Here is a 72,089-nt window from a genome sequence, read left to right as displayed (position 1 = left end):
ATATAACTTTTTGTATTGTACAATAATAACTAACCGTACGATTAAAATTTAAAAGCACGCGCCTCAGCTTCTTTTAAAAGGGTCAAATAATTACCCCCTAACGACGATAATTATTCCCAAAATTCAACTGTGAAGCAATATTCCTTAAAACCGTCGTAAGTCAATATTCCTTAAAACCCTCGACGATTCGTTTCTACTGTGAAGCACAAGCACAAGCATAAGGAGAAAATGAAGAACCCTAACTCATCTACTTCTGGAACGGAACCAAGGACGAAGCAAAAGCACGATAGGTCTCAGAATAAGGATGGAACAGGTGTTGATTTATGATTTTTTAAGCGTTTTATGTTTAATTATGTAGCATCCCGTTTTCTGGTTTTGGTTAATAAATGAAAGTATGAGTTATTATGAGTCGGGCTAGTGTTGGGTTAAATGGATATGGGTTATGGACTTGGGTTATGAAGGAAAGAGGAAAAGACCATGGGCTTAAGCCCATGAACCATAATTATATAAGCATTTATTTACCAAGTAATTCTCATTTACATACATTCCATACACCTCCCAAAACACACACTTATGCTCTTTCTCAAGTTTCTCTCTCTCTAGCCGAAATCACCAAGGAAAAACCAATCCCGGTCCAAGGTAATGATAGTATGATATTGTATGAGCTTAAACTCGTTAGATATAATCACGAAACGACAAGAAGACACCGTTAAACCGTTAACGTCATGAGACCGGGTGGAATCGAGTATAAACTGAACCTAAGATGAGCTTAGGGATCACCCTAGCTCATACCTGGATCGAACGGGACGAAAAATGGTGAAAAACGAGTTAAAACTCGTTTTTCCGGCGAATCCGTGGTTTTCCGGCGATAGCGCCGGAAAAGGTAATACGAGGTAAGAGATGTCAAGGAATGTTCTGACATTCCCTGACCTAACCCTAATTCGCTAACGGGAAGCTAACGAATTAGAGGTAATTCATTAACGTTGAGTTAACAAATTAGAAGCATTTCGGCAAGCGATTCATTGAGGATAAATTAATGAACTAGCTTATGATTCGCTATGACCATTCGTTAAAGGAGATAACGAATTAGAAGATCCAATTCGTTACGCGGACTGATTCGTTATATGGACTAATTCGTCAAAGGACCATTTCGTTAAAAGGTCCAATTTGTTTAATAACCAGTTCCTTAAAGGGTTCAATTCGTTACAAGAACCAGTTCGTTATGGTAACCCAATTCGTTAAGAATAAGTAACGAACTTGAAGTTAAGTAAATGACAGAACAGTCCCTAGACTTAAAGAAGAATGATATAATTACAAAATGACCCTCAGACTGTAATGATTTATGAAAGATACCTTTAAAGGTTAAAGTGTAACGATTAACTAATCGGTAATGATTCAATGAAGTAAAACCGACTTAGATACGTGAGATTAATTAAGTAGATGATAAGAGGAGCTAGAGCCGTATTTAATATATGTATGATTATAAAGTTAGTCGTGCTCACTCAGGAAAGGATTAACTATAACCGGTGAACGTAATCGCGTTCAGGTGAGTTTCTAGCCCCACTTCCTTGTTATGTTTTCGGGGCTTTGTGCATACTCGATGTGATAGTTAATACACTTACCTTAGGTGGTAAGTGTATGCCTTGTATGATTTATGTATGATGATTGCTTGACGGTGCGTGAACGATCTTCGGATATTGCATGTGCCGTCAAGTGGTAGTTAAAGGTATGATGTATGTATGAATATATATGATGTATGAATAATGTATGTATGATATGTTGATGGTAGGTGGACGCTCTTCGGAGATTGCACGTATTGTCAAGGAAAGTATGTAAGAACAGGTATGGTACAGTTGCATGAAAAAAAGGGACCAGACCCTAATAATATATGTGAGGATAGGGACCAGACCCTAATAATATCTGTGAGGATGGGGACCAGACCCTTATAATATCTGTGAGGATAAGGACCAGGCCCTTATAATATATGTGATGGTAGGGACCAGACCCTAATAATATATGTGATGCTGGGGACCAGACCCTTGTAATATCTGTGAGGTTATAGGGCGGAAGGCTCTTTAAATAGTATGGATAGATGTGTACGCAAAGTAGAGTACGAATCAAGTACACACCTTCGGGCACGTGTGCAAGTATGAGAATAGATTGTATGTTGTATTATTAACTAGAACTCACTCAGCGTAGCTGACTTTTAGTATGTACGCAGGTGAGTAGACTGGGGCAGCTTGCTTGAGGGGAAGCACATGGCATGGAGTTGAAGACACTGGCATCTCAATGAAATGTTATGTTATTTTGAAAAGACAATGTTTTATGTTTGAATGGTTTGAATGCTCGTTAAGACAAGAACTAATGGTTTGAATGTTCTTAATATTCCACATATATTTTTAATTAACTCTGATATTTAGAACCGTGTTTATGAGTAAATCCAACGTGAAAAGTGAGGCACCGGTAATGAGGCCTTACAAGTTGGTATCAGAGCAAAGTTCGAGAGATTTAAGCATCCTACATGCTTAGACTCGAACAGAGAATGGGATTAAAGTAAGAAAAGAAAGAGGATGCCAGTACGAGAATGCCATGTGTCACTCAAGCAAGCTAAATAGAGGTAAAGTATGTGATTTAATTCACATGTAAAGTAGAATAATGAATGAATGTTTGCATAATTTCTAAATAAAGAATGTATGACTGCTAGCTTAAATGCTAGGGATAGGAGTATACGATGATATGAACGGTGTGACTGTCTAACAGTTAGAAGTAGAACTAGCACAAATAGACTCATAAGAGGAAGTGTATAGGACACGGAAAGTAACGTGAGCAGCTAATCACAGCTGGCCATTGTTATTACCTGTTAGCCTTACTATCATTGTACTAAATGGTTTCTTAAGTGATGACGTTTGTGCTTCCTTATAGAATACGAATGGCTGGAGCTAAGAAAGCTACTGGAAAAGAAGGACTTACGGGACGTCGTGGTAGACCGCGCGTTGCCCGAGAACCGTTAGTAGAGCCAACCTCTAACAATGAAGGCGAAGGAAGTGCAGCCGGTCAAAAACCGAGTAACAACGAGGGAGTTCAACTGGATCCCGCAATTCAAACTGCCATTGCTCAAGCAGTGGCAGCTGCTGTGTAAAACATGAATCTCAAGAAGTCTGCTAGGGGCCATGAAGGAACCGCTGAGAGGGCGGAAGGTGATGGTAAGAAGGATGATAAAAGGGAGAGGGAAGAATTGAGCGTGGTTAAATCGGTGAATGTGGATGATAGAAAAGGGACCGAGGTGGATGCAACTATGAGTCTTTCAAAGGATGTGATCCACCAAAGCTAACTGGCTTGGGAGACGCAATCGCTACTCTTCAATGGATAACCGCCATGTATAAAATTGTCTGAATTAGTGAATGTCGTCCCGATCAAGCTGTAGGGTATGCTACCCAATCGTTCGGTGAAGAGGCAATGTACTGGTGGGAGTCGGTGGAACAGAGGAAGAGTCGGGAGGAGATCAAAGCTATGAAGTGGGATGATTTGAAGGAATTAGTGATGAAGAGGTTTTGTACTGATGCAGAGGTAGAGAAGGTTGAGATGAAGTTCTTGAGTCTGAAGGCGGGTAAGATGACACACCGAGAATACCTCACTGAATTCAACCATTTGTCAAGGTTGGTGCCAGATATGGTGAACACCGAGGCCAAGTGGATCAAATGTTACCTTAGGGGACTGCCACAGAATGTTCGCATCTTGGTCAAGGCTGGTAGACCAGGTACTTTTGATTCTGCTGTGGGGCTCGCAAAAACGGTTTATGAGGACTTGTCGACAGATGAGGTGGTTATGGAAGAGAAGAAAGTGAATATTTGGGTCTCTCCTACTAAACGACCTGGTACTCAGTTGTGGAACCCCAAGAACAAGCAGCCAAGAGTTTGGGATAAGAAGTCGTGTAAGACCTGCGGAAAAATGCATGGTGGGGAGTGTAAGTGGAGTAGAAGTTCTGAGGTTTGTAACAAGTGTGGAAAGGCTCATGGTGGGAAATGCAGGATGGGGTCTAATGCGTGTTATAAGTGTGGGAAGGTAGGGAATTATGCCAATGAGTGTAGTGCGAAGCCAGCATGTTACAAATGTGGCAAGACAGGCCATATGGCAAGGGAGTGCACCGAAGGTGAGGCTGGAGGAACTGGAAAGAAGGATGCCGAACAATCATGGCCAAGAACTAGAGCCTACATGCTGACCCAGGAACAAGCTAGACAGAATCCTGATGTGGTGACCGGTACGTTCTTAGTAAACGGTATTTCTGCTTCAGTATTATTTGATTCGGGTGCGAATAGAAGTTTTGTAGCTATGACATTTAGTAAACTAGCTGAAATGAAATGTTGCTGAGTGTCTGAAACCTTTATCGTAGAAATCTCTAGTGACACTTCAGTTAAATAACGAAAATTGTTAAGAACTGTAAGATAGAGTTAGAGGGGCACGAGTTCCCTGTTACGTTGTATGTTATGACCTTGGGAGGGATCGATGTAGTTTTGGGGATAGATTGGTTGTCTGAATACGAAGCTAAGATAGTATGTAAGAGTAGGATAATAAAGCTAAAGTCCTTGGACGGTAGTGCGGTGACGGTTTATGGTGGTAAAGAAAGTTCAGGGTTTAACGTCATTTCGATGATAAAAGTCGAAGGGTTATTAAGACGAGGGTGTGGTGCCTACCTGGAGTATGTTGTCAACTCTACGACCAAGATGAAAGAAATCAAAGATGTTCCTATTGTGCGCGACTACCCAGAAGTATCCCCTGAGGATCTTCCGGGGTTGCCACCGGAGCGAGAGATAGAATTTCCAGGTAGATTTAATACCAGGAGCCCAGCCCGTCGCGAAAGCACCTTACCATCTAGCGCCGTCCGAGATGAAGGAATTGATGTCCCAACTGCAAGAACTCCTCGACAAAGGTTTCATAAGACCGAGTGTTTCCTCTTGGGGCTCTCCAGTGTTGTTCGTGAAGACGAAGGATGGAAGTATGAGAATGTGCATAGACTATCGCGAGTTGAATAAGCTTACGGTAAAGAATAGATACCCTTTGCCAAGGATTGATGATATGTTTGACCAACTGCAAGGTTCAAGTTGGTTCTCACGAATAGATCTTACATCAGGGTATCATCAGCTGAAGGTGAAAGAGGAAGACATCCCTAAAACAGTGTTTCGGACGCGGTACGAACACTACGAGTTTCTTGTGATGTCCTTCGGTCTAACAAATGCTCCTGTGGAATTTATGGACATGATGAATAAGGTGTGTCGGCCAATGTTGGATAAGTCAGTTATCGTCTTCATCGATGATATATTAATTTATTTAAAAAGTGAATCTGATCATGCCGAGTATCTAAGGGAAGTGTTGGAAGTTCTGAAGAAAGAGAAGTTGTATGCCAAGTTTTCGAAGTGCGCATTTTGGTTGCGAGAAGTGCAATTTCTAGGTCACGTAATCAATCCTGAAGGGATTTCAGTGGACCCAACTAAGATTGAGGTGATAAAAATTGGAAGACTCCGCAGAATCCGACTGATATACGAAGCTTTTTAGGGTTAGCTGGCTACTATAGGAGATCCATCGAAGGTTTCTCCAAGATAGCCGCACCGTTGACCGGTATGACCCGATTGTCGATAGTATTTAGTTGGGGTAAGTTTCAAGAAGAAGCTTTTGAGGAATTAAAGAAAAGACTCACGCAAGCTCCAATCCTTGCTTTACCCGATGGCGACGAGGATTTATTTGCTTGTACTGATGCTTCGTATCGTGGGTTAGTATGCGTGTTGATGCAACGAGGAAAAGTGATAGCTTACACGTCTAGACAGTTGAAAGTCCATGATAGTACTTATCCGACGCATGATTTAGAGCTAGCAGCAGTAGTGCATGCTCTCAAGATATGGAGACATTATCTGTATGGTACTAAGTGTACCATTTACATAGATCATAAGATTTTAAATTAATTCTTCGAGAAGAAAGAATTGAACATGAGACAGAGAAGATGGTTGGATTTGATAAAGGATTACGACTATGATACTAAGTACTACCCTGGTAAAGCTAACGTGGTTGCTGATGCGCTAAGCCGTAAGAATGAGGAAGTCATTGCAACAGTGAAGTCATACCAGTTGATTATGAACTCAAGTCTATGTGAAGAAATCATTAAGGTGCAGTCAGAAGTGCTGGTAGATGAAGGACTAGTAAAGAAAGAAAAGATTTTCGATCAGCAAGACGAGTTGATAGAAAACACGCATGGTGTTAAGACTAGGTTTGACCGTATGTGGATTCCACGCAATGGAGATCTCAGAGGTCGAATCTTAGATGAAGCTCATAAGTCAAGGTATTCGATTCATCCAGGAACTACGAAGATGTACCAAGATTTGAAAAGAAACTATTGGTGGCCAGGAATGAAGAATGACGTGGTAGATTATGTCAGTAAGTGCTTAACTTTTTTACAAGTGAAGGCACAGCATCAGAAGCCTTATGGAAAGATGCAACCTTTGGAGATACCAGAATGGAAATGGGAACACATCACCATGGATTTCATAACTAAGCTACCTCGTACAGCTAAGCATCATGATACCATATGGGTGATTGTGGACCGTTTGACCAAGAGTGCTCACTTTCTGCCTATACGAGAGGCTATCTCGTCAGAGACGTTAGCAAACTTGTTCATTAAAGAGGTTGTATCCAAGCATGGAGTACCGTTGTCGATCGTGTCCGATATGGATACTCGTTTTACTTCGAGGTTTTGGAAGAAGTTCCATAGAGCTATGGGAACGATATTGAACATCAGTGCGGTGTATCATCTTCAAACAGATGGACAGTCTGAAAGGAATATCCAAACCCTTGAGGATATGCTACGTTCTTATGTCTTAGACTATGGAGGAAGTTGGGATGATCATCTGCATCTGGCAGAGTTCTCCTATATAGCAGCTACCATTCAAGTATTGGTATGCCACCGTTCGAGATGCTTTACGGTAGACGTTGTAGAACTCCGGTATGTTGGGGAGAGATTGGACAGAAAGAAATGGGAAGCTTAAAAGTTGTGCAAGAAACTTCTACAAAGTTTGATCAGATTAAAGCAAGAATGAAAGCTGCTCAAGATCGTTAGAAGTCCTATGATGATAAGCAGCGACGACCGATGAGTATAATGTTGGTGACAACATGATGCTCAAGGTCTCACCTTGGAAAGGAATTATCCTTTTCAGGAAGAGAGGTAAGTTGAGTCTGAGGTACATTGGACCGTTTAAGATTATTGATCGTGTGGATGAAGTGGCTTATAAGCTGGATTTTCCCGAAGAGTTAGAAGGAATTCATTCGACCTTCCATGTTTCTCATCTGAGAAAATGTCTGGCTGATGACACGTCACACGTGCCATTAATGGACATTGAGATTGATGAACAATTGAACTACATTGAGCAACCAATCAAGATAGTTGACCGCAAGGAAAAGCAACTCCGACACAAGGCTATACCCTTAGTAAAAGTATTATGGAAGCATCACAAGGGGTCAGACGCTACATGGGAAGCCGAGGAAGAGACACGCAAGTTTTATCCAGATTTGTGTATGTAATAGTTAGGTTTCAGGGACGAAACCTCTTTAAGGAGGGAAGACTTGTAACATCTCGTTTTCTGGTTTCGGTTAGTAAATGAAAGTATGAGTTATTATGAGTCGGGCTAGTGTTGGGTTAAATGGATATGGGTTATGGACTTGGGTTATAAAGGAAAGAGGAAAAGACCATGAGCTTTTGATCCATAATTATATAAGAATTTATTTACCAAGTAATTCTCAATTACACACATTCCATACACCTCCCAAAACACACAACTAAGCTCTCTCTCTCTCTCTAGCCGAAATCACCAAGGAAAAACTGATCCCGATCCAAGGTAAGGATAGTGTGATATTGTATGAGCTTAAACCCGTTAGATATAATCACGAAACGACAAGCCGACACCGTTAAACCGTTAACGTCACGACATCCGTGTGGAATCGGGTATAAACTGAACCTAAGATGAGCTTAGGGATCACCCTAGCTCAGATCTGGATCGAACGGGACGAAAAACGGTGAAAAACGAGTTAAAACTCGTTTTTCCGGCGAATCCGCGATTTTCCGGCGACGGCGCCGGAAAAGGTAATACGAGGTAAGAGATGTCAGGGAATGTTCTGACATTCCCTGAGCTAACCCTAATTCGCTAACAGGAAGCTAACGAATTAGAGGTAATTCGTTAACAGAGAGTTAACGAATTAGAAGCATTTCGTCAAGCGATTCGTTGAGGATAAATTAACGAACTAGCTTCTTATTTGTTATGACCATTCGTTAAAGGAGATAACGAATTAGAAGATCCAATTCGTTACGCGGACTGATTCGTTATATGGACTAATTCGTCAAAGGACCAGTTCGTTAAAAGGTCCAATTCGTTTAATAACCAGTTCGTTAAAGGATTCAGTACATTACAAGAACAAGTTCGTTATGGTAACCCAATTCGTTAAGAATAAGTAACGAACTAGAAGTTAAGTAAATGACAGAACAGTCCCTGGACTTAAAGAAGAATGATATAATTGCAAAATGACCCTCGGACTTTAATGATTTATGAAAGATACCTTCAAAGGTTAAAGTGTAACGATTAACTAATCGGTAATAGTAAATTGTAATCGTTTAAAGGTTAAAGTGCCCGTTTGCCTGCCACTTTATTGTAATCATTTAATAGTAAATTATATAAATGATTATATGGGTTCCAAAAATTTTATATGTTTCAATCAGGTTTAAGAAAATTAAACTTTTAAAATCGGTAATGATTCAATAAAGTAAAACTGACTTAGATACGTGAGATTAATTAAGTAGATGATAAGAGGATCTAGAGCCGTATTTAATATATGTATGATTATACAGTTAGTCGTGCTCAGCTCAGGAAAGGATTAACTATAACCGGTGAACGTAATCGCGTTCAGGTGAGTTTCTAGCCCCACTTCCTTGTTATGTTTTCGGGGCTGTGTGCATACTCGATGTGATAGTTAATACACTTACCTTAGGTGGTAAGTGTATGCCTTGTATGATTTATGTATGATGATTTCTTGACGTTGCGTGAACGATCTTCGGATATTGCATGTGCCGTCAAGTGGTAGTTAATGGTATGATTGATATGTATGATGTATGAATGATGTATGTATGAATATATATGATGTATGAATAATGTATGTATGATATGTTGATGGTACGTGAACGCTCTTCGGAGATTGCATGTATTGTAAATGAATGTATGTAAGAATAGGTATGGTACAGTTGCATGAAATAAAGGGACCACACACTAATAATATATGTGAGGATAGGGACCAGACCCTAATAATATCTTTGAGGATGGGGACCAGAACCTTATAATATCTGTGAGGATAGGGACCAGACCCTTATAATATATGTGATGGTAGGGACCAGACCCTAATAATATTTGTGATGTTGGGGACCAGAACCTTATAAAATCTGTGAGGTTATAGGGCGGAAGGCTCTTTAAATAGTATGGATAGATATGTATGTAAAGTAGAGTAAGAATAAAGTACACACCTTCGGGCACGTGTGCAAGTATGAGAACAGATTGTATATTGTATGATTAACTAGATCTCACTCATCGTAGCTGACTTTTAGTATGCACGCATGTGAGTAGACTGAGGCAGCTTGCTTGAGGGGAAGCACATGGCTTGGAGTTGAAGACACTGACATCTCAATGAAATGTTATGTTATTTTGAAAGGATAATGTTTTATGTTTGAATGGTTTGAATGCTCGTTAAGACAAGAACTAATGGTTATGTAATATAATGGTTTGAATGTTCTTAATATTCCGCGAATGTTTTAAATTGACCCTGATATTTAGAACCGTGTTTATGAGTAAATCCAACGTGAAAAGTGAGGCATCGGTAACGGGGCCTTACAAATTATTCTTAAAATGTAACCGCTGTGAATTTAAGCATCAGTAATTGAGTTTTGCAAAGCATTTGTTTAAATCTTCTTATGTAAAGCTACCATCATGTATTAAAGCGTTTTATAAGCGTGTTGTTGTTGTGATGCATATATTTCTTTTTTTTAAATCTATGTGTAATATTAAAGCATGTTATAAGCGTATGCTAAGAGTGTTATGGCTTTGGTATGAGAATTATCAATGTGATGTTTAATAAGCGTTTTCTGTTTACTTGTGATTCGTGTTGTTATCCCCCTACCCCCATGTTTTATTGTATGTATGTGATTCAGTTGTCGAAAAAAACAAGAATGATAAAGCTAAGCATCTTAATGAGAAGAGAGATGAAAATACAGATAAAAGGAAGATTAAAAAAGTTGCTCCGGTGGTGAAAACGGTGAAAACAAAACATGTTGTGGAAGCAGACAATGATTCATCCGTTGACACAAAAATTAACCGGTTGTTGTCAAAGCGGAAAGAGGTGGAACTCAGCACCTCTGACCCGGACTTTCAGCGTCCGAAAAAGAAAGCCATTAAAGAAAAGAAGCCAGCCGAGAGGACATCAAGAAAACTTTTGTTGAATTTGTAGACAAAAAAATTGAAGAATAGGTGTGCACCTTATAATATTGTTTAAGTAGTGAAGGCAATGTGAGTGAACCTACCAAGGATCTAGCCGCGTCGATACATCGATAAACACAAGAACGATTAATACTTTAAATATATACTTTATTGATAAATATGTGATAAACACATTATGGAGGGTAAATAACTTATGGATAGCATAATCACTATGTACATAGCTCTCTCTCATAATCTACCTATTTATAGGCCAAATCCAATTTACAATAAATATAGATTAAATACAAAGACTAGACAACCTATAACTTATTCGATCGCTACGAACACCAAAACTGTGCACTAACAGACACCCTATTTTCCGTAGCTATCGAATACTTTAATCTTGACTACTTTAACTGCAAATCACGACCGCCGCCCAAAAAACTTGTGTAGAAGAAATGCGTTTCGGGTCAATGTTAAGACTTCAAGTAACCCAAACTCCAACAACTTTGGGATATTGGTTGCTCATGAACTATAATAACCGTTTAAATGAATTGAACATTGGGAGCAGTGTTATTAAGATAACACCATAAAAAGTACATGAAGTGTTGGGGATACCAATGGGTAAGATTCATGTTTTAGACAAGAGTAGACCAAGATTGGGGGAAGATGTTACTATAGATTTGTTCAAAAATCAATTCCTGACTCCAAGAATAAGTATAAAGCATGTGACAGAGAAACTGGTCGCAGATCAAGGAGTTGGTGAACTGTTTAAGATTAATTTCCTTGTGTTGTTCAACACCTGTTTAGGGTTTATAACAAAATCAACAACAGTCAATCAACGATTCATCTCCGCAATCGACAAAGTCTCATATATTCCAAATATGGATTGGTGCAGCTAGGTAATTGACAACCTGAAGATGACAAAGGAAGAATGGAAGCATGTCAATCAGCAATACAACGGTCCGATCATCTTCTTTGTGATGCTTTACACGCATGAATACCAGATAAAATATTGTCCATTTGGGACTCCCGTCACAACGCCTGCAGTCAACTACATAACAACAACTACTCTTAATAAGATGGAAAAATACTTGGAGAATAATGGTCATCCCTTAGAAAAAGATGATGGAAATGATGAAGATGAGTTTGCTGCTGCTGATGTGACATTTAGTGTTGACGGGAAGAGGATTGATGCGGCTGCTGCTGATACTGCTGATGTGACAGTTAGTGCTGCCGGGAAGGGACTTGATGAAGCTGCTGCTGCGGCTGATGCTGCTACTGCTCTTGCGACAGTTAGTGATGTCGGGAAGGTGCTTGATGAGACTGCATGTGGTGGTACATATGGTGATGCATCTGCCGGTAAGTCTGGAGTTGAGGAGAAACAAGAACATGGTGAGAAACTTGTTATTTTCTTCTAAAAAACTCTCATATCTCTTAATTCTACATGTATTTCATGTAATGCAACGTTTATATAACAACATTATATATAATCGAAAACAGATGGTCAAAGTGCATCTGAAATAGATAATGCCAATCAAACAGCTGAACAAGATTTAGATGATTATGTAAGCGTTTATTCATAGTTTGCAAATGCCATTGGGAACACACACCCAGGATAAATTGAAAATGTTTTTGAATTAACAATAACTATATTTTCTTTTTACAGTCTTGGAATAAGGCAATGTATAAAAAGTTAAAGAAATATGATAAAATTTGCTTAGAGATCAACGAGTTGGTCCGTCAAGGAAAGGATAGACATCCATCAAATCACAATATCTTTGCTAGATAGTGTGAATGGGAAAACAGATTCACTAATAATGTGGGCTCTAAAACACAAGAAACTGACACCATTAAACGCTTATCACTTTTTAATTTAGGTGAGAAAAAAATTATATTTTCTTCTTTCAAGTTTCTCTTTCCCATTTCAAAACTATTTTTTTTTAAGTTGAAAGATCCCAATACTTATACAGCTTCAGCAATAGATTCAGTTGATTCAGATGTTGGTGTTGGTGGTCCAGTGGCTGCTCAAAAAGGTATTTGGGCTAAATTAATTATAAGTATAATTAAAACGCTCATAAAACGCTTATGCTATTATTTTAAACTTATTACATCTGTGTGATGCAGTTGATTCAGATGTTGGTGTTGGTGGTCCAGTGGCTGCTCAAATAGGTATTTGGGCTATATTAATTATAAGTATAATTAAAACGCTCATAGAACTCTTATACTGTTATTTTAAACTTATTACATTTGTGTGATGCATTTGATTCAGATGTTGGTGTTGGTGATCCAGTGGCTATTCAAAAACGTATATGTACCAGCTTAATTACAATCACAGTTAAAAACGCTCATAAAACGCTTATGCTGAATTTTAAACTTATTACATCTGTGTGATGCAGTTGATTCAGATGTTGGTGTTGGTGGTCCAGTGGCTGCTCAAAAAGGTATTTGGGCTAAATTAATTATAAGTATAATTAAAACGCTCATAAAACGCTTATGCTGTTATTTTAAACTTATTACATCTGTGTGATGTAGTTGATTCAGATGTTGGTGTTGGTGATCCAGTGGCTATTCAAAAAGGTATATGTACCAGCTTAATTATAATCAAAGTTAAAAATGCTCATAAAACGCATAGGCTGTTATTTTGAACATATTACATCTTTGGTTGTCGTAAAAAATGATGCATGTGATGCAGGTCAAGAAAACAATGTCTCATGGGGCAGATATTTATAAAGTTGTTATTACAGTGGTTGAGTGGGCTAATGAGGATATTTAATTATTGTTAATACAATGATTAAGGAAAATGATGTTTTGTGTAAACAACTTGTGTGTCAAGTTGTTATATTAGGATAACTTAAAATAATGGAGGTTAGCATATCTAGGAAGATAATATTGTAACTTGCAACTAGTTATGCAAGTTGTTTTAAGATTATGCAAGTTGTTACATTAATGATAGCCTACATTCAAGTTAATTAAAATTTAAAAAACTGATATCTCATGCTTGTATTATGCTTTAAATAAACTATATTTTACTAGATAGGCTACAAATCAACTTAACTACATTAAATTACTGTCTCAACTACCAAAAATTAAATTTTTGGTCTATATATTGTAACATCTAATTATTCAATCACACTAACATTTTCAAAAAGATAATAAAAATGTATTCTTCTGACAAAACCGTGAAGAACATGGTGAAAGCAAGGATGAATCTTGAGAAAGAGAAAGACGACACTTTGTTGAAGACAGTCGAAGAGATTAGGGCTGACTCACATTTGAAAAATCAAAGACCATCGAGTCATGTAAACTCATGTTGATGGAACCAAACACTGAGTTTAAGGCAAAGGCTGTTGATTATCTGAAACAACAGTCTGTATGCTACGACTCAGTGTGTGGGACTCTGGTTGACACCGTAACTATGGAGTTTTAAGGAGATGGGGTTGGAGACTGTGGATAAGGCGGAGTGATGGTGATGTTAGCTTCTCTCTTTTTGGTTTTTTGTGATGTATTGTAATTAATGGTACTTTTTGTATGGCATCTGTTGATGAATGGTAATTATGGATTATCTTAAAATGCTTTCTTAACATGTTTTATGGATCATCTAATGGTTATCTCTTTCTTTGTTAAAAATGCTTGTGATACGCTTATTAAAATATGTTATATATTTGTTCAAACGAGTCTATTACGCTTGTAACACGCTAATGTACAAAAACATATATAAATATCCTAATACGCTAGTAACACGCTTATCCCCTTTAATTTATAATAAAAATCATCTTCTGTCAAAGTTTATATTTTCAGCCACAGGTTCTCTGCAGTAAAAACTATGCCAATAATCTATTGGTTCTTAATTAAAAGGGAGGCAAAACTCAAAAAGCACCAAATTGGCTCCAAATATTCAAAAACTCCAAATTATTTAACACTCCAAAAATCAAATTACACTCCAAATTATTAAAAAATTTTTCCACTCCACAAATCAGACGACACTGAAGGCTACCCCAGAAAAAAAAATCGAAGATGAAGCTTATAGATCAAACAATCGAAGAAGAACATGTTTTATACTCCGATGAGGAACCCAACGACGACGACAACGACGCTCAATCAGACGACACTAAAGGCTACTCTAGCGACGAAGCCAACGACGATGATATAACGACGATGGCTATCGAACCCATCAACAGTTTGGCTACTACGAAAAAACCTACAAGGGGGTTGAAGAGGTTACCTAAGCTACGTACCGATTATGAAAATTCTGGTGGTGTCAGACTAGTAGTTGAGTTTGATAATCTGGGTAGATTCACTGGCCAAAACAGATCAAAGTTTGCAAGTTTTTAAGGGGATGTTGTAAGGGAAATAGTTGGCTTGAGACATTTAAGTTGGAGGGAGGTTCCAAAGGAGCTTAGAGATAAACTGTGGGAACAAATAACGGTTATTCTTAATTTTTATTTGTCCATTTTATATTTTGAGAAGTAATTTACCTTTACTGTATTATATTATGCAGAAATATTTTGAGATTGAGGCGTGTCACAGGCCTTCTATGATGAATCGGCTCGGACACCTTCTTCAGAATTTCCGAAGAAAAATGTATGCCAAATACATTATGCCGGACATCTGTAAACCTCTGAAGCTGAAGGCGATACCCAAGGGACACATGACGATGATCAGGTAAGAAGACTGAGATTGCTTCCTTTAGTACACACTATCATAGAAGTTTCAGGTATAAATCCTCTACACTATCAGAGAAGTTTATGATTTTTTTAAATATAATTAAATGTGTGGTTGAAGAAACACTCGGCTTCAACAAAGGGAGCTCGAGCAAACAATGTTTTTGATCATCACATGGGACGAGGGGTTATACCTACCTTCGAGAGAAACTAGTAATCACCTCACTCTCTAGTACAATGATTTGTTGGTTATGTGTCTAATGCATGACCGTCAGCTGCTTTCTCTTGAATATCTTACAAGGTCAAAAGAAGGAAATTGAACCGGATGAGATACCCGGCCGTGCATTAATGTGGATGAAAGCAAGGGAGGACAAAGATGGTGTATACAAGAATGCATTTGTCGAAGGCGTGGCATCCAGTATGTTTTAGTATTAAACTTTTTAAATCATGTTAAAGTCATTTCAAACAAACTTGAGTCTGTCTAACTTGTCTCAAAACTTGATTCTTGTACATAAGCGTGTTACTAGCGTATTAGAATATTTATATATGTTTTTGTACATAAGCGTGTTACAAGCGTAATAGACTCGTTTACAAAGTGTTTATTTACTTACAGTAGATCATGAAATCTGACGTTTTATGCTTGTAAGGAATTGGCAGTTTGACATTTGTTTTCTTGCAGGTTGAGCATGAGGAGTAGATCGCCTATAGAGCCCTGACACTTGAACCGTGCACAGATTCCGTCACAATAGTGCTTGGCAAAGAGTAAGGTAGGTTTTTAAAAGGGATTGGGTACGGATTGATAGCAGGTAAATATTGGAGTGTGAGTCGGGTAAAAGGCTCATTCAAGGAACGGATTGCCCAACTTGAGTATGAGGCGGTGCAGAGAAATGAAGTGGTGAACAAGTTGACGTCTCTACTTGAATCCACGAATGCTATGCTAGTAAGCGGTGAGAAGGAATAGTTAGCATTTGAGGCCAGGTTTAGACATCTCGAAGGAATGTTGCCGCAAATGTCGGCAAGTCAAGTAAGTGACGTATGTTACATATAAACATATTAATTAATGCATTCAACATACATAATTGGCACTGTTTTTGTCACAATTCGTAGGTAAATCCTGTTTCCAATCAGGTTGGTTCTAACCAAAGTACTAGTGCTATGGGGCAAAATAAAATGCCAGCACCAGTAAGTATCTGACAGTTTCTTTGTTTATTACAACATTCCATGTGATTTTTCATTTTCCATAACCTAATAAATTGATTTGTAGGCCAGTTATGTGGGAAACATCTTTACCTCAGGTGAGGCTGTGCAACAAGAATCCGCTCCTCAGGTAAGCATTTGACAGTTTGATTGATTTTTTTTAATAATTAACTTTCCATATGAGTGTGCTGATTTTGTATAAGTTAATTGTAGGCCAAGTCTGTGGATAAAATAGTTGTCCAAACGGTACCCGCTCCCCATATCGCGACATCAGTAAGTATTTGACAATTTCGGTACTTTTTATAATTCGTTTACAGTGTGAGTGTGGTCATTTTCTATTACCGAATTGCAGGCCAAGTCCATGGAAAAAAATGTTGACCACACGGTAGTCGATCCCCATAGCGCGACATCAGTAAGTATTTGGCAATTTTAGTTTTTATATTTTATAACCTAATATGTCTAACAATTCCAATTTCTTTTATATTACCATTGAAGCATGTAGAGAACAATGTTGACCACACTCCGAATAGTAACGGCTCGAGAAAACCATCAGTAAGTATTTGGCAATTTCAGTTTTCCCTTTAATTGTTGATTGATTTCCATCCATAAGCTGATTCATTGAATGGTTTTTAGGTAAAACGGAGAAGCCGTAAAAGAAAAGTTGATGTATCTACGGATGAAGCTTCCCCACCTCCTGAAATAAAGGTATGTACAGCGCGAAACATTGTTAATTTCCCACCAACATGGCATATCCATGGGTATGTACTTATATATTGACTTCAACTAAGCCATCTTAATTTCCCATGCTTGTTTATAGGTGTATGAGTGTCGCTATGTGTGAATGACAAGCGTAACAAGGTGGCACGTGGTAGAGTTCATTAGTCACCAGTTCCACAACAGTTGCATGGAAAAGCAATCCCGGAGGGTTGCTATAATGTTAGTATTGAAGAAGACATAAAGGAACAAGCAATTATTCCTTGTGAGGCAGGTGAAATTATGACTGTTGGTAACGCAACTGGTACTTTTGTTGCTTGGACAGAACACCCGATCTTATGTGACCAGGAGGTTTGTTCCCTTTTAACTTTAAACCTATAAGAAAAATTAACCGAACAAATATCTATGTTTAGTTTCATTTATTTTAAAAAATAAACACTTGTGTTCGTTTATGTTCGTTTGTTTGTAATCTAAACTAACATAATTGAACAAAGATAAACGAACGTACGCTCATGAACATAAATGAATGAACGGAACACGTGTTCATGTTCGTTCATTTAATTAAACGAACACAAATTTAGTGTTCGTGTTCGTTCGTTTATTAAATAAACGAACATAAACGAACTTCCCGTCGAACGGTTCACGAACAGTTCAACGAACGTTCGGTTCGTTTGCAGGCGTACTATTTTGTTCTATTCAATTACAAAATATGACATTAATTATACATATTTGTTTTTCATATTCTGTTGTTCTAGCTACCACCGCTCCCATCCTCAAAAGAACCAGACATGGCTGGCAAGAAGCCAAAGGCAAAGTACACAACGATAGACAGGGTGACCAAACAGAAGACAATGAGCAGTGCCAAGAAAATCGACGCCTTAGCTAGTATATAGGTAGTCGTTATTTTGTATTTTGTAAAATATTTTGCAAATATCTTACGAAAGATGTATACATTTGCTTAAATGAATATTATTGTTAATATAATTTGTTTCTAATTTTGTTTTGTCATGCTTGCTTGCAACTGTTTTATATTACTGCACACAAAAAATAAAAATAATTATATATTGCCTAGTTACACACTATTTGGCCACATAGAACACGTTAAATAGGTGTGGCCAAAAATAAGACAATAGCCGCACCTCAAATTACAAAAATTAGAGTCTATAAATGACCATTAGCTACAACAAAAACATTGTTGTGTGACGAAAGGGTAGCAAAGTTGATGGAGATAACAAATTATGTGTGGCTAAAAGTGTGACATAGCCACACCGAAAACTCGTGATTTTATATATCACCATTACCCACACCATGCTTGCTTCGTTTTTTGTGTGTGTGACGAAAACATATAAAACGTCATATAAAAAATTCACCAAGTGTGACCAAATGGCATAAAATAACCACACTAGCCATTGGCCACACTTTCATCACTTGGTTTTTGTTTGCGTGGTGAAACGAGATCAAACATCATTGGAAAAATCACTATGTGTGACCAAAAGTATGATAATAGCCACACTTTCTATTACAAAAGCATTATGTGTGACAAACGGTAAGACAATAGTCACACTAAAAACTACAAAAGAGTGTTTGAGAGGCAAGTTCACGTTTTTAGCCACAGTGACAATAACCTCCAGTGTCTATATGATATGATTGGCCACACAAGACATCACTATGTGTGACGAAAAGTTTGACAATAGCCACACTTTAAATTAGGAAAAGCATTATGTGTGACAAACAGTAAGACAACGGCCACACCACAAACTACAAAAGAGTGTTTGACTGGCAAGTTCACATTTTTAGCCACATTGACAATAACCTCCAGTGTCTATATTATATGATTAGCCACACAATACCTCACTATGTGTGACAAAAAGTTTGACAATAGCCATACTTTAAATTACGAAAAGCATTATGTGTGACAAACAGTAAGACAATAGCCACACTATAATCTACAAATGAGTGTTTGAGTGGCAAGTAAATATTGTTAGCCACTTTTAATGTAATATCCATTGTCTATATGATATAATTAGCCACACTATTATTAAATTTAAGTGACCATTGCTTTGCTATATCCACACGGTATAGGTCACAAGGCACGCTTAACACAACCCTACTGGACACATTATTATAAAATTCATGTGGCTGAAACATGAGTTCATGTGGCTCTATACATGTAATGGTCACTCATAGTAAATAGTCATGTGGTCATTTCTATCGTTTAGCCACACATATTGGAGAGGCTTCTTGATGGCCAGCAACTAATGCTTGTACCCTTTAGCCACTTTTATAACAACATAAGGCCACTTAAAACTGTGTGTGGCCATATCATACCCACGTTGTCGCGACCTTTGGTCACATATGACCTGAACCAAAGTGTGTGGTGTTGGTTCCCGAATTCGTATCAATCTAATAACTATAACAGGTCTCAAATCTGTGAATATACGATTAATACTATAACTAATAGATCTAGCTCATAATTACTATAGATTAAGTTTTGTATATGTATACATATTATCAATATAAGTATATAGGAAGATCGAGAGAGGATTTGGACAGCAATTCGATAATTAACTCTCAAAACTTAACTTAAAAGTGAACAGGGTTCACTATATATAGAAGACAGGTCTGGTTCGCTAACATCCCCTAGCGAACCAGAACCTGCTTCGTTACAAACATTAAATAGGATAAACACCCTCTGATTCGTTAACTCGTTAACATCCCCTAACGAATCAGGAGGGAATAAGGTTAAGTCTTAGTTCGCTAACATCGCCTAGCGAACTAGACTATATACATAACGAACTAGATAATAATTAAACTAATTATTACATTAATTATTAAACAAAAACGTTAACAATAATTACAAAGACTCAAGACGCAAAACCGTGCACTAACTGACACCCCCTTGACTGATGATTTTCGGGCTTGTGCAGACAGACAATCTTTAAATCTTTTCAGTAAACCAACAACTTGTAGCTTCTCATATCAGATCACCCCCTCAATGTGAGCAACTCTTGGAGATCATCCCGATCATCCATTGGCGTATGATATGGTTCAATCTTTCAAAAATCAGCAACAAGTCATCAGCTATCCGTCAACACCGGTAAAGAAAACATATCTTTAAGTTTAACCTCGTCACACATCTTCATGAACAACTCGATCATTCAACATCTTTCATTTCGGTTTCCCCTCTCTTGATAACGTTTATCCCAAATAACTCTTTGAAGCTCTTCAACATCTCGTTCGCGAAGATGCACTAATGTTTGGGCATATGATTCAGAGTTCCAACCTCCATTAAAAACCCCAAATGATCAAATTCTTCAATATAATGACAAGACTCGTATATTTTTCAATAAGATCAACCCATTCGAGAATCGTCCCCCTCAACAGAAGTAATCCGCCGTATACTCGTAGCCAACATAGTCAGGATCAAGTCCCTCAGAAAGAAGTAAACAGACAGACACTCGTATCCCACATAGTCAGGTTTCAATCTTGAACAAATCAATCACTAATCGAAAAACAATTGCAGTCTTGAACTCAGTTAAACAAGTTTTTCAAACACGAATTACCAACCGAATTGCAGTAATTTTTCAAGAAACCTTGCAAACGTAGGAAGATACAAGCCAAATAATCTCAAATGAAAGTTTTATCTCCCCATTTTCTTGACAAATTCGGCAAGGTCTTAAATAATCTTCAAGGTTCACAAATAAACACACTCCTCCTTAAATTACACGAGATCTCCCTCTCTGCCAGTCGAAAACGCATAAACAGTCAGCCGGAAAATATATTTCCAAAATTTACACGAAGAGTCTCCAATACCTTAGGAACATCCCAGAAAAATTTCGATTAAGAAAATTTTTCCCAATTTTCTCGCCAAAATTTCACCGAAAATTTTCGAAAAATAAATTTTAACGCCAAAATTTTCAAGAATGAAAACTCTCTTACGAGGAGCATTCAGGAAAAAATCCGCGCAAGAAAAAAATTTTTTATTTTAACGAATTGCCTCTCTAATTCGTTATAGATATACACCCCATTCGTTAACTTAGTTCGTACTCCCCAATCGTCAATCAATCAGTTCGTTATAATTACCAACTCTAATTCATTAAAAGAAACCTCATTCGTTATAACAGTTACACGAATGGTCTTCAATTCGTTAAGAACTCCACTTCGTCATCCATATTAACGAATTAGCTTAACTCGTTACCAATACCTTAGTGAATTAACTTAACGAAGTAACTCTAATTCGTTATCATTAACTTAACGAATTACCATGACGAATTAACTTAACGAATCTCCTTAATTCGTTATTTTGAACTTAACGAATCAGCTTCACGAATTACCTTAATTCGTTATCATAACCTTAACGAATTACCTTAATTCGTTACCATTACCTTAACGAATTAACTCTTAATTCGTTAAATTTTCCATAACGAATTGTTACAGTAATTCATTAAACTCCCTTAACGAATTAGCTATAGTAGCAACGAATCAGGTGGTTGGATCTGAACTGCTTCGCCGGAAAAAAGAAATTCGCCGGAAAAATCAGTTAACTCGCCGGAAAAACTCAGATCTGGCCGGATTCTGCAAAAAACAAAAACCAAGCATCATCCAGGGCAGAATCATCAAACCACCATAATTATCCACGAAAATCACCACGAAAACTCGGTTTTTCACCACGATTCCAAATCTACCATCCAAATAACTTAACAACCACTGAATCATCATAAACAGAATCAAACCATAACATACTCTTCCATGGTGAATCACTCCATTCACCATAAATTAACACCAAATTACACTAGTAGGTTCGTATTCCCTTAACTAACACGAATCTACCATCAATTTAACTTAACAATCATTGAATTGATCCAAATCTGATCAACCCGTGACCATGCTCTTCCATAGCATATCCTTCAATTCACCATAACTTAACCTCAAATTACACAGGAAGTTCCCTCTTCCATCAATAAACACAAATTCACACTCAAATCCACCAATAACACACTAATTTACTCCAGATCTGACCAAAACCCGAAGAACACGAAAAACTCATATTCATACCTTAATCGAAGTATCGAGAGCAGCTCCTGCTTTGATACCAATTGTGAAAACCCGTTACGGATCTAGCCTCTAATACGATACATCGATTATATACAAGATCTAAACGTTAAATTATTACTTTATTGATAAATATGAGATGAATACATTATGGTGGATGGAAATAACTTATGGAGAGCATAATTTAGATCTAGATCTCTCTCTAAATATGTACACCTACAAATGAGCATGGATATGCCTATTTATAGGCCAAAGCACCAATTCGTTAATTTATGTCTAATTTGTTATATCTTCATAAACGAATTAGACTCCATTCGTTATGATTCCATAACGAATGATGATAACTTAACGAACCAGCCTCCATTCGTTATGTGTCGTTATATTACATAACGAATGGGCTTATAAACTTAACTAACTAGCCTAGATCACTAACGAATGGACGCATTCGCTATACAATCCATAGCGAATGGCCATTTTACAATAAATAAACAATCTAGACTATGTATACATTATTCGAATGCTACGGACAACAATTTCGTGCACTAACAGACACCCCCTTTTCCATAGCTATCGAATAATTTAATCTTGAATACTTTAACTGCAAATCACCAGTCACAAAACCGTGCACTAACATGTGGCTAAAGGCCTGCGGCCACACTTTTTTCGTGTGACCAAAGGTCAATTTTCACGTAGTAGTAATCGTTACGATATATTGTTCTCAATTGAAAATTTAACACAAGAAAACAAATACGAACAGAGTCTACTGTTGATTTATGTGTATCACAGTCGGAATATGTGAAATTAGGTTTACCTGATGGCGTTTTAGATCGATTCACTTGATTCTCATATTATTCGCTTGAATTATCGGACGATTTGCTTGAGATCAATTTGATTTCTTTCTATCAAATGAAACCCCTAACTATGAATAATGAGAAGAACGAACGGGAGAGAGGATTGGATTGTTGTACAGTTTTGGAGAGTATCTCAATTTCACCCCTCTTCATTAAAAAACCTCATTAATTTATCTATTTTTTTAGCCCTTGATCATCCAAAATCAATGGATATAATTCAGTTCTCTAGTTCTCTCTTTTAGTTCTCTCTTATAGAGGAGTTCTCTCTTGATCTCACCCATATATATATATATATATATATATATATAAACATATGTGTTTAAAAAAGGCTTTATCTGCACGTTACTTTCTAGCGTGCGCGTAGAAAAAAAAGTATAGTGAGACGTCCATGTGTATTTTGGTGAAAGAATGCACAAAATCTTTCACGTGTGTCTGTTCATATTCCTCTCGAAAAGTTACCAATAACCCAAGCCTTAACTCGGTGTTAATGGAGAGACTTTTAGGCTAACACATTGAGTTCTGGAGATTAGGAATTTACACAAACTTAAACCAAACTAATACAACTATCAACAAATGACATTACGACCCATGAACTTTTAATTAACTGTCTGTTAAACCATTGGACCATTGACCTCTATTGGAATTAGACAATTTAACCTTATTTGACTTTACGTTCCAACAAAATGACTGTACTTGGCTTAAGGGTAAGTCGCAAACCAAACCATCACATGACTATAACTAATTATATTAACGTCGTGACAACTGATGTGCGAAAATATATATATAAATAAAACATGAATCGCAACTAAGCTTTAAACAAAACAAATAATCTATCCTAGTTCACACAAACGGTAAGTGTACCGGTCGCGTATAGCAAAGATCAGAAAAGTCCGGGTATCGAACTCGAAGACACGTGAGAACGGCTCAAATTATAAACCCTAATCCAAGTCCTACCTAATAATATTTAATTGATTTTATTATTTTTTATTTTATTTTAACTAATTTAACTAACTTACTTAACTTAACGAAACTAAACGATAAAACTTAACGGTACTAACGGAGCTCTTAAATATGATAAAGGGGAACCACCTAGGTAAGGTATCTTAACGACTATCAACGACGCTCGGGTGACAACGAACACATAAAACCGGGTCCTAAAGATTATCTAACTAGACAATTATAAGGGAAAATAGGTCCCCACGGTCAGTTTTACTAAAGACCCCTAAAAACGTCTAGAAAGAATGATAAAGCACAGTGGATTTTCTAAGTACCTAATAATTTATTACTTGGTCCGTATCAAAATCACACATTCCTCTAAGGCTCATAATCCTAACAAACCTAGGGAATAAGGGGTAATTCAATATTAAAGATTAAATAACTTGGCTTACAAATTAACCTAATCAACGGCTAGAAAACCGCACGTGGTCTCGCAACGGCTAACTAAATCGACTAGACCAAAAAGATAAACCAACTCCTAATGTCTTGGTCCGACTAAAAGGAGATGAACTATTGAGATAAACAGCTTTAACCAATCAACCCTATGGTGACGTCAACCACAAAAAATCAAAAACACCAAGTAATTAGTCTAACCTACAATCCTAAACCAAACACAAAACTAATTCATGTAAAGATAAAATCACACGGGGTTTAATTAATATAATATTGAACAAACTCAATAGAAATCATAGAATAAAATCATAATAATATAAACTTAACAATAAAAAATCAGTTATATGTTCGTTACTCAACCCAAAATCAATTGTCAACACATTGTCAATCAACCAAACCTAGGTAGTTCTAATAAGTTTGGCTACTCAAACTCATGTCAATAATGATAAGAAACACATAAAAAAAACAATAGAAAACCTGTCTCAAATCAGAATTTTAGAACAATAATAATTAACTAAAAACTAGAAACCAAACCTAAAGAGTAAATCCCAACGGTGATTCTTGCAGCTTAAATCTTCAAAAAGTGCTACTGACCGTTTGCTTTATGTTTGTTTCCTTGCGTGAATAGTAGCTCCAAAATAAATTTGTTGGCATCCTCTCGTCACCACACAAAAAAAATCTCCAATCACAAATACTATATAATAATTAATTTTCTTTTTGATCTCCTGCTCCAAAAACGGTGGCTTTGTTTTCCCTCTTTTTTAAGTCCCCTCCTTCATAATAATAATAATAACACTAGGTTATTGACTCGTGGGCGCCACGGTTGGAAAAATATAAATCATGTAACATCCACACGTTTCTAGCATCAACTAATATATAAATCATGTAAAAACATAACATTCAACTAAAATAACATCCATTTTACAATTATAAATAAGTAAATAGTTCCTTATAAACCACATTTGTAGTTTTATTTGTAACTTTGCATTCCTTGTCTAATATAAGCATTTTAACACCGTCTCTGTTCTTCACTATTGATAAAACCACATATAGTTGACCATGTGTACTTGTGTAGACACCGGTAATCGTAGGTATATGCCAACTCTTGCTAGTGATTGGCCTTGACTTTTATTAATGGTCATTGCAAAACAATCCGCAACAGGAAACTGTCTTCGTTTCAATATGAATGACGGTTTCTTATCTGAAGGAGTTAGACCACTACGAGTTATATAAGTACGAAACTCAATGTTAGTACCTGAAATAACATTTACTTCGATAAAATGCATCCCTAAGTTAATTACTTGTAATCTGGTTCCGTTGCATAAACCGTTCTTCTTATCAATATTCCTTAGTAACATTATTGGCACACCAACTTTTTGAACCAATCTATGATGAGGCATACCAGACATCTTTAAACCATTTAGAAAATCCGGTGAGTGTAATGCTAGATCGAAACCAGGACTAACACTATCAGACTTGTCTATACTATCAAAACTGAGATATTTAACTTCTTTTTCGGAAAACAAAAACAAAATTTTGTCATTAATATCTTGGACAACCTCATTTAAAGGTGCAAGCATGGCCCTTTCTTGAAAATATGAAATATCATTAAAATTTTCTATAATGCTGGATATACAAAATCAATCAGATCAGAAATAGGATCGGATGAATCACAAATCAAAAGATCATCTGGTATATCTATAATGGCGTTGTTGTACTTATAAATAATGAAATGCAAATGTTGTATTTATAAGTAAATGATAATTTTATATGAATTATAAGTCATCATAGCTTATTTGAATCAAATACAAAAACATACAAAGATTAACAAAGATAAATGAAAAATTAAAATATATTATAACTTATATCATGAGTACAATAATAAGCAAACAAAAAATTAGTCTCTAAATCAACAAAACAATTTTACAATTTTGATTCAACAAAACTTCTATCTCAATGTTGATTCAAAAGATGAACTGTATTTAAGACATTTGTTGCACATCAATAACCGTAATGTTTATTACTCTAAGATAGTACCCGTGTTTATTTACACATCAATTTAAATATTTGTTGCATATCAATGTTAAAAGATGAACAATATCTAAGACATTTCTTTTTATAAGTATATTTTAAATTTATTTTACAAAACAAACTTTTATGACAATCTAAACCCTAAATTTAGTATTTCATAATACTATAATTAATTAATTGATCTTCAAAATAAAGTCTTAATCAATATATTAATTTTTATTCAAGTATAGTTGGCATATAGTTAATCCCTAATATATATCATTTAAGAAATTAGGCAAAATTTCTCATCCATTTTTTTATAACTCCTTTGTGGATAAGTTATGTTAAATAGTTATTGAATAATAATAATAATAATAATAATAATAATAACAATAATAATAATAATAATAATCTAATATTGTTTTAATAGATTGTGCTGTGTAGATGTATTAATTGCATCTACTCGGGAGATTAAACTTTTCGCCATATTTCGTGCATGCTAATTTGGTGGTGATGAAAATAGAAATTTAGTTTTGTTAAAACTTAAACATATGGTCTACTATATGTTGCTTTATCACGAATGAAGAGTAGATACGGTGTTAAAATGTTTATATTAGACAAGGAAGGAAAAATTACAAATAAAACTACAAATGTCGTTTATATGGAACTATTTTGTAATTTATGAAATTCTTATTTGTAATCTATCTAATGATTGTAAAATGCATGTGATTTTCGTTTGAAAGTTATGTTTAATAAAGTTTTTATTTTGTTACCGACTTTATTAACAATTGTATATCATCTTCTCGTCTCCACATGTATGTATGAAATTATGTTTTCCACTTTCATATTACCGGTGGATGTTACAAGATTTATATGTTTCCACCCGTGGCACCCACGGGTCAATAACCTAGTATATAATATACATATTTGATTCTTTAAATGCATAATGTATGAATCTTGCAAGTTATAAAAGCAATGGTATATTCACTTTAAAAAGTGTTGTAGGTAACAATATTACAATCAAAAACCTAAATTTAGTCTTTCATAATACTATAATTAATTGATCTTTAAAATAAAATCTTAATCAATATTCAATAACATATTAATTCTCATTCAAGTGTAGTTGACATATAGTTAATTCCTAATATATATCATCCAGGAAATTAGCCAAAGCTTTCACATCTAGTTTTTTATAACTTATTTGTGGATAAATTACGTTAATAATTATTAAATACATAATATAATAATAATAATATATTATTGTTTTAATAGATTGTGCTCTTTAACTTTTACGTTTCTTTCAATGTGTATCCATTTAACCCGTTTCCTTTGTAGCTATATTTTTTTACCCATTTAGACAATTGTATCTACTCAGGAGATTAAACTTGTCGTCATATTCCGTACATGTTAATTTAGTAGTGATGAAAATAGAAATTTTAAGAATTAATTAATACCAGTCAATTTAAAAGTGTAACATAATTTAAGTAATTTTATTTAATATAACGATAAATTTAGTAATACGATTATTATTGATATAAAACGAACAAATGAAAGTTTAGTATATTTAAGGAAACGCTTATTATTGATATAATCGTTATTATTGATATCTCTATAGAGCCCGTGTTACACACGGTTGGAAATATAAAAATAATAACATAAGAACTTGTAAAAAATATACTTAATTTTTTCAAACACGGGTCATAGTTCCAAATCCATAATAATCTAGCTAGTATTTGAACTAACAATATACCAAAACATATTCATAATATAATAATACAAAAGAACAATATGGTACCAAACTACCAATTAAAAGTAAACTATAACCCACAACCTTCATCTCCTTCAAACAATATGAAATTTGAAATGAATGATCAACTTTGTATTGTGAGTCTCTTGGACTTGCTTGGCTGCTACAAATTCAAATTATAAGGTATTATGTCATGAATATTAGATAATCGGTAATTGCATCATTTGAAATTAAAAGTACAACTCTCATATAATTAATATGTTATAAACAAAATGGATTCATATGTTATAAACAATTACAAAAGTTTAAATAAACATATATGTTATAATAATAACATATAAAATGATTCATAAGATTTTACTTCCGATCCCAACATCACCTATAACATCTTTTGTCTTAGACTTAGTAACTAATTTTGAAACTGCACCATCAACACTATCATAAATATCCTCGATGTTCCTCTTTAGATTTGTTAACAAAGTTTGTTTTAACAATTTTCATATGAGTAGCACTATTCTTACCAAATGATATCATCTCCTTCATAACAAAAGAGAAGTTAAAAATACAAAAGTAACAGTCCCATATCACATATATTAAACATACAAATTAAAAGTTTCCAATATTGCATTGACGGTGTCTTAGGATTGGACATCACCATTGCTAATCTGGTTTAATTCGGGCATTTCAACCATTCAAGTAACAAAAAATAAGAAAGTATTTTAATCTATCAAAAAAAATAATATGATAACATTTATAATATTACTAATACCATTTCGTTGTTAAACCTCTATTCCAAACAGTCCAGAAACAATACGTCATTAGCAAATTATCAATATTAAAACACGTTGCTCTTTCAAAATCGTAGTCGACCAAGAGGAGTAAATATGCTTTTCAAAACATAGTATTCCCAAACTGATGTAATTTCATATAGTTTAAAAACCGTGTGAGTTCTTTTTGAAACAATATTACGTAGCATTAATAAAAGAATCTAATTTGTGAATTATGGAAATGTCAGAAGTCATTTATTTAAAAATCTCATACATAAAATTAAATTTAAGAACATGTTTAATTATGGATTATGTATTAAGTTAATATATAATATATAATTAACTTGTTTATTATATATTAAAAATTATATCGTTAGATAGTTTTATAAAAATAATACTTTAATTTTAAAATTTAAAGTGTCATTAATTTAGATGCATATTTTGATAAATATTATTGATTAACATTTAAAAATATTAAATGTGGGTGATGTGTATTATAGAAAGTTTTGAAAATATCATTATGTATTTTGAAAAACTGTAATCTATATTTATAGAATTATAGAGACTTGGTTATCATATTAAAGTTTGAGAAAATAGTCTATATTAATATTGAATAAAACTTAAACGAATAATTATGCAAAAAAGTATATATTAATATTGAATAATAATAATGTTGTGAACCATATATGTAAAGTAAATAATATGAATGCATAAAAAACATTGTAATGTTTTTCGTTACAAATATTCTATTAAAATGGATTTAGTTTGAATTTAAGCTATTTAAGTTATTCAAATTCGGCTTTTTAACAAATATGGAAAGTCAAACTATATAATTGTAATAATGGGATCCTTAGACTAAGATAAATATATATTTTTTAAATTGTACATTTTCATACTAAGATATAATAATAAATTTTTGTAAACTAAGTATAGATGAGTAATAATCGGTTTCTATAATACCATATTAAATGTGTATAAATCTAAAAATGTAAATTAATATAATATTGGAAAGTATAATGATGTTTTAAATTGGACGAAATATTTGTAACTTAATTGGACATTGACAAAAACAATAGAGTAATGATTATGCTACTATAGGTAATTTAATGCACATTATAATCTAACTTAAATGTATTATAGAATAATCAATTAAAATTCATTTCTGGAATATAATATAATCATTTAACTTACATAGATTGTGAAAAGAAATATACACCAATATTAAAAAAGAAATATACATGAATATTAAAAAATAAAAAAAAATACATCTTATCAAGTAATACTCAATCAATGAAATCTTCTTTCTCATTCAAAAAAATCCTAAGATTAAAAAATTCCTAAGATTCTCACCAAGCCACACATCATGCTTGGGGATGCATGACTTTCTTAAAAATGCTTGAATTATGTTACCATGAAACATTATTATTAACATTAGTACAAAATTGTATGAAAAATATACTAAAATTAATGAATGTGTAGCACTACCATTTCATCTTGCACAATCATTTCGATGGACCAATCTTCTCCAGGATTTGAATTATCCTTAAGACGCCAAAGTTTCAGAATACGCACCTTGAGGATATAGTCACCGCTAAGAACATCCAATTGATTCAACATGGTGATGTTTGCTGGCTCCATCTTCCTAGTGGTGAAAATTTTAAAATAAACAAAACATTAATTGCTGAACAATAACACTTTTAACCAAAAAATCTAAAAAACAAAATGAATGATATAAACAACTAAAAATATAAACCTTAGAAACAAAAAAATTCGTTTAAGCTATATTTGGTGTGATAGTGTAAGAATTGTTGTGTGAAAGTGAAGTATTTATATATAGTTCATAGTAAAGGATTAAATTATGGGAGATTTGAATAAAGAACGAATGTATATACGGAATTAATTAAAAACATAAAATTAGGAAATTTCAATTAGCTTAAATCATGGACAAAAAATATGGATTTTCAAAATTTGAATTACTAAAATTTAATATTGTTATATAAACAACAAAAAAGTAAAAACACTTTTAAGCAGAAAAATGAAAGATGAAAATGGAAGATATATAGACAACAAAAAGTAAAAACCTTGGCACAAAGCTAATTGTTTTTACTAAAGAGGCTTTGATGGTGTAAGAATTAGTCTCTCAAATGTACATATTTATACGAAATGAATTAGGGTAGACTAAATTATATAAGAAAGGTATACAGGTAATTGATTAGAAACATAAATTTAGGAATTTTCAAAAATTTTCAAAAAAGGTATAGTAAGAACGAATAGAAGGGAAATCGTAATTAATGGATTAGAAAAATTTGAATTTTCTAAAATGCAATGTTACATAATTAGATTAGAAATACAAATAATATATTTCCAAATTTTTGAATTTTCTAAAATGCCTAATTTCCTAAAATGCAATGCTACATAACGTAAAAATATAAGTTACTAATTATATTATTTACAATAATATAATTAATCATTAATTATAACACCATATATTATGTAATGTAATTCATATAAGGTGTGAAAATAAAAGTTACTATTGTTATATATATGTAACTCAATTGTTAATTAGTAAATCGTAATTATAAGTCAATGTTTACAATAATAAGTCAATGGGTCAACAATGGATTTTTAACTCAATTGTTATTGTTAAACAATAATAAGTCAATAGATTTGTATTATAATTGTTAAAACATAATTAATGATCGTAATTAAGTCAGTGGGTGAATGGGTCAATGGGTCAAATGAATTAATTATAGTAAAACTTAATGATTGTTAATTAATGCAAATTTACATTCAAATTTACACCATAATTTGTACAATAATTAATTCAAATTTACAAATTAATTACATTCAAAGAATATATAATAATTAATTCAAATTTACAAATTCCGTAATTAACCCATTTCCTTAATCAAATAGGGTTATCCTTTCCTAAATTTAACATGAATGGTACAAACCTTTACAACTTTATGAATTTGATAAATTTAAATAAATATAAGATTTTAACAAAATTTTAGTATTTTAAATCGGTACTCTCTCTATATTATATATATATATATATATATTATCTGTAATCTCTATATTAAATCCGTAATATCTTCTATTGATGAAATATCAACTAATTATCTAAATTATATATCATATATTATATAAAAAAAATAACAAAGGTGGTGAATGAAATCAACCAAAAATAATAAAATATTCAAAATAAAATTTTGAATATTTGGTTTTCGAAACTATAGCTACGATTTTAAAATATTACGTTAATTAAAATATTCAAAATGAAAAATTAGACATTAAATGAAAGAGGAAAGATAATACTTTAATAGCATTGATTAATCTTATGCTAATATATTATTGATTTATTTTATTAACTTGAAAATTAGAGAATGCATTGATATACATGGAAAGTATGAGAATCAACAAATAGGAAGTGAGGATATGGACTTACAGCCTATTGCTTTAATAGTATAGTTAGATTCTTTTTATATTGGGAATTGTAGGGGTTTTAGTTTCTTCTTTGAGGTTTCGTGCGTTACACCAGCCCATGCATCCATTTAATTTGTCTTAAGCCCCATGATCCATTTAGTTATGTTCTCGTGTACTCCAAGGCAATTCCACAACCTAACATGATGCAAATATTATGTTTCTTTTTTTTTATTAGTAACAGATTCTTTCATTTAAATTATAATTCAAGTAGCAAACTGAATTAGTTTGTAATTTAACAGCTTTAATATGATATTAAATTCCAGTTTGTCATAAAATTAAACGCCCAAGATTAAAATTCAGTTTTGACTCATTCTAGCTCGTAGTCTCTTAAAACTATTAAAATCTAAATATGAGTCAAATAGAAGTTATATTTAATAAAAACCTAACTCAAAAATATTCAAATTGTGGAAATATTTCTATGATAAAATATATAATTGGGACCACATTACACTACAAGAAAACAGGGCAATTGCGACGACCTTTACGGTCGCAAAACGGTCGCAACTGCCATGTTGCGACCGATTTGCAACCGAAAATGCGGTCGGTAAAACGCAGGTCGCAAAAGCCCAGTTGCGACCATTTTCTACAGCCGTCACAAATCTTGCAACCGGTTCAGCCATCGCAAGTCTCGCAACGGGTGATGCGGTCGCAAGTCTCGCAACCGGTGCTGCGGTAGCAAATCTCGCAACCGGTGCTGCGGTAGCAAGTCTCGCAACCGATGTTGCGGTCGCAAGTCTTGCTACCGGTGGTGCTACGGTCGCAAGTCTTGCTACTGGTGTTGCGGTCGCAAGTCTTGCTTCCTCCGGTTGCAAATTTGCAGTTTTTTGCTACCACTTTTTTGGTTTCAAGGTAGCCAAAAATAATTATTCAAAATATATATAAATATAGATGCAATCATGCAAACACACAAACACATATCAGCCTATAAATTTGTATTAAAGACTTTAAATATTAAGAAATTTTTATTCGAGTTCTAAACAAACGTACAAAATGTTACTCTGGCTAAACACAAATCAAAAACCAAAACTACCATACTTTTGAATTACAAGCCAATTGCATACTTCTATGTCCGGTTACAAGCAGTAGCTTCATTTAGACTTATCAATCTCATACATATGAGCACCTTTTGGCACCAACTGGTCATCCGGGTTTGTGTATGATAAGATGGAAAGCAATACCTGCCAAACACACGCTACATTTTAACATCATGCTTATAAACTATATAAATGAAGATATCTGATAACAAAATACAACTAGTAAATCTTATATTAAACGCACCGAATCTCAATAGGCAACAAATCACATAACACAAGTAACAAAGAATCATATAAACTAAGATATATAACCAAATTTCAACAAAAAGAAATTAGGACTAAATCGAACTAATCATATATAACCTTAATTATGGGGTATTGTATTGATTACCCCATAATTAAGGTTTTTATAATGCATATTAAGAACCCCTTAATTAAGGTTTCTATTAAGCATAGAAAAAGAATACTTACACCGGCCTTGTAGGAGGTTGTTAAAGAGTGGTTACAACATGAGCCTTGAACATTAACACAACACAGTAGCACCTTAGCATCAAGAAATCCTAGGCTTAGTATAAACTAAATAACGACTAAGGCGGCAAAATTGAATAAAAATACTAAAAAAAAACTCACTTGCGGATAACAAACTTCATACACATGTTTGCAAGAAACTGGTTAAAAAAGTTTCTAACTGTTTGAAATGCATATAAGAAACAAATACAGCAGTGCTTATCAGTTAACAAAATCGTGCAACCTTCACTATGTAACCATACATCTTAAACATGATTCACATCACAAGCCTAGTTACCAAATTTAGGCTTCAATCACTACTCGCTAGTGATATGTGAAATTTAACATATAGATATAATCACTACTTACACTTTCAAGTGAAGTTAGGTAATCGGATAATGAGTCCAATAAGCTTCCAGAGCCAAAACCAAAGTCAACCTGTCACAAGCCAACAACAACCTCAAATCTTATGTTGATCTAAGATATTTAAGGGTCCGCATGGCTGCATAGAGTCACAGACCACTACCTCATAAACCACCAACCCATTTTTAACTTTCCCCCGGGTCCTCTTTTAATGATGCAACAATGGTGTCCCCTAATCGGGCTCCTTTTTTCCCTTCAAAGCGTGTATGCACATTAGTCGTCTTACCACAGAATAATCAACCACAATGAGGAACATCTACTCACTGCTCACATCGAACAGATTGATGCTAATACACCATTTCAAATACAACAAAAGAATAATCTAAATTCTGAAACAAATTCATCTCAATCTAACAAGTAACTCAACACATATATGTGAATGAAAATCCTATAGTTACGAGTGACGAATTAACTGGTGGAGCGAGAGGTACCAAGTGATGCTTCACGGTGGCTGGTTATGGTGGTTTTTTAGCTGATCGTAGGAGACAGAGGAGCAGATCTGAAATGATAATGATAAAATTGGGGATTTTATAACTAAGAGATGTATAAACACAATTGCCATGAAAAGAACATATCAAATTAGTTGTCCAATCAGTTAATGCATCATAGTCCTAGCTGCTCACTTCACACAAAATATTTGGAATAATACTTAGATTATATCTAGAAGTACCTTATTGGCATTTGGCAATGATCTCAATACTGCACCCCTACAGTTCAGAGCAGCAATTGAACTCTCAACCTAAAAGATACACCAAATGACCACCAAAAATGTATCCAAAATATTTTTGACTCATACTTGAACTAAAATGCACACAATTAGCTCAAACTGAAATAACATCCTAATTTTTGAGCTAGTTGTGTGTGTGTGTGTGTGTGTATATGTGTGTGTGTGTGTGTGTAATATGTTTATATATAATACTATTGTGAACTAAAATGCACTAAATATATGGCAGCAATGCATGCTCCTTTATCACTTGGCATAAAACACAAATTAGCATAAAATGAAAAAATAAACTACCATTACATAATTCATAAACATAATCGGTGCACAATTTGAAAGTAAAGGTGGAATGAATTGATGACCTTTCAATTTGTGGGGAGGTACCTGTCCATTGGAAATCGGAAATCAGCCTGAGACCTAATCAGAAATCGGCCTGAAATTAGGATAGGAAACCGGAATCAACAGCATTGGACAATCTTCCTCTGTCCATCTCCGGCAACCGATACCGCAGCCAGATCCGGTGGTGTAACTGGCGGTGGCAACCGGAGATCTCCAACGGGAGCGGAGCTGACTCACCGTATATGTCAACAATAACAACAAAGATTCCGTCATAAAGCGTTTCAACATCCATATCAGCCTTATCTGTTTTGATCCACAAGATGAATTTGCCCTTCGGTCATGGTGGAGCTGAGTGACGGCATAGAGTTCGTTCTCCAGATCTGTGGCCTCGAACGATTGCTTCCAGGTATCCGCCGTGGATGTTGAACGTCATCGCTTCGAATCCGTACATCCTGTCCGATTGATTGATTCAAACAGATCAGTTGAACTGGATTCAATTGGATTGAATTAACAATGGAGATCAAATGAAGGTAGAGGTTGTTATTATTATGGACTGTCTAATATGTTTAAATATGGTTAATATTGGATACAGATACTTTATAAATATGAACATGAACGACTAGAATAAAATATTTATACGGCCATCAAAGTTTTTAATATTATTAAATTTGTTCATCTACCGTTAAGACGGTCGCAACCAATACAAACGATCCTGTAAATTTGCAACCGGAAATAAACAGTTGTTAAAACTCCGACCGCGTAAATAAACGGTTGCAAAAACTCCGACCGTTTAGTCATTGAAAATAAACGGTTGCAAAATCTCCGGCCGCCTAGCTATGGTTGCAAAAACTCCAACCTCCTAACCACCAGTTGCAAAAAAATTCGATCACTTTGACACAAAAAAATAAACGGTTGCAAAAACTCCGACCGCTTAGCCACTCGGTTGCTAAAACTCCGACCGCTTTGCCACCGAAAATAAACGGTTGCAAAAAATCCGACCGCTTAGCTATCATGTCAAGTAACTAGGTTTTTCAGTGGCAAATTTGCAAAATCGGTCACTAAAATTGCTACCGTTTTTTTTTCGATAGCAAATTTTGGTTGCAATTGCCCAATTTTCTAGTAGTGTTAACAACCTATAAACAATAAATTTCATATCTCAAACCTAAATTCCCTCATCACATGATAATAGGGCAAACTATCTCACAAAGAATTTTGATTTAACTTTTAAACATCAAAAAATGATCTTATAGTATACACATCCATTGCTTTACAATTACATTCTAGTTATAATGGGATAGAGTTGACTATGAGAACACAGAAGATATGTGGATGCAAATGTGTTTGGAATTGCCAGAAATTCGTACACCTGTAAACCTTAATTTACAATGCAAGGCTTTATATAATTACAAATTTAAATATAATGCCTGAGCTTTGAAATGGTTTTCTTCTCGGTTTCATGTTGAGAGTAAAGTGAGTCCTTGCAAAATTGGGATAAAGTCTTTGTGATAGCGTAAAAATACGATTGGAATCAAGTCTGTGTGAGTGTGACTGAAGTGAATCCATGAAAAAATTGCCGAGAAAAAAGATATGCATGGAAGGCGTTACAACTTGAGGCGAAAACCAGATATAAATAGATTGAAAGATAAAAGGAAATGAGATCAAGGCAATGGCAGACAACAATGCGAGATTACTGCGTTTTTATGTCCGTGAATAACCAAGGTAATATTTCTTTCCAATATTGTCTGAAGTTAAACGACCAAGGTAGAGTCGATCCTACAAGCATAGAGTTTGTGGGAAGCTATTGGCCACGTAACCTGTAACATCCGTCATTTTCGGTCTTTTTTTGTATTTGTATTTGTATCAAAACCCGACACGATTTGTAAACCAAGTCTTTCACTAATATAAAATATTGGATTTTTATGTTTCATAATCATCTCTTACTTTTTGGATTTGTTACTAGTTTGTATTATTTGACTTGTTTAAACCTTAATTTTTTTTTAAAGAAAAACACATGCAAGTATTGATATAAAACAATGAAAACAAGTTTGACTCCTTCCCTATATAAACAACCCCATCCCCTTCATTTCTTCTTGCTCATTCATCTTCTTTCTCTCTCAAACTAAGAACACTATCTCTAACCTTCAAGGTTCATAATTATCAACAACCTTCTTTAATTTTTGTTTTGTTACTTACTAATTCATATCTTGTGGTACAACATATATATAATATGCACCCCGTGTTTCCTCTGGCTTTCATCTTCTTCGGGAGGTTATATGCTACAAGGCAAGGCTTATGGAGGACTCTTTGTAGTTCTTGATTATACTATTTTCCTTTAATGTTTTACTAGTCTTGTTTATATTGTAAGTAGTTTAGTGTTTCTAATTCATGTTTAAAGAGTTCCATAGTGTTGGGTATGAAGTCACTAGTCTCGGTTTTATCCCAAGATTAGAACCGAATCAAGACCGAACCAAGACCGGACTCTTGTTTACTAGTTTTGTTTACTAGATTTGTTTTAAATAGTTAAATAAACATGTTTATGTAAGATTTGAATATTATAACTACTAAAGCCATTTTTATAGTTCTATGGTATTTGGGTATGTGGCAACCATCCTCGGTATCATTCCGAGTCAAGGACCGAACCAAGACCGAACTAAACCGAGTTCACTTTCTTAAGACACACAATTGTGTTTTTGGCCACCGAAACTCATCTTTTCTTCAAGAATGTATTTTAAACTAATTTTAAGTATTTTAGCAACTTACTTGGTGTGTCGGGATCCAACTTGATCTTATAACAAGTTTGGACCGGTGAAACCAAATACTCACTTAACGGACGTTAAGGTTCTCCACAATAGAACTATATACTTGGTTAAGTCTTTTGATTTTATTGAATTATCTCAAAACATTTTGGAAACTTAACTTTGAGTTTAGTTAATTATCTAGACCCATATTAACAAATCCGAACACTCGATTAAAACCTTGTTTTGGTATTCATATACCCAAGGGTTTTGCAATAGTGCATTATAACCCACATAAGTTACTTAACATAGGTTGAGTACTAATTATGAATGAAATACCAAGACCCGGTTTCGAGTAAACTTACTTTTTAGAACATGTCTTTAATTTCCCAAATATTTACATTTTTAAACCATAAACTTCATTTATTTACTTTGCTTGCCATATTGTACTTTAAACCCTTCCAAGACTACCTACTAACTTAAGACCCATTTAATCTAGGTCTTGCTCGTTAAACACGATCTCCGATTATTCACGAATCAATCTCAAGTTACTTAGTTAACGTGAGTACATTTCATCCCCCGTTTTCACTTTTATCTTTTGGGGGTAACATGCGTACTTATTCAAACAAAAGTGATTTATCATACTCAATTCTCAAACCACAAACTTTAGGGTGTATGATGCTAGAATACTTGCTCTTTTGTATGTTATATGTCTTATATGCTTTACTTGCGCGAGTGTTTATTTTTACGTTGTTGTTGAGCCTCATTAAGTATGATTATACGCTCCCCTAACTACTTAGCCTTGTGCTAGTAGAATAGGGCCTCATTATCCGAGTATGTCGGTTGTTACCGAGTAGAAAGGATCCTCATTTACATATGTTTTATATGCCACGATTGATGCTTTTATTTATAGTCTCATATACGTTTGTGGATTTCGCTCATATTATATATACTTAAAACTATGAAATTACTCACCAACATACGTGTTGACAAATGCTATTTTATGCATTGTTACAGGTTTGATTATTACTTGAGTTGGAGTTCGAAGACGTCATTCTATTTGATACCGCTAGGTTATTAGAAAAATGAACAATATCTATCTTTTATATTTTGTTGTTTATTTGTTTGAACAATATGTGTTACTTTGATGATTGAATGAAATTAATGAGTTGATTAAATATTGTCACTTTAATAGTGTCTTGTGTTCTTGGGCAATCCGTTTCACCCCGGCATGTTCTGCCGCCTTTGGTTGGGGTGTTACAGATTGGTATCAGAGCCAAGACTATAAGATAGGTGGTTAGACGTAACGGCCTGGTATAGTTTTGTTTTAGGGTCCTTATACGTGTTGCTTATATGTGTTACCCTACTTGATTGTTCATTACACTTATACATTTAATTGTTTATTTATTTCATTTAATCTTCAAAAATATACACATGCACACACTCTCATAGTATTCCAATGTATCCTTACCTTAAAATGCAAAAACATTAGTTTTTATATTGTGTTTTATGGATCACAAAATTAATTTGGATCCCGTTATTTAAGATCTCCTTAAAGGTTGCATTTATATCGGGTTTGTAGCCATCATGGAAAGCGAAACACTATGAAACGACCATTTGACAAAAAGATTCCAAGAATCGAATGTGATATACTTACCTGGGATGGTTGAATTATAGTGTGCGTTTTCTAGGCCTACGAATCGTGTTATACATGTCAATACTTTAAGTTGTCGAATGCAAGCGTTCCGGTTGCCTCCTTATATTTTGTTTTTTGTGTTAAAAATACAAGTTGTTTTTAACATCTTGTTATATCTCCGTTTTTATTATATGTTATTATCGTTATTTGAGTCACAACAACATAATTAAGACGCGGTGGTACGTGCACATGTTCGACTCCACCTATTATTTTATACAATTTTATTTGTCGGGATATCAAACCCTGGTGATTTCATGTACGATTTCCCGACTATATATATAAATTTCAAAATCTCAAAACCTCCAATTTTTGAATGACAAAAGTTTGAAACGTATAAATATATATACATTTTTATCTTTTGATGCAAGTATAAAATGGTTTTTACTAACATTCTCATTCTCATAACTCTAGGATTCACAATCATTAAACCCTACATTTACTCATTTTTCACTCATACTTATATCAATTACCCCAAACTTATACCATTTCTCTTTTATTATTTTTGAATGCCTCCAATCCGTCGCCAACTACGCAAGCTGAGCTCCGGTCGTCGGATGGCCGCAATGGTAGCAAAAGAAATCGCCGTTGTGATTCCCGGACTCATAACTCAAATCCAAGCCACCCAACCCACCGTTACTCAAACCACACCCAACCCCATACCTTTCGCTTTGAAAAACTTCACTGGTGCCAGCCCATCTCAATTCTTTGGTACGAACTGCGCCACCACTTTGTTGCAATGGTTCGAGAAAATGGAAAGTGTGTTTACTCTTTGTGAGTGCCCCGAACTCAAAAAGACCGCGTATGCCTCTAGCATGTTTGAGAATACCGCCCGCACTTGGTGGAATAGCGAGATTTCCACCCATGGAGCGGAAATAGCTATAGCCTACTCATGGACCAAGCTCAAAGAAGTCATGATGAAAAAGTTTTGCCAAAAACATGAACTTCAAAAACTCGAATCCGAATTTTGGGAACTCAAGCAAGAGAGTGGTGACAACTCCACCTACTCCAACCGCTTTCACGAGCTTAGTCTCTTGGTTCCTCACTTGGTCACTCCCTTCGAAAGGGCTATTGACAAGTATGTCGGCAGTTTGCCTATGCAAATCCGTGACTCGGTGATGAGTCGCAACCCGCAAACCCTTCATGATGCTATTACCTTCGCCGGTGCTCTTTCTGAAAACCATGTCAAAGACGGTACCCTCTCCATCAAGAAAACGAGTGACAAGAGTAAGCCCGAACCAACCCCTCAAGCTAAAGCCGACCCACAACCTCAAGCCATCAACTACTCCAATTCCACCCAACACACCAACAAGAAAATCAAACCAAACTACCGAAACTATGCTGTCACCCACCCATCACAACCTCAATCTCAATCCCAAGCACTCCAAAACCGAAAAACCATATTCCGGCCCGCACCCATTGTGTAACACTTGTCAACGTCATCATCCCTCCTACTCTGCTTGTCGCCACTGCACCAAGTGTAACCGCTATGGTCGCACTAACAACGTGTGTCGAGAAGCCTCTCGTGGCCAACCCGCTCCACCAAGGTTTGCCCCATCCAACCAAAACCGTCCCGCTCCTTTTGCTCAAAACCCTCCATCCCAACCTAGGGCTTGTTTCAATTGTGGAGACCCGAATCACTTCCGCAATGCTTGTCCTCGACTTGCCCTTGTTAACCAAGCCCAAATCATACCCACACCCTACTACCAAACCCAAGCCTATCAAGTTCAAACTTACCAACCCCAAATCCCGCAACTCTTGGCTCCTCCCGCTAAACCGATCCAAGCCATGCAAGCCCTTCCTCCTCCACCACATCAGCAAGCCATGCAAGCTCTCCCACCTCCTCGAGCTCAACAATTCAACCACGGCAACCAAGGGCGTGCCTTTATGATGAACGCCAACCAAACTCAAGTTGCCAACGATGTGGTGAACGGTACGTTTTTAGTAAATGAGCATTTAGCTTCAATTTTATTTGATACCGGAGCTGATAAGAGTTTTGTTTCTTTTAAATTTGAATCTATTCTAGGCGTATCCCGCACTAAACTTTCTCGCCCCTTTTCTGTCGAATTCGCCAATGGAAATTCCATCATCATCGATTCGGTCATTCGCGATTGTATCCTTACTCTTTGCAAGCACGAGTTCTCGATCGACCTCATCCCGATGCAAATGGGAAGCTTCGACATCATAGTAGGCATGGATTGGTTAGCTTTGCACCGTGCCGAAGTCGTTTATTATGGCAAATTCATTCGTATCCCGCTCGTCAATGCCAAAATTCTCAAAGTCTTTGGCAAAACGATCCCCAAGAAACTTAACCTCATGTCTTGCTCTCAATCTCGTAAGTACTTACGCCAAAAGTACGTTCCATTCCTAGCCCAAGCGGTGATGAAAGATCCAAAAGAAAAGAAAATTCAAGACATTCCCGTTGTTTGTGAATTTCTCGGCGTTTTTCCCAAAGACGTCTCTGGTCTTCCACCCATTCGTCCTGTTGAAATTCGAATCGACCTTGTGCCCGGCGCGACTCCCGTAGCCAAGGCTCCTTATCTTTTAGCTCCTTCGGAATTGCAAGAGTTATCGAACCAACTTCAAGAGCTTTCCGATAAGGGCTTTATCCGTATAAGCTCTTCTCCTTGGGGCGCTCCCGTCCTCTTCATGAAAAAGAAAGATGGCTCGTTTCGCATGTGTATCGATTACGGTGAACTCAATAAACTCACCATTAAAAATCGTTACCCTTTGCCTCGCATCGACGACCTCTTTGATCAACTTCAAGGCGCAACTTGTTTTTCCAAAATCGATCTTCGATCAGGTTATCATCAATTGCGTGTTCATGAAGACGACATTCCTAAAACCGCTATCGTACTCGGTATGGACATTATGAATTCTTGGTTATGCCTTTCGGATTAACCAATTCACCCGCGGTATTCATGGACCTTATGAACCGTGTTTGCAAACCATTCTTGGACAAATTCGTAATTGTTTTTATCGATGACATTCTTATCTTCTCCAAGACCCAAGCCGAACATGAACATCATTTACGTTCCATTCTCGATCTCCTAAGAAAAGAACAACTTTATGCCAAGTTCTCCAAATGCGAATTTTGGTTAAAAGAGGTCTAATTTTTGGGTCACGTCGTCAACGATAAAGGTATTCATGTTGATCCCGCCAAAATCGAGGCCATAAAATATTGGAAAACTCCATCCACACCCATGGGAGTCCGATATTTCCTTGGTTTGGCCGGGTATTATCGGCGATTCATTCTAAACTTCTCTAAAATCGCGTTACCCCTCACTGCACTAACTCATAAAGGAGAACCTTACAAATGGGGACCAAAACAAGAAGAAGCTTTCCAAACTCTAAAGCATAAGCTTTGCAACGCTCCTGTTCTAACCCTTCCCGATGGAAACGACGACTTTGTGGTATTTTGCGATGCATCCAACCAAGGTCTCGGTTGCGTTCTCATCAACGAGGTCAAGTTATTGCATATGCCTCAAGGCAACTCAAGGATCACGAAAAGAATTATAAGACTCATAATCTCGAACTTGGTGCCGTCGTTTTCGCTCTCAAAATCTGGAGACATTATCTTTATGGCACAAAATGTGTTGTATTCACCGATCACAAAAGTCTAAAACACATATTTGACCAAAAAGATCTCAACATGAGACAACGTCGATGGGCCGAATTACTTAGTGATTACGATTGTGAAATTCGCTACCACCCCGGTAAGGCGAATGTTGTGCCCTTAGTCGTAAAGTTAATGTCAAATCCGTTCTGCTTCATAGCATCATCATTCAAACCGATCTCCAAGACCGCATCTATCGAGCCCAATGCACCTCCATTGATGAAGGCAATATGTATTACGAAATGTCATGTGGAGCCGAACTTCAACTTGAAACCAAACCCGATGGCTTGCTTTATTTCCTTAATCGTTTGTGGGTTCCCGATCGTGATGAACTTCGTACTTTCATTCTCGAAGAAGCTCATATGTCGCGATATTCCGTACATCCCAGTGCGGATAAAATGTACTTCGACCTTCGATCTATTTATTGGTGGCCGGGGATGAAAAAGGACGTAGCACTTTATGTCTCGAAATGCCTTACTTGCTCAAAGGTTAAAGCCGAACATCAAAAACCTTTTGGTTTACTCGAGCAACCTCCTATTCCCGTTTGGAAGTGGGAAGGCATCGCTATGGACTTTATCACCAAATTGCCTCCCACTCAAAAGCAAAATGATAGCATTTGGGTCATTGTTGATCGATTAACCAAATCGGCTCACTACATCCCGATCCGCGAGAAGTACTATGTTGAACAGCTCGCTTAAATCTATGTTCGTGAGATTGTATGCCGCCATGGTATTCCTTTGACCATCATTTCTGATCGTGATGCTCGTTTCACATCCCGTTTTTGGAAATCGCTTCAAGAAGCTTTGGGCACTCGCCTCGATCTTAGTACTGCTTATCATCCTCAAACCGATGGCCAATCCAAACTCTCGAGGATATGCTTCGATCTTGTGTTCTTGATTTTGGTGGAAATTGGGATTCTCATCTCCCGCTTATTGAATTCTCATACAATAATAGCTATCATTCTAGCATTGATATGGCTCCTTTCCAAGCTCTTTATGGTCGTAAGTGTCATTCTCCGATTTGTTGGAACGATATTGGTGAAGCCCAAATCACCGGTCCCGAGATGGTTCAAGACACTACCGATCGTATTGATCAAATCCGCAAAAATCTCCTCGCTGCTAGAAGTCTCCAAAAGAGCTATGCCGACAAACGGCGAAAACCTCTCGAGTTTAATGTTGGCGACTTTGTCCTTCTCAAAGTATCCCCTTGAAAGGGGTAGTCCGTTTTGGAAAGAAAGGAAAACTAGCACCCCCGTTTTGTAGGCCCATTCAAGATCCTCGAAAGGGTTGGAAAAGTGGCTTATAAGCTCGATTTACCGCAAGAACTTAACGGTGTTCATCCCACCTTTCATGTCTCAAACCTCAAAAAGTGTTTAGCCGAAGGTAATCTCCATATACCTCTCGACGAAGTACGTATCGATGAAACCTTGCAATTGATCGAAAAACCCGATGAAATCATGGACCGCAATGAGAAAGGAACCAAACGTAGCCGCATTCGTTTAGTTAACGTCCGTTGGAAAAAACGGCGTGGTGCTGAATTTACTTGGGAATGAGAAGACGAGATGAAGGAAAAGTACCCGCACTTATTTATTACGGAATCTTATTAATTTCGGGACGAAATTTCCTAAAGTATGGAAGACTGTAACATCCGTCATTTTCGGTCTTTTTTTGTATTTGTATTTGTATCAAAACCCGACCCGATTTGTAAACCAAATCTTTCACTAATATAAAATATTGGATTTTTATGTTTCATAATCATCTCTTACTTTTTGGATTTGTTACTAGTTTGTATTATTTGAGTTGTTTAAACCTTTTTTTTTTTAAGAAAAACACATGCAAGTATTGATATAAAACAAGGAAAACAGGTTTGACTCCTTCCCTATATAAACAACCCCATCCCCTTCATTTCTTCTTGCTCATTCATCTTCTTTCTCTCTCAAACTAAGAACACTATCTCTAACCTTCAAGGTTCATAATTATCAAACAACAACCTTCTTTAATTTTTGTTTTATAACTTACTAATTCATATCTTGTGGTACAACATATATATAATACGCACCCCTTGTTTCCTTCGGCTTTCATCTTCTTCGGGAGGTGATATGCTACAAGGCAAGGCTTCATGGAGGACTCTTTGTAGTTCTTGATTATACTATTTTCCTTTAATGCTTTACTAGTCTTGTTTATATTGTAAGTAGTTTAGTGTTTCTAATTCATGTTTAAAGAGTTCCATGGTGTTGGGTATGAAGTCACTAGTCTCGGTTTTATCCCGAGATTAGAACCGAATCAAGACCGAACCAAGACCAGACTCTTGTTTATTACTCTTGTTTACTAGTTTTGTTTTAAATAGTTTTGTTTACTAGTTTTGTTTTAAATAGTTAAATAAACATGTTTATGTAATATTGGAATATTATAACTACTAAAACCATTTTTATAGTTCTATGGTATTTGGGTATGTGGCAACCATCCTCGGTATCATTCCGAGTCAAGGACCGAACCAAGACCGAACTAAACCGAGTTCATTTGCTTAAGACACAAAAGTGTGTTTTTGACCACCGAAACTCATCTTTTCTTCGAAAATGTATTTTAAAATAATTTTAAGTATTTTAGAAACTTACTTGGTGTGTCAGGATCCAACTTGATCTTATAACAAGTTTGGACCGATGAAACCAAATACTCACCTAACAGACGTTAAGGTTCACCACAACAGAACTATATACTTGGTTAAGTCTTTTGATTAATTGAGCAAAACATTTTGGAAAGTTAACTTTGAGTTTAGTTAATTATCTAGACCCAAATTAACAAATCCGAACACTCGATTAAAACCTTGTTTTGGTATTCATATACCCAAGGGTTTTGCAATAATGCATTATAACCCACATAAGTTACTTAACATAGGTTGAGTACTAAATATGAATGAAATACCAAGACCCCGGTTTCGAGTAAACTTACTTTTTAGAACATGTCTTTAATTTCCCAAATATTTACATTTTTAAACCATAAACTTCATTTATTTACTTTGCTTGTCATATTTTACTTTAAACCCTTCTAAGACTACCTACTAACTTAAGACACATTTAATCTAGGTCTTGCTCGTTAAACCCGATCTCCGATTATTCACGAATCAATCTTTCAAGTTACTTAGTTAACGTGAGTACATTTCATCCCCTGTTTGCACTTTTATCTTTTGGGAGTAACATGCATACTTATTCAAACAAAAGTGATTTATCATACTCAATTCTCAAACCACAAACTTTAGGGTGTATGATGCTAGAATACTTGCTCTTTTGTGTGTTATATGTCTCATATGCTTTACTTGCGCGAGTGTTTATTTTTACGTTGTTGTTGAGCCTCATTAAGTATGATCATACGCTCCCCTAACTACTTAGCCTTGTGCTAGTAGAATAGGGTCTCATTATCCGAGTATGTCGGTTGTTACCGAGTAGAAAGGATCCTCATTTACATATGTTTTATATGCCACGATTGATGCTTTTATTTATAGTCTCATATACGTTTGTGGATTTCGCTCATATTATATATACTCAAAACTATGAAATTGCTCACCAACATACGTGTTGATAAATGTTATTTTATGCATTGTTACAGGTTTGATTATTACTTGAGTTGGAGTTCGAAGACGTCATTTATTTGATACCGCTAGGTTATTAGAAGAATGAACAATATCTATTTTTTATATTTTGTTGTTTATTTATATGAACAATATGTGTTACTTTGATGATTGAATGAAATTAATGAGTTGATTAAATATTGTCACTTTAATAGTGTCTTGTGTTCTTGGGCAATCCGTTTCACCCCGGCATGTTCCGTCGCCTTTGGTCGGGGTGTTATATAACCGAAGGAGCGGTCAAGTCAAGGAAGAAACTAATGTCTAGAGCATTGATGTTTCGAACTCTACCAAAAGACGTATAGCACTTTAAGTGGCTAAGAATGCGTGGGAAGCGCTTCGTGTATGATATTTGGGAGGCGATAGAGTTCAAAATCCAAGACAACAGATCCTTAGAGCCGAACTAGTTATGTAAAAGATGAACGGAAGTGAAATAAACGAGAAATTAAAGGACAACTTAGTGGAATTGCTACAAAGTTCAAGAGCCTCGGGTCAAGCTTAAAAGACAAGGTGGTGGTGATCAGAAAGTTACTCAATTCGGTTCCAAGGACGTATTTGCAAATTGAGGCTTACATTGAGCAATATTTAAAAATACAAAGTATGCTAATTGAGGAAACAATTGGAAGATTGAAGGCTTATGAATAGAATCAAAGTTCATGATAAAAAGAAAAAAAGAGAAAAGCATATCATAGTAATTTGTTGCGTTTGAGAGATGTTACACAAAGAAGATAACGAATGGTGAATATGATCTTGATTAAAATGGACGAAGACGAGACATTGAGAACCGGAGAAGAGGTAGAGATCATCGTCCAGGAGGCCAGTTCCAACAAATATTTTCTAAATTAATTAACACCAAATAAAAAGAAATAGTCATTTATACAGCAGCATTATTGTAGCTTAAAGAACATTGTGATGTTTGTAACAAAGGATGCCAGTATTTTCATTTTAAGCTTTTTATTATTTTGAATGGCCAACTTACACTCAAAATATTCAAAAAGCTTCGTTGTCCAAAATTTGGTTCTTATGAGTCAAGTTTCTTTGCTGGTCATCTCAACTTGAACGAGCCTTTTTAATTTGGTGTCCAGAAACCAGTTGACATCTCAGTTGCAGCCGGGAACGTACTAGATACTGGCACAAGGCAAAGACCTATACACTCCTTAAGTCTTGTTTGTGTTCTTCATCTTTCGCTTTATCAAGTCCATGAATCTACGAAATATAATTAATATAGTGTCAATAATATTAGAGGCGTGTGTATACTGTTTAACTTGTGACATATACACACACAAATATTTGAATTAGAATAAAAATGTGTGATTTAAAGATGGATCGGAGAAGAGCGTTACCGGCTGAAGTTGATTTGTAGCTCCTTTCATGTTGGGTGCACTTATTAGAAAAATAGGAGATCCGTCATTTGAAATGGCGGATGTCAACAAAAAGTAGGTCATGTCAGATCTTGTCTGGTGAGGTGGACGATTACTATGTGTTCCGCCATTTCAAATGGCGGATCACGAATTTTTTATTCGTTTTGAAATGGCGGATGTCAGTTTTGGTGATCCGTCACTTTGACTGGCTTGTCACAATTTCCAAAGTAGGCTACCCCTACGTGTAAAAGTGTATTTTGATGGACATCCGCAATTTGAAATGAAAGATGTCATCTTGACATCCGCCATTTCAAATGGCGGTTGTGAATAGTGTTTTTCTGATTGATTTGACAACACACCAGTTCCTTTACTTTTCATTATTCACTTATTTTCTAATATAAAAACATTTTTATTATTCAATTATTCACTTATTTACTTTTTATTGTCCATGCAGCCTTTTCTCCAAATGGTGTGACTTTCGGCATTAAGTGGATGCTCCATGGCTAACTCCAAAGCCATTTTCTTAAAACCAGATTTTCCCAAAACGAGACTGAGTTTGTGCAGTTTGACACGCATGAAATGCTTGCATGGCTCAGGGTTCGGTGTTTTATCGCACCACCAGTTCACGTATTTACTTTGCCATTTGTCTGTTGGTGTTGTGTTTGTGAGATGTATGGTATATTGTGAGACTATTTATAAGGTTTCAATATACGAATTATTTATTTTGACAAAGTTGACATTTGACAATGTCACCAGTTCTAATACTAGATGTGGATGTTAGAAGAATGATTCTCCAAACTATTTCTTGGTGGTGTTTAATTGGATACATGAGTTTTTTACGTTTATTAATGTTACACATATAATGATTAAACTAATATAGTCACTAAACAAAGATTAAACTAATAAAAACTTTTTATTATTCAATTATTCACTTATTTACTTTTTATTATTTTAAAAAAATATTTTTATATTAGAAAATAAGTGAATAATAAAAAGTAAAGGAACTGGTGTGTTATCAAATCACTCAGAAAAACACTATTCACATCCGCCATTCATGTCAAGATGATATCTTCCATTTCAAATGGCGGATGTCCATCAAAATACACTTTTACACATAGGGGTAGCCTACTTTAGAAATTGTGACATGCCAGTCAAAGTGACGGATCACCAAAACTGACATCCGCCATTTCAAATGGCGGAACACGAATAAAAAATTTGTGATCCGCCATTTGAAATGGCGGAACACATGGTAATCGTCCACCTCACCAGACAAGATTTGGCATGACCTACTTGTTTGTTGACATCAGCCATTTCAAACGACGGATCTCCTATTTTTCTAATAAAACTTTTCTCTCTCCTAAAATCCATTTTATCATTTAAGTTTTTGTTATTTCAAAAATTTTTTCTTTACGTTGACTTGATCATGCAAAAGCTTGATGTATTCAATGGCTTCATGAAGCACAGATGCAGTATCAGTCTATAATATATATATGGTTAATTAACTCAACAACATAATTAAGCAAGCATCAAGCGTTTTGAAGGAAGGTAATAAAATACAAGAATAAATGAGTGAAAAGGATTACAAATCGGATCTGATCCAAATTCGGAACTCGTCCCTCTATCTCATCCACTTTCTAAACTCTAATCACAGCTTAAACTATGAATTTTCAAAAGTCAAAAACCAAAACTGAAATAAAACGTCTTTGAACATCAATGATCTTCAAATAGATCAAAAAATAATTATTTAATCAATGGAATTGATGTGTAAGAGGCTTTAGAATCATGAGTCGATTATGAATTAGCAGAATAATACATTTAATTGAGCCCTGATTAAGGTTCATGTTTAAACGTTATGCACGACTTTAAACGTTTTGAGCAAAAAAGTCCATAACCAAAAGTTTAAAATTTCAAGCCAAAACCCTACCCTTAAACATTCAAATGTTAAGCCTTCAAACGCTTAAGGTTAAAAATTTAAGTGTTCAGGCAAAAAAGAAAAATAAATAAATAAATAAACTTTCAAGCAAAAAACTTAAACGTTCAGGTTACAACCAATCACTCAAAACTCAAAATTGATCGACTAAATATTCAAATTGATGATTAATTGAATCAGTTTAAAAGATTAACCAATCAATTAACTTCAATTCCAATTCTTATAAAAAAAATGAACCTGTGAAACGGGAGTGGCGTTCATGATTTTACTGCGAGAGTTGTCGGACCATCGTTGTCGAATCAGGGGATGGTGAAGGAGGTGTGTTGATGCCTCCGAGTGGTGGTGGAGATGGCTTGAGGAAGAGCGACTGTGACGAGGCATATGAGTGTACCGTGTGATTTAGGATTTCTGAAATCAAGGTTTCTACGTACTCGCGTACGTAATGTACGATAATGGATTATTGTATTTGTCCTTTATCTATATATGTTTATTCGAATTGCATTTCATCCCTAAGTCAACTACACAACATCATAAGAAAAGATCATGATTCACAAAAGCCCCGTTTTTTATGCCTTCTACAGACCATAGATGCCAACATTCTATACAAAAGATAATACCATGATCGGACCGTGCGTCAACCGTATATACTAACTTGACTACCAAGGATCGGTAAAGAGTTTAAGTTTAGACAAGTTACGATAACTAGTCGTTCAAAATCTATAAAATTTCGCAAAAATATGGCCAATATATATTATATGTTAGACTTGAGCATATAACCCGGTTCCAGACCTGACCTGGAACCGGACCTAGCCGTTGTACTCGACTCGCTTGTACAAACCACGTCTACCAACTCAAAACTCCGCCCCGACCATACCTAGAATGATTCCTACCTGGCAGGTTCTTAACTTGTTGACCAAACTCGGATGTGCTTCCTACGCGGTTTTGGTTTCAGATATAGATGCACAAATGTAACATCCTACTTTTGGTTATAATAATAAAATAAATTTCGTCTATTTTATAGTGGGTCGTTATCGGTTTAGATAATTAGACTATGAGTTGGGCTAGTGTTGGGTTAAATGAATATGGGTTATGGACTTGGGTATGAAATAAAGAAGGAAAGACCATGGGCTAAGCCCATGATCCATAAATATATAAACCTTTAATACCCAATTTTCATTCATTTACACATATTCCATACACCTCTCAAACACACACTTAAGCTCTCTCTCTCTCCCTAGCCTCTCTCTAGCCGAAATCACCAAGGAAAACTGATCCCGATCCAAGGTAATGATACTATGATCTTGTATGAGCTTTAACCAATAGATATAGTCACGAAACGACGAGTCGACACCGTTAAACCGTTTAAGTCACGAGATCCGGGTGGATTCGGGTATAAACCGAACCTAAGATGAGCTTAGGGATCACCCTAGCTCAGATTTGGATCGAACGGGGCGAAAAACAGTGAAAAAACGAGTCTAAACTCGTTTTTCAGCGAATCCGAGGCTTTCAGGCGGCGGTGCCGGAAAGGCGGCGCCGTAAAAGTTAATACGAGGTTAAGGATGTCATGGAATGTTTTGACATTCCCTGACCTAGCCCTAATTCGCTAAGGGAAGTCAATGAATTAGAGGTAATTCGTGAACGAAGAGTTAATGAATTAGAAGCATTTCGTCAGGCAATTCGCTAAGAAAGTTAACGAACTAGATCTCAATTCGTATGGACCATTCGTTAATAGGAATAACGAATTAGAAGGTCCAATTCGCTACTTGGACCGGTTCGCTATACGGACTGATTCGCTAAGGGCCCAGTTCGTTATAAGTCCAATTCGTTTAATTAACCAGTTCGTTAAAGGTTTCAATTCGTTACCAGTTCGCTAGGATAAGTAACGAAACAGATGTTTAGCAAAATTACAGAATGGTCCCCGGACTTAGAAAAGAAGGATTTAATTACAAAGAAGCCCTTGAACTTTCAAGTAGCAAATTATTTAATGATTCAAAATCCTAATGGAAAATGTGTTAAGACAGTTAATGAAAATAAATTTTTTCCAAGCTGACCTGGCAGCTTAACCCCAGCCAAGGGTCTGCCCCTTGGACCCCGCTAGGGGCTGCCGCCCATAGAACCCCGCTGCCAGGGGCGCTGCCCCCGGACCCCCGTTCGTTAAGGGTAATAATTAAACTAGAAAGACGATATGTGTAGTGATAATTTATTGATACGTATAATTATTATACAGTTAGTCGTGCACAGCTCAAGAAGGGGATAACCATAAACGGTGAACGCAACCGCATTGAGGTGAGTTTCTAGCCCCACTTCCTTGTTATGTTTTCGGGGCTGTGTGCATACTCGATGTGATAGTCAATATACTTACCTTAGGTGGTAAGTGTATGCCTTGTATGATTTATGTATGACGATTGCTTGAAGGTGCGTGAACGATCTTCGGATATTGCATGTTTCGTCAAGTGTTAGTTAAAGGTATGATTGATATGTATGATGTATGAATGACGTATGTATGAAATGTTGATGGTACGTTAACGCTCTTCGAAGATTGCATATATTGTCAAGGAAAGTATGTAAACGACAGGTATGTTATAGTAGCAAGAAAGTAGGGAACTGACCCTAATAATGTCGGCGAATGAAGGGAACCGACCCTAACAGTATCGTCGAATGTAGGGAACCGACCCTAATAATATCGGCGAACGTAGGGAACCGACCCTAATAATATCGGCGAAGGTTATAGGGCGGAAATGCTCTTTAAAACGTATATGTATGAATGAAAGTATGTAAGTAAGTACGAAAGAAAGAATGAAAGTACGTATGTAAGTAAGTGTGTAAAAGATATGAAGGTATGTACCTCCTGGTGCATATGCTAGTATGTGAATGTATTGTATGTCGTCTGATTAACTAGAACTCACTCAGCGTAGCTGACTTTTAGTATGCACGCAGGTGAGTAGAATAAGGCAACTTGCTTGAGGGGAAACACATGGCATGGATTTGAAGACACTGGCATCTCAATGAAGTGTTATGTTATGATGTTTTAAAAGACAATGTTTTATGTTTAAATAATTTGAACGCCCATTAAGACGGGAAAGGATGGTTATATAATATAATGGTTTGAATGTTTTAATATTCCGCGAATGTTTTTATTAACTCTGATATTATGAACTGCGTTTATGAGTAAAATCCAACGTTAAAGTGAGGCACCGATAATGGGGCCTTACAACAAACCTGGTATTTTTAACGCCCAGAAGTGGGTAGGAACTTGTTCCGGATATGGCCAAGTCAAAACCAAGTCAAAACCAAGTCAGTAGGAACATGTTCCCGGTATAGTCGGGTATTTGACAGAGTTTTTTCGAGTTTCGGGTAGGGTCGACGAGTCCGGGGAGAAATCATATACTAGGTCATGCTTGCGGGTCGGGTTAGGATAGAACTGGTTACACAAGTCAGGTACACCAGGTCAGGTCTGAAATAAGGTATTAATTTCGGAAAAAAGAAACCTGTTTTGTGCAACTCTATTATATTATGTAGTCCAACAACTTTGGGCTTTAAGTAGTAATATAAGCCCAAATATGAAGTCCAAGTCAAGTCATGGTCAATTAAAATATCAGTAGATTCTTTCTTTATTTCCTCATCACCCTTATCATTTTCATTTCATTCCATTCATACACGTAATCCAATGGCTACTCTCAATTTCTCCCTCTTCTTTAAAACCCTAACCCCCAAATCCACAAAATCCACCTCAATCTCAAAATCAAAACCCTTTTCGTTCATCAATTTCACTCAACCCATACCCAATTTGAACCGGGTTCGGACCCTGCAACCAAAGGCCGCAGCAGTCGATGGGGATTACTCGTCAAAGAGAAGCAGCAGCAGTGAACCCAGAGAGACGATTATGCTACCCGGGTGTGATTATAATCATTGGTTGATTGTAATGGAGTTCCCCAAAGACCCGGCCCCGACCCGGGAACAGATGATTGAGACTTATCTTAATACTCTTGCTACGGTTCTTGGAAGGTTTGGGTTTTAATTGTTATTATTATTAGTTTTGTGTTTTGAAAGTGTTGATTAATGTGGGGGTAGTGGTTGAATATTGTGTTTTATGTTTTGATGGTTTAATTTTACTCGGTTTATGGTGGTCTGTGTTTGTGTAACTTTGGATGCACAGAAGGTGTTTGTGTTTATGTCTAAGTGGTAACCATGTTGGTTTTTGAGGTTTTGGATTTGCCATTTAGGCTTGAAAATTTTGGTCCTGACAAAAAAAGTTGCCATTTAGGCTTGGAAGGTTTGGGTTTTTAATTATTTCTGTATAATTTTTATGTTTTGAAAGTGTTATACTGTTGATTAATATGTGGTTATTGGTTGAATGAAGCGTTTATGTTTCGGATAGTTTAATTTTAGTAGGCTTATGGTGGTGTATATATGTATAAGATTGGATGCACAGAAGGTGTTTGTGTTTATGTCTTACTGGTAGGGGTGTGCATGGGTTTGGTTGGTTTGGGTTTGGGCTAAAACCAAACCGTTCAGTTTCGGTTTTTCCTGTGTTTTGTTTGGTATCTGTTTTTTCAGTTTGTCATTTAGGCTTAATATTTTTGGGTTTAATTTTTTTGTTAGTTAATAAGTAATTGCTTATTATATATTTGGGCTTAAATATTTGTTCTATACCATATATTAAACTATTGTAAGTTACTTTAAAATAGAAAATAGAAAATAAAAAATAATCTATAAGTATGGTTCGGTTTGGTTTTCTCGGGCTTAGTTACACACAAAACCTAAACTGAAAGTTTGGTTGTTACGAAAACATAAAACCAAACCGTCGTTATTTGTTTCGGTTCGGTTATTTCGTTTTGTTTTTCCGGTTTTATGCACACCTCTACTAGCTAGATTTTTTTTATCTACATGTTCATTAACCCTGTTTTGTAACTGTTGGTGGGTCATATTTTTTTCAGTTTGTCGTTTGTTATAGTCATGTATGAAATAACTGAAACAACCAAACCAAATTGTCATCAAAATTCCGCCTTTTATATTCTTTATAAACAATTGTGATAACATTGTTTCAGTATTGAAGAAGCAAAAAAGAACATGTATGCTTTTAGCACCACAACATACACAGGATTCCAGTGCACAGTATCTGAAGAGACTTCTGAAAAATTCAAGGGTAAGTGGCCAATTAGCAACACATTTAATAATAATAATATCAGAATCGGTGTTGTAAAACTCGCCGGGCGCTAGTTGGGCGGTGGGGTTCCGACTAGTGAATTGGGTTTCATCGGATTGAAATTTTTTATGTAATTTTTCAAACTTACATATATATATATATATATATACACACACACATACATATACAAAAAGTTTAAAATTTATATTGAAATACTTTAAAAAATTTGACCAATTTTGACTGCCTTTGACCGATTACTAATTTTAGTGAGTAATCAGCGATTAGTCTCCGCCTAGAACCGATTTCTATAATACTGTTCAACATTAACAAGAACTTCTAGTTATCGACTGGCCTGTTATGTTGTAGGATTACCTGGAGTGCTTTGGGTTCTGCCTGATTCTTACATAGATGTGAAGAACAAAGACTACGGAGGTTATTTTATTTCTAGAAAAATGAACATGGTATTTGATTTATAGTTTGGCGTATTGATTGTTTATTTATAATGTTTTAGGTGACAAGTATGTAAACGGGGAGATCATTCCTTGCCAGTATCTGACTTACCAACCAAAGCCGAAAAAGCAGTCTAAATACGAGAGTAAAAGGTATGTAAGACAGAGAGACGGCCCGCCGCCCGAGCAGAGAAGACCAAAGCAAGAGGCTGCTTCTTCTGAATGAATGACACTCAACACGGTAACATTTGTTTTATAATATAGATTTTGTAATCATACTTATAACCCTAATACTGTAAGTGTGTTTTGCAGGCTGGCAACGATTAGCTTTAAGAGAATGAAAGAAAGAAAAGATTTGAATGAAACGGGTGAAAACTGTACCTGAAATTGATTGTTAATTTAGAGCTAGCTAGAATATATTATGTATTATTATCTTGAATTAGCCCGATTAATTGCATGAATGTTTCAGCAGACAGGGATTTTGAAAGTATGCGTGGTTTTGAATCATCTATGTTCTGCAAGTTATGATGCTCGTCATTAATCGTACAGTTAAATGTGTGATCTTACTTTAAATTCTAGGCTAGTTGCATACAAGTTGTATACTGGTCTTTATTGATATAGATTATGATTAATGTGGTTTGTTCTGGTTAATCTTGTATTTGACGGTTAGGATTTAGCCTAGAGCACGACCCTGGATCGTTAGGCTATGATACCACTTGTTATAGCATAGACAAGTGAATCAAGAACACTAAACACGATATTGCGTAAAACGTTTATGCGATTCTTTTTTGTTAATAATAAACAAGAACAAAATTGATACTACTCACTAAAGATAAAACTTTTGATGCGTTTATATAACATCCATAATTCTAATCCTACTCAAACTAGAAAACATAATTAACCTAAACTTCTAATTTTATTTAATAATAAGATAACTATGATACCAAGTTATTCAACTTGGTTCATGAAATTTGGATCTCCACCAAACCAACACGTGAGATTATGATCTCCACCAAACCAACCCTTGAAAATTCTTTCGTACCACATTTACACTTTTCATATAAGTCATTCGGGTCCTTCAAGTTGGTATGTGTGGCTTTGAATCATCTATGTTTTGCAAATTATGATGCTTGTGATTAATCCTATAGTCAATGGCGGACCCATAAAAAATTTTCACATGGGTCGGAATTTTTTTGTCGATACTTAGTTGACTATCAATATATAATTTTTTTTGGGTCCGGTTCGGGTGTTGTGGTCATGTCAAATCGAGTCGGGTCATATAAAAGTAGACAATCAAACAAAATATCATCATCGTACTCAGTATATCCCACCAATAGCAAAGCTATGGTAGGGTCTGAGGAGGGTAATATATAGACAGCCTTACCTCTACCCCATAGGGATAGAGAGGCTGCTTCCGGTGAGACCCCCGGCTCGATAGTAGTTTTGCATCAATCCTTGGACATAAGGCACATAACACTCAATCATCGGGAAACCGACTGATCGGTGCATGTACCCTTGTCTTTCGGCTATCAACGCCACCACATGATGCCTGATTAACATTCCGCCACTTTTAACGTTATTTTCACGAGATTAGTAAAATAACGTCAAAATTAGTGCAATTTCACTTTTGCCCACCCGAGGGTTCACACATATATACATTAATGCGCGCACCGTAAACAGGGCGTCAATCAAACAAAATATAATATAAAAAAATACATGTGAAACGTCACTAAATATGCATAGTTAAAATACATTAAACCTAAAGTTGTTCTCAAAGTTTTCATTTTTATGAAATCTAACTATAACATATCTAGTTTGATATTTATAAGCAAGTCTTTCTCATCTAGTTTGGCATTCCTAGAAGATAGGGCCCGAGCCGAGTAGCAAAACTACATTGATTTACATATGCGATAAATATGATAAACTTTGTCCGTAACCTAATAAATGTACACAAGCCTTAGGTCCATGGGCTTAAGGGTATATAAACCCCTTAAACCCTAAAACCATCATTCTTATCCTTAGTCTCCATACACTCTCTAAAACACACACAAACACCCTCTTATATCCCGAACCAAGTTCTGAGGAAAAGAAGGCGTTAAAGCATCGTGACGAGCAAAACCTACCTCAAGACTAGATTGCGTTCGTAAGCCGATTTGTTTAAAGGTACGTTTTATAACGAAACACTTGTTCGACTCGTTTAATGTTCCTAGATCTATACAAATGATATATACGAAACAAACGAAATAATTCTCAGTGAAATCCGTTAACGTTTGATAGGTTAATTGTTAGCTTAAAGAATCGGCTATGTATATCAATCAAACGCACCATTAAAACGCGATGTTTAAGTGCTTGGTTGGTTAGGGTTAGTAGGCGCTGGGTATGTGAATCAAATGATACCAAAATCATGTTGTTTCATCGTGATTTGAAGGTTAATTGCATATCTGGTGTTGACTGTTCTTATCGATTTTAACTTTGACATCGGAGTCAAATATTTGGATAAGAACTGATGGTCATTCGTTATAAGCGCATGCAACTGTATATTATAGCGAATGGCTTGATTCGTTGTCCTAACTTGGCGAATGGGTAGATGATGAATGACGAGTGCCATCCGATCTCATCCGGACGGATGAATGAATAACGAATGAGTTAGAGAATAAAATAATTATTTATAATTCCAATGAAATTTGTGTTAAGGACTGCTAATGGAAAAAAATTCCAAGCTGACCTGGCAGCTCGAGCCCAGCCAAGGGCTCTGCCCCTTGGACCCTGCTAGGGGCTGCCGCCCTTAAACCCCGCTGCCAGGGGCGCTGACCCCGGATCCCCGTTCGTTGAGAGTTATATTAAACTAGAAATATAATTTGGGTAGTGATAGTAAATTATACTGTTAGCCGCACCCAGTTAATTAAAGGAGTTACCATTAACTCTGAAAGGAAACGAGCTCAGGTGAGTTTCTAGCCCCATTTCATTGTTGTGTTTTCGGGGCTGTGTGCATACTCAATGTGATTAGTTAATACACTTAACTTAAGTGGTAAGTTTATGCTATGTATGAATTATGTGAAAGTTATTATATTGAGGATATTGATAAATACTTATCGGTGCGTGAACGATCTTCAGATATGTCACGTATCACAAGGGAGTGTGATCGTTAAACGTTAATGTGTAAGGATGAATGTATATAATTGTATGAATGTATGGTTGTATGAGTATGTAGGGATGTAGGGAACATACACTAAAAATATCTGCGAATGTAGGGAATAGACCCTGATAATATCTGCGAATGTAGGGAACATACCCTAATAATATATGCGAATGTAGGGAACATACCCTAATAATATCTGCGAAGGTTATAGAGCGAAATGCTCTATAAAACGTATAAGTATGTAAAGTATGAATAAATATAAAAGTACGAAAGAAAGAAATAAATAAGGTATATACTTATGTATGTACGAAAAAAGATAAGCAGGTTAAGTATATGATATATATTTTCGGATACGTATGTATAAGTATGTGAATGTATTGTATGTTACCTGATTAACTAGAACTCACTCAGCGTAGCTGACTTTTAGTATACACACAGGTGAATAGATTGAAGCAGTTGGCTTGAGAGAAGGACACATGGCAAGATTTGAGGGGTCTGGCATCCAAAGAAGTTTTGTCATGATATTTTAAATAAATTATTTATGTTTTGTTTTTAATACAAGTATCGAATTATTGTAATGAAAGTTTGAAGTTTTATTTATTCCGCGAAAGTTTTAATTCACTCTGATATTTAAAACTGTGTTTTTGAGTAAATTCAACGTCCAAGTAGGGCATCAGGACCGGGGCTTTACATCTTCTCATTGAAATTAACGATTTTGAGCATGAGGTAGATAACCTTGCAATCATCCACTAGAGGTGATGATGACGGGTAATTTTTTCCTTCCCTGTATGAGTGTGAATAGAACGGCTTGAGATTTACCGTATCCTGCCGGGAGGTTTCACTGTTGAAGCAACCTTTAGGCTTTGTTCCTCTTTATTGAAGCTGATCTAGGCATAAGTTAAGGTTTTGTTTTGATTTTAAGTAGTTTAAAGATATCAACATGCATTATAAATTATAATATCAGCATTAATATCATTAGTTCGGCATATATTGCTTGTTTAAGCCTCTGCTTTCAATTTTATAGCTTGCTAATCTATATCTATGCTCATACTTTGTTTAAACACATGACACGGAATCCCAATTGGTTAGTTTAATGTTCACGTTGTGTTCAATTAGATAATCTTTATATGATGTTTTTATGGTTTTGTTGCTCATCGGTTTTGAGGTGGAAATCTGATTCGACAATCACCAGTAACAACACAGATCGGTTATGGTTTTCCAGCATGAAGAGGAAGCAACATGTAACATCCCGTTTTTTTTTCTAGTTTCGGTTAATAAATAAGTATGAGTTATTATGAGTCGGGCTATCGTTGGGTTAATGGATATGGGTTATGGACTTGGGTTATGAAAGAAAGAGGAAAAGACCATGGGCTTAAGCCCATGATCCATAATTATATAAGCATTTATTACCAAGTAATTCTCATTTACACACATTCCATACACCTCCCAAAACACACACTTAAGCTCTCTCTAGTTTCTCTCTCACTCTAGCCGAAATCACCAAGGAAAACCGATCCTGATCCAAGGTATTGATAGTATGATATTGTATGAGCTCAAACCCGTTAGATCTAGTTACGAAACGACGAGCCGACACCTTTAAACCGTTAAAGTCACGAGATCTGGGTGAAATCGGGTATAAACCGAACCTAAGATGAGCTTAGGGGTCACCCTAACTCAGATCTGGATCAAACGGGACGAAAAACGGTGAAAATGGTGCAAAAATACGTTTTCCCGACGAACCAGCGGTTTTCCGGGGACGACGCGCCGGAAAGGCGGCGGGTACGAGGAAGGGAATGTCAGAGGATGTTTCTGACATTCTCTGACCTAACCCTAATTCGTCAATGGAGAGTTAACGAATTAGAGGCAATTCGTCTGATGATTCGTTACAAGAAGCTTAACGAACTAGCCTTAGTTCGTATCCATATCCGTTAAGGAAAAAAATAACGAATTAGCCTCCAATTCGTTAAAGTCATTCGTTAAAAGGAGATAACGAACTAGAAGGTCCAATTCGTTACAGAGGGGTCTTTCGCTATGAGGTTCAATTCGTCAAAGGACCAGTTCGTTATGAGGTCCAATTCGTTACAAGGACCAGTTCGTTATGATAACCCAATTCGTTAAGAACAATGTAACGAACCAGAAGTTTAACAGAATGATAGAATGGTCCCTGGACTTGAAAAAAAAATGATATAATTACAAAGCAACTCGACCCCAGCCAGGGGCTCTGCCCCTTGGACCTTGCTAGGGGCTGTCGCCCCTAGACCCCGCTGCCAGGGGCGCTGCCCCCGGACCCCCGTTCGTTGAGGGTTATAACTATACTAGAAACGCGATGTGAGTAGTGATAGTAATTGATACGTGTAATTGTTATACAGTTAGTCGAGCACAACTAAGGAAAGGAATAACAATTAACGGTGAACATAATCGAGTTCCGGTGAGTTTCTAGCCCCATTCCTTGTTATGTTTTCGGGGCTGTGTGCATACTCAATGTGATTAGTTAATACACTTATCTTAAGTGAAAAGTGTATGTATTATATGATTTATGTATGAATGAATGCTTGACGATGCCTGAACGATCTTCGGATATTGCATGTATCGTCAAGGGATAGTTTAAAGATATGATTGATATGTATATGATATATAAATGATGTATGAACGTATGGAAGTTATAATTATGAATGTATAGAAAGGTATGGAATGTATAGTTAGAAAAGGGAACCGACCCTAATAATGTCGGCGAACGTAGGGAACCGACCCTAATAATATCGGCGAAGGTTATAGGGCGAAAAGCTCTTAAAAACGTATATGTATAAATGGAAGTATGTATGTGAGTATGAAAGAAGGAATGAAAGTACGTATGTACGTAAGTATGTAAGTAAAAATGAAGGTATGTACCTTCAGGTGCATATGTAAGTATGTGAATGTATTGTATGTCGTCTGATTAACTAGAACTCACTCAGCGTAGCTGACTTTTAGTATGCACGCAGGTTAACAGATTGAGACAGCTGGTTTGAGCAGGACACATGACAAGATTGAAGAGGCTGGCATCTGAAGATTTGTCATGATGTTTTGATATTATCGTTATTGTTATGTTTTAAAAGAAAAGTTTCGAATGTTTTGTAATGAATGTTTGAAGTTTTAATTATTCCGCGAAAGTTTAAATTAACTCTGATATTTAGAACTGTGTTGATGAGTAAATCCAACGTTAAAAGTAAGGCACCGGTAACGGGGCCTTACACAACGGAAAGCTCTTGATCACAACAAAGTAAGGGTTCATTGTTGTGTTCGGGGGTGTTTGTGATTCGTTATTAGCTCCTTATAGCTTATAACACATGGTTATTACTTATTAGTTATAAGATGTTTGAAAAAGTTAGGTTTTGTGAGTGTATAGGGTATAAGTAATAACTTTATAACTTAATGTTTGAAAAAGTTAGGTTTTGTGAGTGTATAGGGTATAAGTAATAACTTTATAACTTATAACTTATGCGTTAAATAAGTTATAAGGATGTAAAATAAGGAATCTCAAACATCCCCGAATTGATTAGATAGCTTATGTATCTGTTTATGAGATGTTTGTACATCATGTAAGGTGTTAAAACTGAACAAGGCAAACCCAAAAGGAAACCGAGTAACCGAGCAACTAACCAAATATAATTTAGAATAATAATCTTAATTGTTTTTAATAAAATAATTATGGAATACCAATGTGTTCCGTTTTTCAAACATTTTTTTAAGTTTGACTTTGAGGTTACAACAAACCTTAACCGATCCATATACAACTAACAACTTACCATGCTGCTGAAGTAGAACATGACTGTTTTGATGTAACACGAAAGCATCCGGAAAAAGTCAAACTGACGACCAAGCATGTATATGTCAAGAATAATAATATTGGTTTTCGTTCTTATTTGAATATTGTTTAGGTTTCGAAAGTGATATTTTGGACTCTCCAGCTGGGCCCGAAATGTCTTATTCGAGGAATAAAACCGACTATACCACAACATATACAAAAACAACTTTAGACTCGCACAATTTTCACCTCGAGGTATTCTTGATAAAATAGGAACAGATAAAAGAAAAACAAATTAAAGGTGAAATTTATAGATAGTTATTTTTATAATTTATAATGTGTGGATTTCTGTTTTTAAACTAATTATCTAAGTATTTAATAATCAGTTTTATTCCGGTTGTTAAATCTTAATTACTTATTTACCCTTTTTGAATTTAATTTAAAAATACTTTTTTTACATTTGATCATAAGTCCAACATAGAAAGTTTAAATGCTAAATCTTATTGTCCATTAAACATATTTACATTTTTGTTTTTTTTTTCTTATTTTAGTGGTTTAAGAATTAAGATATATCCTGAATTCCTTTTGAATTGCTGGCGAGTCGTATGCTGGAGTTTACTTCCCTACATTATCTCTCGAAGTGGTGCAAGGTAAATCATATCGTATTAAACCCAAAGCAACACGTGTTTGATAAAATTACCAAAATACCCTTCTTGATATTTGCAGGACTAGATGCCGGTGGAAAACCTACCCATAACTTTAAGGTACACCCTCATTCAATACCACTAGAATGATTATCTGATTATTACACCTTCAAACAATATAAGCACGTGTATATAATATTATGCGCCTTAGTTTTAACTTATGAAAATATAGGGATACATGGTCGGAAATGGAGTTACGGATGAAACGTTTGATGGCAATGCACTTGTTTTGTTTGTACACGGGATGAGCCTCATTTCAGAATATTTATATCAGGTAAACTTTGATTTTTGCAGTCAAATCTGTTACTTTCCATGTTCAACATTTCATATTAGTATATATAAAATTTTGCCATCCATGTTTTCCTTTTGTAGAAAATGGTTTAGAAATAAATAAACAAAATATTTTCATATAAAATTATAAAGTAATTTGATTTTCCTATCAGATTTGGAAGACTCCAAAAGTCAAATAGTACATACTCGACCTCTCTAATCTTTAACTTGATGTGTCACTTTCCAAGTTAAACAGTTTTATATTAGTATTGTTCAAAAGTTCCATAAAGAGCCGTAAGATTTTGTATCACATTTAAAGTTAAGAACGGGCTCATTTGACTTAAAAAGTCAAACACCATATACTTTTCCTCTCTGTTTACTCTTTAACTTTAATGGTCAAAATTCAAATCTTTTATTTCCAAGATTCTAATTTATAGGCAAAATCTGACAGATTGTTAGTTGTAACATCCACCGTGATCATTGTAATATAATGTTATAAATTTGACATGGTTAGCAAATTGTTACGCGCTGGAACTTTGACTTTTGAAGTCAAATATATTAAATATTTTATTTTTAAGTTTCTAATTTAAAAATGCTTTCACTGTAAATTCAAAACCCATGATGATCTTGATGATCTTTGTAATTTTTTTTCATAAACCTTAAAATGGTATAAAATTAAGGATTTTCGTTCGTTTGACTTGAAAAGTTAAACTGCATCTTTTTGAACAGAGGTTGACCATAAACACATGCAGGATGTTGCCAAAGAATGCCAAGAAACTATTACATTCCAGCAAATGACACTTATCAAACCAAGCTTTCAAAAGTTGACGACGTAATCTGTGACATTCGTCAATTTCGGGTCACTTTTGTTATGTAAACCCGACCCGTTTGTAACCCGAACATTTCAAATATATAAAATATTGGATCTTGTCATTTAAAATATATAAAATATTTGTTTTTTTTATATTATGCATTGTTTGACCATTTAAACATACCCATTTTTATGCAAACCATAAAAGAATCTTTATACCCAACCCTTCACTCCTTCCCTATATATACACACCCATCTTCTTCATTTTACTCTTGCTACATCTCCAAAAACTCTCTCAAAACTCCATAGATTCAAGGTTGTTATTTCTTATGTATTCTTGAAGTTTTGACTTCTCAAGTCAAACTAACTATAGTCTTTCATTCTAACTTGTTCATCTAACATTACTAACTCTTGAATATGGTGGTACAACATATATATAATACACACCCCTTGTTTCCTTTATTTGTTACTTCACCGACTGTGGTTGGTTAAGTTTCGAATGTCATAAGGCAAGTCTTCATGGAAGACTTCGTGTTCTTGATATATATTTACACACACATAACTTATTATACATATCACTTATGACTAACTTCTAACCCTTTAGCTTGTTCATCTTATTTACAAGTTCCATGGTGTGGGTTTGTATAAGACTAACCTCGGTTTAACCGAAACTAGTCCAAACCGGAAACCGAACTTTTGTTTACTAGTTTTGTTAAAATAGTTGTTTAAACATGTTTATTGCTAGATTTGAGTTTCAAAAATCATTTTTACAAGTTCTTTGATATTAAGCATATGGAATCCATCTATGAACTCGTTGGGAGATGGAAACCGAACTAAACCGAAACTTTTGCTTAAAAGACTTGTAGTTAACTTTTTTTTGTTGTAAAATTTAAGTTTCCTTCATTTATAAACCAATATACAAGTTCTATGATATTTGGGCATGTAGAAACCATCTATGAACTATTTGTGAGATGGAGACCGAACCAAACCGAACTATACCGACTTTTACTCGCTTAAGACACACAAGTGTGTTTTTAGCTATCAAGACTTGTATATTTCTTTAAAAAAATAGTTTACAAACTGATTTTAATTATTTTCTTAAGTACTTGGAATAGTTGGATCCAACTTGATCTCATAACATAGTTTGGACCGACAAAACCGAACACTCGCTTAACGTGCGTTGTTAGTTCTAAACAATAGATCTACATACTTGGTTAAGTGTTAGTATGTTTTAATGAGTTGTCTCATAACAATTAATATTTTGGAAAGTTGACTTTGGGTTTGAACATTTGTCAAGACCCGAACCGACAACCCGAACACTCGTTAAAAACCCGTTTTAGTATCTTTAGCCTAATGGAACTTGCATTTTAGCACTTTCCCCACATTATTACTTAACATTGGTTAAGTAAATATTAAGGTTAGATACTTTAACCCGGTTTTGAGCAAACTTACATTTTTTAAAAGGGTTATTATTATAAATTCTTAAATAGTTACATTTTAAACCTTGAACTTTAATCGATTAGTTTTTGCAACAATTATTTTATTTAAAGATCTTCAAGACAACCTTTCTAAATCCAAGACTTTCTTTTATTTAGGCTTCATACGTTAAACTCGTCGTTCCGGCAAATCTCCAAATAATCAATCTTTCAAGTTTATTACTTAAACGTGAGTAACTTCATACCCCGTTTTCTATCTTTTATTTTGGGGTGACATTTCAACTTATCTAAACTAAATGTTTTATACTTGGGTCTTAAACCACAAACGTTGTTGTATACCTTACTTGAATAATTGCTCGATTTGGTGTTCTATGCTTATTTGACTATGTGTTTATCGCTTTTGGATGGTGGAACTATAAATCCTAGATCATTTGGCAACCCCTCATGGCAATGTGTCGTTAACGTAATGCAATTAACGATAACTATAAAATCCTAAACTATTTGGCAACCCCTTATAGTTGGGTGTCGCTAACTTGTTAGCGATAACTATTTATCCAAGTTTATAGCTATTATTTATGGTTTTGTATACTAGTTTTGTGGCTTTTCATACTATATATCTATTGTTCAAACTTATGAATTGCTCACCAACCTTTGTGTTGATAAACTTTATTTTATGAAATATTACAGGTTTGCATCTAGGTTGATTATGGAGTTCGGTGAAGAAAACGTCACAAATACCGTTAGGATATTAGCAAAAATGAACAGTATTTGATTTGCTATATTTTGTTATATTTTGTTGTATTTGAGTTATGAATATTTGGTTATGTGACATTTTCGATGTTGTGAAATGAAATGAGTTTGTTAAATATTGTCGCTTTAAATAGTGTCATGCGCTTATGAACAATCGTTGCACCCCGGCATGTTCCGCCGCCTTTGGTCGGGGTGTGACATAATCTTTCTACCGTCTATCCTGAATTTGCACTGGTAAATTCAGATTATTGATGGCATAAACATATACGACATTTTGGAACCCTGTTATCATGGTGATAGTTCATGTAATATTAAACTTGAAAAGCCAAAGGTGCTTGCTAGCTTCAGGAAATTGGGTCACTGAACGACCCATTTTGGTTCGAACCAGAATGTTTGGGCGAGCCTGGCCTTTTCGGGACCCGGTTAAGGCTGGGTATGTGCATTTTTTGCCCGAGTTTCTCAACAGCGCAGGAAATGCCCAGTGTACTGTAAGTCTTCTTATTTTAATTATGTTAATCTGAATTGTGTTTTATTGATAATTAGTCAAATATGTATGAAACAAGCGGGTCAAACAGCTTAAAGGTCGTTGAAAGTTGAAACTATATTCAAGCATATAAAATAATTATATTAATATCGTACATTTCTTTAAAATTATGTCAAACTTGATTTGTATTTAATTGATAACAGTTCAAACAGTGTGTTGAAACTATATTTAGGCACTATAAAATTTCAATTTTTGGTACCGTAAACTATAAGGAATACAAATTTAACCTATCACAAACGTCAGTAACAGCACGATCCTACTAACTGAATCACAATTGTGTCACCGTCGCAATGCACGGGCACTATTACTAATACAACTATATATATATATATATATAATCAGGATCATGAGAGAACTTTTTTGAAATTGAGAACCATGAGAACCATTTTGGACCACAAAAAACCCAAAAATAAAAAAATCATAAAAATAAAAAAAACACAAAAATGAAAAAAATAAAAAAACCAAAATTGTTATTTTAACATCCCGGTTTCATAAAAAAAACTCGGCTTAGCCAAATTATATACACATATGTATAATATATACATATATGTATATTTACATGATTTTTTATACACATGTGTTTAATTTAAGATAAATGACACTTTACATATGTGTATATTACGTAACTAAAGATTAAATAAAATTATACATATGTGTATAATACGACTTTTTTTATTTTTTTATTTTATTTTTATTTTTTTTAATGAAACCGGAATGAAATATAAGAATTTTGTTTTTTTTTACTTTTTTAAAATTTTTGTTATTTTTTGTTTTATAATTTTTTTAAAGGTGTTTTTAATGGTCTAAAATGGTTCTCAAAGTTCTCAATTTGCAAAGGGTTCTCTTAGGATCCTTACCATATATATGTATACACACACACACACACACACACACACATATAGGGGATGATTCAGGAGAGAAGTCAAGTTATTACGAGAAGTGCGAGAAGTGATTTCCTAACATTGATTAAGATTGATCAATGGCCTATGTTGAATGTGGCATATTTGTAATTATTTGTAACTGATTTTAATGATTTTTAATGAAAAAGGATAATGATGTAATTACCATAATATGTTAAATAAGGAAACCTAGCTTTTTTCTACTACAATCCTTTTTTTATACTTTAGTCATCTCAATTAGCAAAACAAATTCCCCTTATATTCGAAAATACTTAATTATTTTGCAATAATTTTCTCTCAATATATTTGATTGTTGAAAAAAGTTAAGACAAGTCAACAAGGAATAGGAAGGTTGATTGCAGCTATGATTCAGGCCTACACAAAGATCAATAACATCTTACATAAAGATTAATAACATCATACACAAATTTGATTCAAAGCCTACACAAAAGGAAATAAGCAAAAACCATTGTGTAGGCCTTATGTAAACATTAGTATGTTATGGTATACTATGTATCAATTATTTATTGTTTTCTCTTACATTTTTTTATCAGGCATTTGTGTCAATTTACGAATCCTACACAAATATTGATAACATCCTACACAAATTTGGATCCAACCCTACATAACTAAAAATAAGTGAAACAAGTTGTGTAGTGCATATGTAAACTTGAGTATGCTATCGTCCACTATGTAGCAACTATTTTATGTTTTCTCTTAAACTTGTTTGTTTGTATATTACAGTGTAGGGGTTATGCATGCCTATGTAGTCTACATATATAAACTTTGGTATGTTATAGTCTACCGTGTAATGATTATTTTTGGTTTTTTTCTTAAATGTAGTTTGTGTATTACGGTGTAGGATGTTTGCTATGTATGTAGGTACATTTTAGAATTTGTTAATGTAAAGTATGATTTATTTGTGTATGTTGTTTACCATTTATGTAGAGGTATTTAGAATTTGTATATATGAGTTATACTATACCATTTATTGATGCATAGTATAGAAAGACAAAAGTTTGTTTTATGATATATAGAGTTTGTGCAAGATTAAAAAGTGATTTAATGTTTACGCTTTTCTATTTGAACGACCAAAAATGAATAAATGGAATACCTTATAAGATATTTAAGATAAAGGAAAATCCTATTACTCTTATAATATATTGTTATAACATAAAAATTAAAAAAAATTAAAACAAAATCACATAATTGAATTCATATGCTTTGAATTCAAAATTTTGAAGATAAAATACCTTAAAAATAACTAATTAATACAAGTTATTTGACGCATACTTGATTTCCATTGCCCTTTGAATTCAAATTTGTATTTTAAATTTGAAAGAGATAATTAATTAAAACTAGATAACTAGAATATTGAAGTTAACTTTCCATATAAATAAGTTATAGGATTTTACCTTTCTACCCCTCCATTTAAATAAAAGGAAAAAATAATAGGAAATTTTTGATTGGCTGAAGCTATTTCTCTCCTTTCTTGCAATAATTTGATTTCTTTCTTGAACTTAAACACACACACACATGTATATATATAGGATTGATTTCTTTTGAGAATCGCTTTGAGCTTTAAGAACTCAAAAGAACTCAACGTAACAATTTTTTTTTGAATTTTTTTTACACATGTGTAATACGTAAGTGTAAGTAATGTACAAAAACTTATTACATATGTGTAACTAACATTTAAACTTGTGTAATCATTAAAAATACTTATTCTCTCTCCTGATTCATTTTTTAATTAAATTTAATCTCAGTCACGTGTTTCTACCATTTAATTAAATGTGTGGTCCAGAATTGAGTTCTTAAAGTTATTACAACTTATCAAGTTCTTAAAATATCCCTCCCATGTATATATATGGATGATTTCAATTGAAAACCCAATTGAGTTTTAAGAACTTTATCAAATGTTTAATGGACTAGATTTTGACAAATCATTAATCTTAATTAAATATTGAAGCATCTTAATTAAATATTAAAGGGTACTTTGGTAACATTAAAATTTCTCTTTCTTCTCTCTTTATCATAATCCACATTCTTTTTCATTATTTTATTAAAACTATCATGTTTCTCTTTCTTCTATCTTGAACGTCGTCTCTCTCTTCTCTGATATCATTATTATAAATCACGATAAAAGATTCAATACAATAATCCCTAATTGTAAATTACGTACGCGACTCGTATCTGTTGGTGCATTTTGTGACCGTCGCTATGCAATTCTGACCAGCGGAACGCCACAGGCGAAGTTAGCACAACTTCGCCAACGGCGAAGTTGTAACAACTTCTGCCTTAGGCGAAGTTAGCACAACTTCGCCTACTGGCCCAAGCCCAAGCCCGAGAAGATGTTTTGTCTATATATATGTGTGTCTTGTTTAGGTTTTGTATCCAGAAATTAAGAGTATTGTGTTATAGTTCATTTGTCTAGAGAGTAAAAGAGAGGAAGTGTCTTGAGAGACGACCCGAGGTAGAGCTCACCTCGGGTCGGACGTGTTTCTGTTTATGTTACGGTATGTAACGTGTTTGATTATTATTATAAAGAATCTGCAGATTTGTTTATCCCGTTCTTGTATTTGTTTGTGTATTTGTTCGTGTACGTGTTTGTGTTCTTCGTCTTGTACACCATTAACGAGTCTAGGAGGATTCCGCACTCCTAGACCTCGTGCGGATCTCGTATCGATCGGCGACGCCCCCGGGGGGACCTACAGGCGAAGTTATGGCCAGGCGAAGTTATGGCCAGGTGAAGTTAGCAGCCAGGCGAAGTTAGCAGCCAGGCGAAGTTATGGCCAGGTGAAGTTAGCAGCCAGGTGAAGTTAAAAAAAAAAATTGTTTGGAGTTTTCGTCTGTATGGCCAGGTGTACACGATTATTGTGAGACCGAAGATGTTGTTCCGTCAACGAGTGATCTTGTTATCTTTTGGTTTTACGTGTGAACAAATACGTGTCAACTCTGATTTAGAGTTGAGGTTGTGAATGGGTTATTGTTTGTAACTGGATATTGACACATATTCGGGTGTTTGTGGGCAATGAAATTGTTGTTGTTCGTGGTGACCAACCGAAGAAAGTCAAATTGAACTGAAGGTTTTTCGTCATTACTGGATTGCGGTCAGAGCATATTATTTATGTTATCTTCAAGGCGTTCGAGAATTGGATCCTGAAACGTGATGCTTATTTATTAGAGTGAAGATTCTGGAACAAGTTGGATTTAACCGGGAATTAAAGTGTTTATGTTCCTGATCGTTATCCCTGGTGATTGAAGATGCTTCAGATTTTTTAATGGTCGTGTGTTAGATTCTGTCAGGGTGGTTTTGTGATGAAATTGATCACTTGATGTTGAGTAGTTGAAGATTAAAACCTTATCATATGCCGACGAGTTGGTGAAGTTGTGGAGGAAGCCCAACTTCACGTGTTGGTGAAGTCAGATGGACTCACGTGATTGGTTGAGATGATCTATTGGCACGGGGATGCATGCATTACAAAGACCTCAATCGTTATAGTCGGAGAAGCTTACACTGAAGGGGAGATCTGATATGGAAGACGCTGGGTGATTGGTAGATTTGTGAAGCTACAGGACAGTTTCAGACACGGCTGGTTGACTGCAAACAGAAGATCATCAGTTAAGAGGGAGTCTGTTGGTGCATGTTTTGTAACAGATGATCTTTCGTGTTTTGTTAGAATTGAGAGCAACGGTCAAAGGGGAGACTGTTGGTGCATTTTGTGACCGTCGCTATGCAATTCTGACCAGCGGAACGCCACAGGCGAAGTTAGCACAACTTCGCCTACTGGCCCAAGCCCAAGCCCG

At 35.2% G+C, this 72,089-nt stretch overlaps 1 protein-coding gene and 1 long non-coding RNA gene across 4 annotated transcripts; one reads left to right on the top strand and one right to left on the bottom strand.

Annotated features, from left to right (window-relative positions):
* Positions 1–33,145: 33,145 nt before the first annotated feature.
* LOC143591903 (uncharacterized) lies at positions 33,146–35,935 on the bottom strand. Of its 3 annotated transcripts, none has more exons than XR_013145802.1 (4): positions 35,440–35,935; positions 34,274–34,833; positions 33,876–33,919; positions 33,146–33,548 (listed from the first exon to the last, which is right to left on the bottom strand). It is a non-coding gene; the product is annotated as an uncharacterized LOC143591903 (long non-coding RNA). The 3 variants fall into 3 exon arrangements; XR_013145801.1 differs by having other exon boundaries at positions 33,876–34,349; positions 34,438–34,833; XR_013145800.1 differs by having other exon boundaries at positions 33,876–34,833.
* Positions 35,936–54,017: 18,082 nt separating this feature from the next.
* Positions 54,018–56,670, top strand: LOC143591902 (DAG protein, chloroplastic-like). Its single transcript, XM_077071963.1, has 5 exons — positions 54,018–54,355; positions 55,399–55,496; positions 55,863–55,928; positions 56,008–56,186; positions 56,258–56,670. The coding sequence occupies exons 1-4, from the start codon at positions 54,018–54,020 to the stop codon at positions 56,169–56,171; spliced, it is 666 nt and encodes a 221-aa protein (XP_076928078.1). The 3' UTR covers positions 56,172–56,186; positions 56,258–56,670.
* Positions 56,671–72,089: the final 15,419 nt, after the last annotated feature.

Source organism: Bidens hawaiensis, unplaced genomic scaffold (genome assembly GCF_021521415.1).
Source record: "Bidens hawaiensis isolate Kalapana, Puna unplaced genomic scaffold, B.hawaiensis_p1.1 tig00040145_1, whole genome shotgun sequence".
NCBI lineage: Eukaryota > Viridiplantae > Streptophyta > Magnoliopsida > Asterales > Asteraceae > Bidens > Bidens hawaiensis.
This window is presented reverse-complemented; position numbering and strand designations above follow the sequence as displayed.

Coding starts and splice junctions, on each gene's coding strand:
- LOC143591902 (XM_077071963.1), top strand. CDS start 54,018: ATGGCTACTCTCAATTTCTCCCTCTTCTTTAAAACCCTAACCCCCAAA. Junction 54,356..55,398: donor CTTGCTACGGTTCTTGGAAG/GTTTGGGTTTTA, acceptor ACATTGTTTCAG/TATTGAAGAAGCAAAAAAGA. Junction 55,497..55,862: donor GACTTCTGAAAAATTCAAGG/GTAAGTGGCCAA, acceptor GTTATGTTGTAG/GATTACCTGGAGTGCTTTGG.